This window comes from Mus musculus, chromosome 17, assembly GCF_000001635.26.
Source record: "Mus musculus strain C57BL/6J chromosome 17, GRCm38.p6 C57BL/6J".
Taxonomy (NCBI): Eukaryota; Metazoa; Chordata; class Mammalia; order Rodentia; family Muridae; genus Mus; species Mus musculus.
This window is the reverse complement of record NC_000083.6, coordinates 34,308,756-34,369,703: the sequence shown is the minus strand read 5'-3', so window position 1 is coordinate 34,369,703 and position 60,948 is coordinate 34,308,756. Positions and strand designations below refer to the sequence as shown.

The window sequence follows — 60,948 nt, the reverse complement described above, 5'->3', positions numbered from 1 at the left end:
ACAGATTGTTTGATGAGGTTACTGTAGAAAACCCTGTTTTAGGCATGGAAATATTGTGTACTTTGGGGTACCAGTACATGGCATAGATAGGTGTGAAATATATTATGAGGGATTTAAGCATTAGCATTTTTTTTCTGTCTCCTTTCTGTGGTTCTTACATAAACCAGCTGCAGACATGCTCGGATAGAGACCACATGAGAGATTTTGGTCTAATTCTTTATAAAAATTATTTTTATTTTAGATGTATGGGTGTTTTGCCTACATCTATGTCTGTGTACCACATGTGTGCCTGGTGCCCTCAGAGGCTAGAAAAGGGCATCTGACCCCCTAGAACTGGAGTTATAGATGGTTATGACCTGCCATATGGGTGCTAGGAATGAAACTCAGGTCCTCTGCAAGAACAGCAAGTGCTTTTACCCCCTTAGTTATTTCTACAATTCCCCCACCCCCGGTCTGATTTGTAGTGCAAGTGTCAAGTCTTTTGTAACCATGAATCACAGTTAGTCCTTTCTCTTGAGGACGGAGGAAAGAAACCCTCTCCTCCCACCTGCTTTGTCCCTCTAGTGCTACTGGATTGGGCATTTCTAGAAAAACCCATCCAGGACTCAGATGAGTGACATTTCTCTGCAGGTCTAAGTTCTTCCATCCTCACGGTGGGTCCAGAAGGTGATGAGATAAAGATGCTGTGCACAGGCAAGGGATAGTCCCTAGATTGAGGGATAGCAGAAAGAGACAAAGGGAGAGAAGATGCCATCACTGTGAGAGAGGGATCAAGACTATTATGGGTTGGCTCAGGTCGAGGTGCTCCCAACTGTGCGTGATGGTTGCATCAGGTACGGACAGGGTCCATGAAGAACCTTTGGAGAGCAGCAAGTGAAAGCACTCCTATGTCAGTGCAGCTTATTGAGGGGAAAAGATGGGAGGAGGGATGGGGTGTTCAGGAAATGGGGTGCGTTGGGCTTGCGGGGTGCATTTTCATCTGAGCCTCTCATCAGAAGGAAGTCGCCGCCTGTGGTTTTCGTCATTCTTGTTATTTTCCTGATTGCTGCTGTGTGTTTGTTCTGGAAGGAAAAACAGAAGAAGAGGGGGTTACAGAGTGTCAAGGATGAGGAGAGAGGAAAGGGTCGCAGATAACTGAAGTCAGATGGAGTGGTGTTCATGGGCTTCCGGCTGGGTGTAGGACTGAGATGGAAAACCAGCAAGCCCTGAGGCCCATGACCCCTAGAAAAAAATACACAGTAGGGTGCAGCCTAGAGAAAAGTTACCGGGTGTGAAAAAATGACCACACGATTTTCAGTGAACGTAAGTTGGTGGGTCTAGGTAAGTGTACTGGCTGGTTTTGTGTCAACTTGACACAGCTGGAGCTATCACAGAGAAAGGAGCTTCAGTTGAGGAAGTGCCTCCATGAGATCCAACTGTAAGGCATTTTCTCAATTAGTGATCAAGGGGGAAGGGCCCCTTGTGGGTGGGACCATCTCTGGGCTGGTAGTCTTGGGTTCTGTCAAGCCAGGGGAAGCAAGCCAGTAAAGAACATCCCTCCATGGCCTCTGTATCAGCTCCTGCTTCCTGACCTGTTTGAGTTCCAGTCCTGACTTCCTTGGTGATAAACAGCAGTATGGAATTGTAAGCTGAATAAACCCTTTCCTCCCCAACTTGCTTCTTGGTCATGATGTTTGTGCAGGAATAGAAACCCTGACTAAGACAGTAAGAGAAGAGGCAAGCTACATCTTTGCATAATAAACAATATAAACACTAGACTTTTGGCCTGAAAAGTGCTTTTTAAATTAGGAAATTAGGTTTTACTATTATAGAAACAGTCAAGAAAGAACTTGGGGGGTGGGGTTATCTTTCTGCCCTTGTGGCAGAAAGGGTGTCCCTACCTATGCCATGTCTTGCTGTCTGACAGGCTTGTCTTTCTTTTCAGGGCAAAGGAAAACATTGTATCAGCAAGCCCCTCACCCCCGCCCCCACCCCATCTAACACCACGGTTGGGTTTACTGTCATCAATGCTCTGCCTCAGTCTCCTGTTCATGTTTTGGTGAGAGGGGTCGTTCATCCATGACAGCTACATAAGACACCAGCAGTGGACACAGGATTAGTCACCTGTGTCCACAGCCTTGGGTGATAGGGCATGGCCTAAGGCCTGGGCCATGTAGGAACACAGAATGGCACTTGGGGGCTGAGGGACCAACGAGAGCTTCAGGGGGCAGCTCTGTGGTAACTGGAAGATGTGGCGCCCTGAGTTTCCAAGGAAGCACGTGACTAAGTAATTTGTAGACTGATAGAGAGATGGAACCCCGGAGGTTGGGGACTAGATAGGGTTTAGTTTACGTGACTGAAACATTAGAAGATCAAGAGTGTTCCTGCTTGGCAGTGTGGTGGGATAATGATTGAGAGCATAAGGTCATGGCTGGGTATTGGCAAGGTAGATATAGGAAGCCTGAGGCTGCACAACTCTCCTGTGACTGGAGTCACAGACAATTGTGAGTTGCAATGTGGGTGCTGGGAATCGAACCTGGGTCCTCTGCAAGTGCAACCGGTGCTCTCAACCCCTAAGCCACCTCACCAGCTCCAAGTAGTTAGCACACTTGGGGCAGATTCCACCGTGGCATTTTCTTACACAGTTGTCACCGAACTTTCTCATCATTTGTTATTCTTTCTCCCTGTCCTTCTTTGTCTCCTCTTCCAACTTTTTTTTTTAAATCTATTTACTTTTTATTATTTTATGTGTAGGAATGTTTTGCCTGCATAGATGAATGTCTGTGAACCCTGGTATGTTTTCTGTTTGCTAAGACCATAAGGAAATGTCAACCCCCTGATACTGGAGTTACAGATGGTTGTGAGCCCCCAGCTAAGCGCTAGAAACTGAACCCAGATCCTCCACAAGAGCAGCAAGTACTCAACTCCTGAGCCATCTCCCCAGCCCTCCCCTGACTGCTTTCTGGCTTCTCTGATCCTCCTATGCTGAGGTGTCATGACATCTTGTACTTCCCCACCAGGCTAGACGAGGCTGAGGGAAATGACCAGAGTGATGCAAATCTAGGTCCTCACATTTCAAACACTGAGCAGTCTCTCTAGTCCTCATGTTACTGTCTTTTAACCCCATTGCTGTAAACTCGAAGCTCACTCAGCGCTGAGCTTTGAATACATGAGTAAGCCAGGCCTCATCAGCTGCTGAAGAATGACTTCGGGCCTGTCCGCCCTGTTCACCCACTCACCATTGGTCCGCCGCCACCGTTTCACCTTGATCAGGTCGATAGCCATGGCCAGAGGCAGCACCACAACAGGCAGGGTCATCCATAGCAAAGCTATCTTGGAGTCTGAAATGCAAACCCCAGGAGGTCATGAGATGAGCAAAACATCGAGATGGCTTTTCTCACAGGAGCAGCCTGAGGGCTGGGTCTCTCCAGGAACCCGTTGGCTCAGTCTTCCTGAAAGTCAGGTGCCAAGGGAAGCAGGTAAGCTTATGTCTGCTGGTGCCCCACCCCATTTCCTTCTCTCCTTCCCATTATATCACTCCACCACAGATTACTGGAGTAACTACGGTGGTAAACATAAAGTCTGCCAAACATAACTGCCAGGGCTTTGAGGAAAATTAATTTCTAGTGCAGAATAAAATTTACATCAGAGGGAAAAAGACATGCCAGAATTGTTTTGACAACAAGGGGGAGTTTGTAGATAGAGTAAAATACACACACACACACACACACACACACAGGCAGAGACAGAGACAGAGACAGAGAGACAGAAACAGAGAGACAGAGACAGAGAGAGAAGAAATTCAGAGAAATGTTGTCCTTAGGTTACCTGAAGACAAACTTTGCAAGAGACAAATATTTATTTTTAAAAGATTTATTTTAAAAATACTCCACCATGGAGAAGAAAATAAAATAGGAAGAGGAAAAGAAGAAAAGAGTAAGAAGATAAAGGAGGAGGAAATGGAGGAGGAAGAAGAAGAGGAGGAAGAGGAGAAATGGCAGAAGGAGGAGGAGGAGGGAAGAGGGAGCAGAAGGGACAGCAGCAATAGGTTGAGTGTGGGGTGCACACCTGTAATCCCAGAGCTTGTGACGCAGAGGCAGGAGGATCCGAAGTCCCAGGCTAGCCTGAATACATGAAACCTCTCAAAGAAAAACACAACAAAACAACAACAACAACAACAAAACCAACAAAAACAAAAAAACATAGAGCCCAAGCCATTTGATACTTGGTTCCCAAGCCAGAGGAAGGTATGCAGTCACCAACCTGAGAGAGGGAAACGGGCTGTTTTCTCCTGGCCCAGAGGGAGGCTGATGGAGCAGGTCACATTCACCATGGAGCCGTTTGTGACCAGCAGAAGTGTCTCCACCTGGAACAGCTCCTGGCTCCCTTGCTGAAAGGCCTCGGAAAACGATGGCATTGTCTTTCCATCTCTGTCCCTCCACTGCACATGGGGCCGTGGGAACCACCCATCAGACGTACACCTCAGCTGCATGCCTCCATCTTTCAAGACCTCCCTGGTGATCCGTGGGGTGGAACCCACCGCTGGGGACAGAGACCAAGGAAGCCGATGGAGCCTCCACACATGTGTGTGGTCAGCAACATCCCCCGGGGGTGGGGGTGGGGTGAGGGCAGCTTGGGGAGGACAGAGCTCTGGGCCAATGGCCTCCCACGGGAGCTGGGACTGGCTACAAGATTTCTTGTTTTGTTTTTCTATCTTTGTTGCAGTCTTCTAGGATAGACTACAAGTTAAAAAATACATTTTCAAATCTAACTTTTTTGTAACCTCAATTCCCTTTTCCCTCCTGACCTTGACAACGAAGTAATTTTGATTAAACATGAGACTTGGACGACATGGAAGATGCTGAGTAAGAGAGGCTTCTCAAAATAGAGGAAGAAAGCCCAGATGGTCCTCTAGGCGTGTCATGCTCCTGTCTGTTAATTTAGACTGGGACTTGGTATAAGGGAAATATGAAGGCTACCCAAGACTTAGTCCTATGTCCTTAAAAACATTTGCTGATGTCAGAGAGTTGTTTCTAAGGGTGATTTTTGTCTGCTCCTCTTCAAGCACACCAAGACTGTCAGTCTTTACAGATTCTGTGCATGTGGTAGATCTAGCTGAGTCTTCAAATTACTACAATTCCTGGAAACCAATTATTTCCCAGAATCTTAGCAGCACTGTGAAATAACAAGGTTTGTGTAAAATCATGGGGAATATTCTCAGAATGTCACTTTACGGAGTGCTTGAGAGTCCCACCTTCCTGATTGTTCTGCACTTAAACATTTAAACCACAGGAAAGGCCTGCCTAGTGCTGTCAGTCTGGCCAAGAACTCACAGTGGTGAAGGGAGACCTTACTACTACTATTTTGCTAAATGGACATAGTATCAAATTCTTTTCTCTTTGTACCCATAGATTAGCACAGCTCTCAGACCTCATCAGAGAAGTTTCTCTTGCAGTGGGTAGTGGCTAAGACAGAAACTCACATCTGGTCAAAGTGCAGAGATTGAATGGGGGATTCAGTCACAAATGAGATGTCTATATCATTGTCCCCCCATGGCTAAGTGACCGCCATGGAAGAAGGAAGTGGTACTATTGTAAGAGTCAGAGTTTGGGGGATGGGAACCGTACTGAAAGTGTCTGAATAGGACAGGGCCACTGCACCACAGCAGCTGTGGTTGTCTATGCAAGACCTGCACTAGATCAAGCTGGTCAATGTTCCAGCTTGGAAGGGGCTCTGAGCCCTCTCCTACCTAAGGAGCTATGGACAGTTGATGATTCAGGGGACATGAGAGTCAGTTCTCTTTAAGGATGTGGCTCCTGGCAGGTTGACCTTGCTCCAGTAGATGGCTCTGCACTCACAAGTATGTGGACAGCGGAAATAGGAGTCCATGGGTTATTAATTTTGTAAAAAGAGGATGGGAAGTTGGGTGGTGAATATTATCAAAGCAGATGGTTTGAAATTCTCAGGGAATTAGTAAAGAAGTATTTATTTAAAAACCTCAAATCTGTGTACCCAAGGTTGTGCTCTTGAAGTGTTTATGGTGGTTGCTACACCAAAAGTTCAATATAAACTTGAAAATGAATGAGCACGGAGAATATTTTGGGTGTCAGAGAAATCTCCCAGGAACCAGCGTGCCACAGTGTTAGGAAGCTGGAGAAGCCAAAAGATCCACCTGGTATCCTTACCCATCACCTGCACATCCACACGGGCCTCCTGGTAGACACCATCTTTTCCAAAAAGGCACCGGTACTGCCCTTCATCCGAAGTTCTGGCATTGTGAATTTGCAGGGTCAGTTTTCCCTCGTGGATGGCATCAGTCACCAATGAAGTCCTCCCTTTGTATTCTACCATCTGCTCTCCAGCCACGTGGGTGCCATTTGCATACACGTGGACTGCAGGGTAATAGCGGGATCGGAGCCACCTCACCTCTAAGTTCTGAGCATCCGTTTGAGGTGAGAGGTGACAAGTTAATTCTATGTTCTCTCCGACTTGAACAGGGCTGGGCTGGGAATGTCCGATTACGCTAACGGAAGCTGTTAAATACACCAGACATAGATGAATCAACACAGAGAAAATCACTCTACTAACATGGACATCCTGTGAGGTTTGGAACCCACGAGCATCCCAGGGGAGGTTAGAGGCCCAGGGTCCCTCCTTGGAGGAAGGTGGGGCTTGTAGTCTCTGCATGCAATTTAAAGAAGAGCCTTGCTAGTCTGAAGGAAACATTAATTAAAGGCCAGGCTACACGCCAATAAGGGAATGATTTTACTGCTAAAATTCTCAGAATAAGATAAAGAGGCATCACTTCTAAACGGGCAGACTTTACACAATCGGTTTGTGCTACCCTGTGATCATGGGCTAAACCTGAGTGCCAGGTGGGTGTGTAGCAACAGAAATTGAAAAAGCCTCCCCTGGCCAATCCCCAAAGGAAGTTTTTGAGGATGTGCCTTGGCATTTCCTCCCATTCTCACGAGGATCGTGAGGTGTCCCCGGTGCTCTCAATGCTCTGCCCTCATGCATGGGCGTGCACGCAGGTCCCACTCACCCAGTTCGGTCTGGAGCCTCTCTGGAGAAAAAAAAAAAGAAAAATATCTTAAGGGATTTGGTCTAAAGGAAAGTAAAGAAACTTTCCAGAAATAAAGGTGAGCTTCACATTTTATTCAAGAACTCAATTTATTTAAAAAGTATGAAAAACAGAAAATTAATTCTTCCCATGGACCACCTGGTGACATAGATCTTACTTTTTCTCAACAAAAAGGTCGGTTCTATCACCGTCAATCCATTTTGTTTCTGCTGATATTAAGCACTAGTAAAACATATGTATTATTTTTTATAAATAAGTGCTAAGTATGAAATATAAAGTCATAAACAAGTATTACTTAGTATTCTAAACTGGGGCTGTATGATATTGAATTAACATTAACACAACATTTACTTTTAACTCTTTAATGCATCCTTTGCTTACACCAGCAATACATCCAAACACAGAGTGTCCTAAAATTCTCAGTTCAATTTAAAATGTTTAAAGGCAATTCTCCTCACATAAGCAGCAAAGTCTAGCTGGTTGGTTCATGCCTATAGTAACATAGTAACAACCCATAGGAGGCTCAGCCAGGAGGATTGCAGTGAGTTTGAGACCAGCTTGGAGTATAGACTGAGACGGTCTCAAAAGAAATACAAATGTCTATTTCAGATAGATAAGACAAAGAGATAGACAGATGATAGATAATTGGATGGATACACAGATAATTGGATGAATGGATGGATAGATGACAGATAGGTAGATGATAGATATTTAGAAAGACAGGTGATTGATATATGATGATATATTATAGATAGATGATTGATCAATGGTAGATGATTAGATAGATGATGTTGATTGGTAGATAGATATGTGACAGCTAGATGGTGGATTAGACACATGACGATGGATAGTTAATTGTAACTGTAGTGATGTGTAATTGATAAATGGTTGATAGATGGATAAACAGCAGACAGATGATTGATAGATTAGATATGTAGGAGATAGGTGATAGATACTAGATGGTAAGTGGAGCTTTATCACTGAGCATGAGGACTTTCTGGGCTCTAAGAATCATTAAGTGCAACTCTCCCTCTCTGCTCTAACTTCTAACAACATAGGAAACATACCTGTAACTATTGTATTGTGTGTTTTGATTATTGTTTTTGTTACTACTTATTGACAAGACTATAACTAAGAAGCTGTCAAAGAAACCATCCCATTCTGACTAAGCACATGATTGGCTCCTGGAAGCAACTGGCACACCACAAGAAGACGTCTCAGTTAAAGGACTATTTTTATTATATCTCCAATGTGTTTAACATCTGTGTAGCAAAATTAACACAGTGGAGTAAAATATAAACTTGAAGATTACTGAAATACCATGAATGTTTATAAATTTGAATATATTACATAAATATGATTAAAGAAAAAGAAGAGTTGCTGCTGAGCAGCCCCTGGAACCCCTGAGATCTGTGGTGCCTGAGCCAAAGCACTGACCTGACAGAGCGATGGTGGCCTCCTGGGTCTCTCTGAGGCCATGGCTGTAGATGAAGCAGGAAATGGTCTCTACACTGTCATTCCTGACCATCAGTGTGTCTTCCACATAGAATAGCCCATCTTCACCTGGCACATGATTCTCAGAGAAACTCATCAACTTTTCTCCCCAGATGCCTTCCCAGTGCACCTCAGGCTCAGGGAACCAGCCTCGGGACGTGCATACAAGCTGGACCTCTCCTTCTCCGAGTCCCTCCACATGGATATTTGGGGAAGATCCTAGAGCTGGAGAGAGAGAGAGAGAGAGAGAGAGAGAGAGAGAGAGAGAGAGAGAGAGAGAGAGAGAAAGCGCACATCTTTGAATCCCAGAGTCCACAGATCGAACCGAGACCTGGGGTAGTCCTTCATAGGGAGGAGGTGGGAGCCCACAGCCTGGGAAGCAGACAATGTTACCAGAGTTCCTTCCCAGTCAAATGGAGTTCTGGTTGTTTTATTTGTATCTTTAAACATTAGCATCTTCAGACTCAGTAGATGAAAGGGAGAGGAGGGAAACATGACACAGTTTGCTTTGTGACTCTGGTACTTTGAAGATGTGGTGTGATTTATTCATGAGGTCGTCTGTGCCCTAATTTATTCAGGAGGAATGTCTATGTCCTAATTTAATCATGATGACATCTCTGCCCTCAACTTTGCTTCTCATGTTCTCTGTAGTAGGCTCCTTGTCCGCTGTTTTTGGATGATATCAGAACTCTAGTTTAAATGAGACATTTATTATTAACTCAGACATCACATTTATGGGCTATTTTCATTTCTTCCGTGGTTTGTTAGATTCGTGGGCCGTTGCAATTTTGGTATGCAGTAAAATGGTTGAGAAATTACTGTACCTTTCTTGCAGTGGGGAAATCTATTTTAGACTAATTTGTGTAAACCATAGAGTGCCTTTTTAAAAACATCACAGCTGTTTATATCACTGGCTGAGAAAACAGATGAATAAGCCTTTCACTTGCACCCACAGATAACATTTGACTTAAATTTCAATGTCTCTGAGTGTCATGAATCAGTGTCCAGCTCTACCTGCAGCTTAGCAATACACAGATTCTCACGTCCATTCTTTTGAGCCAATTGAACGTACTAATGGGAACAATTAAAACATCTGTGTGGATGTTTCTCAAAAAGGAACCCCCCCCCTAAAAAATCAAACAAAACCCAACCAACCAACCAAACAAACAAACAAAAAGCCCCCTAAAATCAGAGCTGATATATAACACCCATTGCTCCACTTCTGGAAAAACACCCAAGGGAATTTAAGCTCACATTCATTCATGAAAAAAGAACCCTTCCCAGTGCCCATGTTGTAGGGTCAGCCCCGATATGCATTCACAGATGACTGGATAGCCAAGTGACCATGGTGTGCTAAATTTTATTTTATGTGTGTGGGTGTTTTGCATGTGCATCTGCATCATGTGTGTCTTGTGCCTGTGGAGTCCAAAGATGACATTGAATCCCCTGGAATTGGAGTTACAAATAGTGTGAGCTACTGTGTGGGTGCCGGGAATCAAAACTGGCTCCTCTGGAAGAGTACATGGGGTCTTAATTGCTGAGCCATCTTTCTAGAACCCACTTTATTCACTCAAAAAGAATTAAAAGAAGTTATTCACAGAAAATGGATGGATCTGGAGACCATGGTATTAAGCAGAAGGGGATGATGGGAGGTGACAGGAGAAGGCATGGGTAAATATGGTAAAGGACCATGATAAACTTAACAAAAGCATCACAAGATCCATCACTTTGCACAAGGAATGCATGCTAATGGATTTTTCAAAAGGTGGTGGTAAAAACTGCATTGGCCAGAGTGGCCAGTGTCCCCAGAGAATCATTCCCTGGTGAAGCAACTGGGTTTGCCTGACCTCCCCTCCTGCATGTAGAGTGGTTGTGATAGCGTGCACAAGACCTCAAGCTGACAAATTCTCAGCATAGATGGGGAGATGGGCATGAATCCCATGCCCAGCTGAGAAGATATTGATGACTGATAGATGCCAGGAGCTGGGGATGGGCTGGGAGCAAGGAGTCAATTTTCCTTAAGGTGTGTAGCCCATGGTAGGTTGAGCAAGCTCAGCAGATGGTCACACACTTGAATGTGTGGATGGTACAATTAGCACTGGATAGAAGGAAGAGATGGGGTGGGGTGGGGGAGCCATGATTGTAAGGGTAGAGAAGGGGGTGGAGTTTGGGAGGGGTTGGGGGGAGAGGAAGGATATGATTAAAATACATTGTATGAAATTCTCAAGGACTTAATAAGCCGGGCGTGGTGGCTCACGCCTTTAATCCCAGCACTCGGGAGGCAGAGGCAGGCAGATTTCTGTGTTCAAGGCCAGCCTGGTCTACAAAGTGAGTTCCAGGACATCCAGGGCTATACAGAGAAACCCTGTCTCGAAGAAAAAAGAAAGAGGAGGAGGAGGAGGAGGAGGAGGAGGAGGAGGAGGAGGAGGACTGGGGAGGTGGCTCAGTGGTTAAGAGTACTGTTCGCTCTTCTGGAGGACCTGGGTTTTGTTCCCAGCACCCACGTGATAGTTCACAACTATCTGTAACTCCAGTTCCAGGGGATCTGACCCTCTTCTGGCCTCCATGGACGCTGAGCACATACATGGCGCACAGACACACAGTCAGGCAGAATATCCCCATACACACATAAAAGCAAACAATTCTTATTTTAAAAATGAGTAAGAAAAAAAAAAAAAGAAATGTCCTCCTTCGGTGGTTGAAAAAGGATTTTTCAAGAGGTGATACAGTTCCCAAAGGTAAGTGGATCCATCCCCCCTTGTGCCCCTGTGCCCCTGTGCCCCTGTGCCCCTTGTGCCCCTGTGCCCCTGTTCCTCTGTGCCCCTGGGCCCCTGGGCAGATATTCACCAGCCACTTGGAGTAGCACGCTTGTCTCTCTCCAGTAGTCCCCCTCCTGGAAGCGGCACCAGTACTGGCCATCGTCACTTGGCTGGACCTGGCGAATCTTCAGAGCCACACTGCCCTCTTCAGTGCTGTCCTCCATCCACTCTGCCCGGCCTCCGTACCCCTCCATCGGTAGCCCAGTCACCTCAGCTCCATCCCGGTACATAATCACTGGCATGTCAGGGTCGGAGCGGTACCACCTCACCTCCATGTGTGCCGTGGTCCTCTTGGGGAGGAGCTGACACGTTAGCAGGGCATCTTCCCCGACTTTAGCCAAGATTGGGAGGTTAGGACCGACCACTCTGAAGTCATCTACAAAACAGTGAAAGAGGAAACAGAGAGGCAAGCCAGAGAACCAGGATGCTCGCTTCAAGTAGCCAAGGTGCTGGAACTTGTTAACAGAAAGCAGGAAAGTATTTAATGTCAATGTTTCAGAGAATTAAAACATGGAAGGGTGCACATTTTCTGGTTAAAAATAAATGGTATGTGTTCTAAAATTTAAAATTTTGAGCGTGAATATATGTCACCACTTGGGAGGCAATTCCACAGTTAATGAGCTTTTGGGATCTGGATTTGTTTTTTTCTTTAAAGTGTTTTATTTTTAACTATGCACATTTGTGTGGGTACACACATGTGTGTGCAGACCAGAAAAGGAGATCATGTTCCCTGGAGCTGGCTTACAAGTGGTTGTGAGCCATCGGCAGTAGATGCTGGGAACTGAACTTGGCTCTCTGGAAGAGTTTTCTGTACTCTTAACTGAGCCACCTCTCCAGCCCTGAGTTTTGCAGGCTTAAACCATCCATCTTTAAGATACCAAAAGCAACCACATCTCTGGGGTTCATTCCCAGATAAATTAATATGTGAGTTGATGTTTCCATGGGGACTTTATCTTGATTTTGGAGTCATTTTGAGTTTAGGTAAATAGCGAAGCCACTGGGTCCTTCTACCTTCCTGGGTCACTCATCCCAGGGACGGTGCTGATTGGTTTTTTCCTTTCCTCCCAGAGAAGGCAAGAGTCCAGTAAATAGCAAATGTAGGTTTCACAAAAGTGTCTCATGGTGGGTTAGAGGCAAGGCTTGCCTAGAAAGTTTGAGTCTTCTGATCAAATCTTAAGTCATGTTCTTTGATATCTGAAAAATCAAAGATGTGTTTGACAATTCTGTGTGCTGTGATGTTTGAGAATTTCATGTCGTGGGTACCCATTCTTCTTCTGTAGTCCCGGCCCTGGGGAGGTGGAGGCAGGAAAGATCAGGAGGTCAAGGTCATCTTGGCTACCAGGTGAGTTAGAGGCCAGCCTGGGTAGACCCAAAACCCTGTGTAGGGAGGAGGAGCGAGTGGAAGCTTAGCAGGGAAAAGCACTTGCAATCAAGCCTGAAGACCAGGGTTCAAGTCCCAGGATTTACATGGTGGGGAGAAGAACCAGCTAAGGCAAATTGTCTTCTGACCCTCATATGCAAGCTGCAGGGTGCACCCCCCCCCCATACACTGTCCTACACACACACACACACACACACACTCACACACACACACACACGCAACATTAAAAGCTAATAAAATAAAAGTAGTCATAAGGGTACTCTTAACTCAGATTTAAGATACTGCTCAAAATTCTCTCCGATACTTAGAGATCTTGTGTCTTTGGCTGGTGGGATTTACGTGTGTGGTCTTCCCCGCAGAGTTGAGTATTGTGTGAAAACTGAGCATGCTCCAGCTATGGATTCCAGTTGCGCTTTCCAGGTGACTTCCAGTGCCGCCTAAAGTTGTCACTCGCACCCAAGAGATGAGCAACTAAGTCAAGAAGCTTTCCAAAGCCAGGGGATGGGGAGGTGGGGGAGGGGTGGAAAGGCCAGTGTGAGCCCGCACCCCTTTGTACTGCACTGTCAGGTTGGGTTTGAGACTGTGCATTTTAGAACTGAGGGGCATGACAGCAAGTGGGGATGGGGTGGGTAGGAAGGGACCCTACCTGGGTGCTTTATAGTCAGCAGGACGAAGAGGAAGGAGGCAGCCACGCCAGATAGACTATACCGTGGGCAATCCACCATCCTCCCTGGAGCAAACATAGAAGAAAGTACAGCTGTGATTACCCACCATGCCTTGCAGTTTCTGCATTGGTTTTTGTTTGTTTTGTTTTGTTAACTCGACAGAAGCTAGAGTCATCTGAGAAAAGGGATCCTAACTGAGGAACTGCCTCCATCAGATTGGCCTATGAGCAAATCTGTGGGGGAATTTTTCTTAATTAACGATTGATGGGAAAGGACCCAGCCCACTGCGGGCAGTGCCACCCCTGGGCAGGTGGGCTTGCATGATGTAAAAAAACAAGCTGAGCAAGTCACAGAGGGCAAGCAGTGTTGCTCCATGGTCTCTGCCTCAGTGTCTGCCTCCAGGTTACTGCTTGGGTTCCTGCCTTGATTTCCCTTCATAGTGGTCTGCCAGCTGTAAGATGAAATTAACCCTTTCTTTCCTAGGTTGCTTTTGGTCTTGATATTTATCACAGCAATAGCAAGCAAACTAGGACTTCTGATGGCTATGCTATCTTAATAGACAACTAGCACCAAACCTGTCATCATCAGATCATGGCCTGGCCCCGTTCTTTTCAGTTGTTGATCACAGCTGACTCACTCACTCACATTTGAACTCTCACGATGGAGTTACACTGTACGTTATCCCTTAGGCTCCCCCTCAGGTCTCACTTAGTCCAGTTGGCTTCTAACTTGCAACACAGCCAAGGATGACCTTGAAGTCCTTCCTCTACCTCTCGTGAATCCTGAGATTGAAATTCCATACACCAGGAGGCAGATACTGAAGAGGATGAGGCAAGACAATGTCTGGTTTGAGGCCAACCTGAGCTGAAGGAAGTTTTTTGATTGGAAAGAAAAATCAGTCCTGAGCTAAAGAGACAATGATGTTAAAAAGAGGAAAAACTCAGCTTGTTGTGGTAGCTCACTATAATCTCAGCACCCAGAAGGCTGAGGCAGGAGGATTGCCATTTGTTGGAAGCCGGCATTGGCTATAGAGTGGGAGTCTGTCTCAAAACACTACTCTCTAAAAAATGTGCAGTGGAGATCAACAGGAAGTAAGAGCCATTTCCTGACAGGATGCTGACTCTACCTACTTCCTCATCTTAGTTGACTCCTCCCCACCCCACCCCCACTCCCATGTCCATCCTTCATGAGAGACTCTCCAAGCCACTCACCTGTTGCTCTTTCCTTTAGGGTGAAATGGAGGCTGTTGGTCTCACCCAGTCACAAGTGTGTCCTTCATTCACATAGCAGGTGTCTAAGGACAGGAGAGCATAGTGACTGGTGATGGAGCAGGCAAGGAAAGTGGAAGCGTCACCAGTTTGCGTGAAGGAAGATTTGAATGGTGTCAATCTGTAGGCAGAGTTGAGTCCCCGAGGGTCAGTCTAAAATGAGGCTCCAGTCAGAGCAGCACATTTACCTTCTGCTCAAAAGTGAAACTCAGAAGGAAGGCAGGTGGACTTTGGGCTCTGTTCTGATTCATCTAGCCTTCTAGACACAGTGATAATGTTGACCCTTATCTCTTCAGAACACCAGCACGCAGGCTGGACCCTGCTCCATGCCCTGTCCAGCAGGTAGGTGACCTGACATCTGGCAGTGGCCTAAATCATGGCTACTTTGTCCTGTCCTTCAGCTTGCTGAACTTCTATGATTCCCCATCTAGGGCCAAGCTCTCTCACAACACGGAGTCTGTGGACCCTCAGAGTGCAGAGCATGACTGTCTATCAGATACTCAACCTTCACCCTACTGAGTAGAAAACCAAGTCTAGGAGGGGATGTTCCCTGTCCAAGACCAGAACATCAGGCCAAGGTGCCTGTGTGTTTTTTCTTTGTTCTTTCTCTTTTACTGGAAAACAAAGGCTTCACCCAAGAAATGTAATAAGCTTTCTGATATAGCGTGTGGGTACAATGAGCATGGCTAGTAATGGAGGGCCTTGGACACCCCTGTTATGTGCTCTTCTTTCTTCAGTCCTTCTTGGGGATCCCCTAAATTCTCTTTCACACTATTGAGGGGTCTCCAGATCCACTTTCAAGAGCTGGGAAGAGCAGTTTTAAACTTATTTAGAAGAATGTTTGTTCTTCATTGTAAGAGCGTAACAGCACAGCATGCAAGGCAACAGTGTAACAGCACAGCATGCAAGGCAACAGTGTAACAGCACAGCATGCAAGGCAACAATGTAACAGCACAGCATGCAAGGTAACGGTGTAACAGCACAGCATGCAAGGTAACAGTGTAACAGCACAGCATGCAAGGCAACAGTGTAACAGCACAGCATGCAAGGTAACAGTGTAACAGCACAGCATGCAAGGTAACGGTGTAACAGCACAGCATGCAAGGTAACGGTGTAACAGCACAGCATGCAAGGCAACAGTGTAACAGCACAGCATGCAAGGCAACAGTGTAACAGCACAGCATGCAAGGCAACAATGTAACAGCACAGCATGCAAGGTAACGGTGTAACAGCACAGCATGCAAGGTAACAGTGTAACAGCACAGCATGCAAGGTAACAGTGTAACAGCACAGCATGCAAGGCAACAGTGTAACAGCACAGCATGCAAGGCAACAGTGTAACAGCACAGCATGCAAGGTAACAGTGTAACAGCACAGCATGCAAGGTAACAGTGTAACAGCACAGCATGCAAGGCAACAGTGTAACAGCACAGCATGCAAGGCAACAGTGTAACAGCACAGCATGCAAGGTAACTGTAACAAACAGCAAAGCATGCAAGGTAACAGTGTAACAAACAGCACAGCATGCAAGGTAACAGTGTAACAAACAGCACAGCATGCAAGGTAACAGTGTAACAAACAACACAGCATGCAAGGTAACAGTGTAACAGCATAGCATGCAAGGTAACAGTGTAACAGCACAGCATGCAAGGTAACAGTGTAACAGCACAGCATGCAAGGTGCTTTTCCCTGATTCTTCCCTCTCAGGATTAGGGAATCCTGCTCCATCTAGCTTGAAGCTACTGGTCTTGATGAAGGCAGTGAGTCTAGACAAGGTCCCAAGTGCGGGATGGGAGGACTAGATATTAAGAAGGATACAAGGGCTATTTCTCCCTCAGAATAGAAGGATTGTTCCCTGTCTGTGATGGTTATTTTCTTTTCCTTTTCTTTTCTTTCTTTTCTTTCTTTCTTTCTTTCTTTCTTTCTTTCTTTCTTTTCTTTCTTTTCTTTCTTTCTTTTCTTTCTTTCTTTTCTTTCTTTCTTTCTTTCTTTTTTTTTCTTTTTTTTTTGCTTATTTTATTTTGTTTTTTTTTTGTTGTTTTGTTTTTTGTTTTGTTTGAGACAGGGTTTCACTGTGTATCCCTGGCTGTCATGGAACTCACTCTGTAGACCAGGCTGGTCTTGAACTCAGAGATCCACTTGCTACTGCCTTCTGAGTGCTGGGATTAAAGGTGTGGACCAGCATCTCCGGGCTTTCTAATGGTTAGTTTTAGTTGTCACCTTGACTCAATGTAGAGTCTCCTGAGAAGGGACTCCCTGTAACTATTTTTTTTCAAAGTCTATTTTTAATGATGGTTCTTAAATGCTTTAACCCCTCCCTTCTAGCCTATTACCCACCAGGGGGCAGTGGAAAATAAAGAATATGGGGGAAGTGGACCTGTTTAGAAATGGTTCTTTGGAGCAAATCCCATCTGTGTTGTCAGGCACAGGTTAGCAGTGGCAGCTCGATCCACTTACAAACACTTCTTGGATACACCAGTAGTCAGTTTGGTAGAGTCTGGATAGCAAACATGAATCAGCACCAGTTGCACTGCCTAGCAGAGACAGCGGGCCTCAACTTCAGCACAAGTCAGCAGGAGGGACCCAGAGGGATGCCAGGAAAAGTCCTTGGCTTCATCTCTCTCAGCAAAGTGAAGATGAGAGACCCCAAAAGCATTACGTAGCTAACTCTATAAGCAAGCCAAGCTCTGCCTTTACCACTGTCTGCCAAGTTCTATTTATACCCTCCAAACCACGTTTCTTCCATGGGTCTTGACCTCAGCACGGGCATCTGTCTCAGCTGGCATCACTCTGCCAATCAGTCCAAGTCCGAAGAAGTGACAAGAAACTGCAGCACGTCACCAGAAGTTTTTTGGTGCATTTCTCTCTATGGAGTCCTGACAAATGCAGCTCAACTACGCAATGTAAGGCAGACCAATATGTCATTAGCGAAGACTCCTTCATCACGTATCCTTTCACATGCTTGCTTTAACAGAACATCCTTTCACTTATGTCAATTCAGCGAAATGTTCCTTCACATGTTTGCTCTAGCAAAACACCATCCAACACTTTCCAAATAATCCTTAAGTTTCCACTTCAATTCCCCAGGAAGGATTGCATAGGTGGGGTTGATCTGTGGGGGAATATCTTAGTCAGGTTAGCAGAGGTGGGAACACTACGTTCTGAATTTGAGAGTCCTCATTCATGGGCCATGAGCTGCACAAGAGTGAAAAGGTAGGGTGAGATGAACAGGCACTCACAAGAGCAGAGCAGCCATGACATCACATGAACAGAGAAGTCATGACATCACAGGAGCAGAGCACCTGTGACAGCCCAGGAATTCTTGGCCAATCTGGCTTTCATAGAAAGACCTTTCAGCAGAGATTTACCACTTGAAGTCCCTTAAAGTTAAGGAGAGCTAAAAGTCTAAAGAAATCAGTAGTTGGGGCAGGGAGAGGGGAAGAGGAAGGGAAGAGAAGGGATATAGAGAGGGAGGAGAGAGAGAGAGAGGAAGGGAAAATAGGAAACGGTGGAGAGGAAGCAGCAGTGTGTTGTGCGAGTGTGAGGTCAGTGATACTCGACACTTCCAGATGTTTAAGTTTCAGACTGGGCAGTTCTTAGCCCTGGCCATCAGTCTGTCACCCACAGAACTCTTTGCATGGTCAGTGTAAGTGCTTCTGCTTGGATGGGGATGGGGGGTATCCTGGACTTCAGGAGCCCAGGGTCCACACAGCTCTGAGGGAAGAAGGTGTCCCAGTGGAAGGGCATCCTGAGACAGGAGACCACAGGAACCACACAGCTCTGAGAGGAAGCCTCCTCAGCAGAGGCATTGCAGCTCCCAGGGGAGGGTCTCCCCAGCTGAGCTCAGGAGCTCAGGAGCCTCAGGCCATCAAATTCTCTTCGCTTTTCTCTTCATTGCTTCTTTTCTTCTTGGCTTTTTCCGATGGGAGTCACACCAGGTAAACAATCTCATGAATGAGATTTATTGGAGGATCCAGGGTATGGAGGGCTGAATCCAGGGATGACTGCCCGCTGCTCTGGGAGTGAACTGGTCAGAGAACTGGGCAAAAGGGCAGTGCTTATATAGGGTTTCTGAGGGGGCGGTGCTTTTCAGGACAGAAATCTCCAGAGAGAAGATTGGTGGGATTTCAAGTCCTGAGCTTGGGGGGGGGGGGAGTTTTCACCCCACTCCCTTTCCCCTGCATCAGATTCATGGGTTAAGGTGAAAAATTCTTCCCGGCTGCAGCTGGCGTTTGCTGAGGCGCCATCTTTGTGGGTCTGTTGGGGAGGGTATGGGACTGGAAGGGAGCTGCCACTGTGGACAGATCCTGCGGATCAGCTCCTTCCGTGTTTCACTGAGGCTGTAGGCTGAGGCAGGAAAGGTGCCACCACTGTGGACAGCTCCTGAGGATCAGCCCCTACTGAGGCAGGAAAGGAGATGCACCGCCATGGACAGCTCCCATGAGGGCTGCAGGCTGAGGAGATGTTGTGGAGCCACCAATTTAATAGGAGCCGATGGCTCCTGTGCATCATTTTACCGCCGTGGTCCTAGGCTGGGGCAGGGAAGGAGAGGCCTGCCTGCTGCCACTTTGAGGGTTTTCATGGTGCTCTGCTCGGGGACTACGGTCTGTTCCATCACGGTCCTAAAATCCAAAAAGATTCTGACAAACCAGATCCTCTGAATGTTTAATTTTTCACTTAAAATCTTAATTTACTTTCAAATTGATTTTATGAGAATTTACAAGTCTGAATCACTCACCAGTTATTGTTTTCTGAAAGTGATAAAATTGATTTTGCCGCAGATACAAACAAGGAGCTACATGTGGGGAATCAAGAGGAACACAGGGTTTGTGCCAATTCTTTACACTCTCCAGGATCACAGAGAACTAGACTCCAAACCAATGCTTAATTTCTGTTCCTAAAAACATGAACTCATGCTCAGCTGCTTGTAATTTTCAGACACACCATCCTGTGAGATAAGAGCCTTCAGGAGCTCTGGGCGCTTGACTTGTCCAGTCAGGGTCAGTCAGGCTATTTGTCCTCTTCCACTGATGCTGAAACTTCCAGCCTAAACCAGGAGCTTCAGGTTGAATATTGTCTAACGGGAATCAGTCAATCCCCTCTTTCAAAGCTGATTGCTGCGGCCCTGTGTGAAGAAGATGCTCTCCCAGAGGAAGAAAGCAGGGAGGTGCGACCTTCAACATTTCAGATGTTTAGGTTCATGTCACTCTGGGAATAAGAGGAGCATCCTAGTGTTGAGAAAAAAATAAAAATAAAGCTTACTGGGCACTACTAGTCCCAGCCTTTGTATCCTTGAAACCCACCTATTGGGTCCCACCTATTGGGTCCCTTCCCCTTGTGGCTCCATCTCTGCGAAATGCAACCCAATGGTGAAGTTCCACGAATGACCAGTAGATGGCGGAATTGACAAGACAAGATGCTAGTGTTTCAAGGTGGCACAATTTGGATAAGGTCTGAAGAGCTGCTCTCCAAAGCCTCACTAATATTGCTCAATCCATCATTCAATCAAATTAACTTTTTTTTATATAGCATACTCAATTCAGCGCCTGGGTATGGGGGAAGAAGAAAAAAAAATTAGCTGCTGTCACCAACTATGTCAACTCTCCTAAGGACCCCAGAGGATAGAGCAACAGGGAGAGGCTCTTTGTTAACCTTAAAGCTGCTGTCATGTTTCCTTTCCCGGCTCTATTAAAGCACACCTCAAAAAGTGGTCAACTCTTCTCTCAGAGTTAGCTGAAATGTTACCAGTAGATAGATAACTCAGGTGTGAATATTCCAGCCGTCCAACGGCTTCAGTGGAGGAGTTACTGAATTAACCAAGTAATTCAGTAACGAGGTAGGACGCAAAACCAACCAACAGCTGAAACCAATAGCTTTCCCACACACCATCAACAGATTTCCTAAGGAGGAAATTGTGAAAGGAGCTCAATAGCCACAATTCTCTGCAAACTTAAATACGCACACACACACACACACACACACACACACACACACACACACACACACAAATGTACCGATTAAAAAGAAGAGGAAACCAGGTTTGCTGGTGCCCTGTAATTGTGCCTCAGCCAGATGGAAATCACAAGTTCAAAGTTGACAAGGGCTTCGGAGAAAGTCCTAAGCCAGCCTAGATGAGATCCCTGTCTCAGAATTACACAATTTTACACTGGGCTTATCATTCAATAGTGGGGCATTTCCCTGGTGTGAGATGAGGCCCTAAATTTAATTCCTAATATTCAAATAATTAAATGAAATGAAAAGAAAAAGAAACTGAAGAAGAGACAGAAAGGAAAACACTTTCCACATTCACTGTTTGGAAGAACGAATATTGTCAAAATGTTGTTCTATTATAGGGAATTTAGTGGCTCAGTGTCGTCTCTGTTAGAACAACAATGGCATTCTTCACAGAGCTATAGAAATCAATCCTAAAATTTACACAGAAAAATGAAAGACCTCCACAGTCATGGCAATCTAGAGCAAAAGAACAGATGGGGATATGATACTGAGCAGCTCAGCATTCGGGGGAGAGGGAGAAGGGAAGCTAAAATGGAAGAACTTGGATCAAACAAACGTAAAATGCACTGAAGCCCCAGAACTGATCTGGGTCCAGTGTGGATGCACTCATGGTCACGGAGCTGTGGGAGAATGAAGTCAGATGACCGGTAAAGAATATGGATATAGATGATAGTCATGTTCGTATAATTCAGTAATCTTTAGAATACTCCCATTTGCCTCTGAGGCTCAGTTCTCCCACCCTGAACACACAGTTTTGAGTGTGGATACAAGCTGTGTGGTTTGGGTGGCAGAGAGAAAATGGACCTGTGTCATGTGGTGAGCAAGCTGTCACAGGCTTGAACATTGGCAAGCAGGCATTGGTGACGTCCTCAGCAGATGATGTTCCCTTGTGTCCTGTGGGCTTTGATGAAACTATGACATCAGCGGGACTTCCCAGAGGCCACTGACCACTTTAGATTAAAAGTCGACCCTGACCAGTGCTCTGCCAGCCTTAAGCTATACTTCTTGTAACATATTCAATTCTGTTTTCTGGAGGACCCATGACAGTAGCTCACCACGGTTTAATGTCACCAAGGATACATTATTCAGGTGGCTTCAGAAATCCCCTCAGACACACAGGAAGCTATACTTTGGGAGAACAGGAAACCACGAACAGTGTGCCAGAGACTTCTCCCCATCACAGAGAAGGGGAACTGAAAGTCATTCTCTGAAGTCTAGTTTAATAATTTCATGAGCAGAACCAATCAGCAGACAGGAACTCGGCAGCATCATAAGTTGCTAAGTAGCACTGTGTATTTAGAGGTACCTTAAACTTACCATACACTTGCCAAGAGCATGGCATTAAGAAGCTAGCAAAAGATAGGTGCAAAAATTGTGTTGGCTTGATTTGGCTCTGAAAAAGGAGGCCAGCATGCACCACAGAATTGTTGCATCAGCCTCTTGACCCCGGGATGATCCTGTTAGTGATCTGGGGGTTGATATCAGATGCCTTACTTAGCCCCTGGCATGATCGGACCATCAGCAGTCAGGAGGATGACGGCCCTCTTTGTTGTGTTACTATGTTGAAGATTCACCAAGGCACTAATTCAGCCCCAGGTGGGAAACCTAGCTGCTTGGCGGCTTCTCTTTGGCTTTTAGCCCTTTCTGTCTGTAAGCAAATATTTTTCGGTGTATTATACAGTGTTTCCAGAAACAAGACATGTAAAACCTCCTAATTTTCAGGAACATCTATGGAGAATCTCAAAATACACTTTTGGTTCAAGCCTTTAATCCTTATTAAGACAGGAGGAGAGCTTCCACTGCCCGTTGACCTAGGCTAAGGGTGTGCCCAAGCTATTCTTTAGTAGTGGCCTCCACATCCAAGCCCAGATTCACCTTCAGGTCACAATCTGGCTAGAGATCCTCTCTAGGCCATGACAAATATAGGAGGACCCCATACAGCCCATGGTTTCTAGTGATCGCTACCCATCTTCCAGAGGTGCCCCAACTCTCTCTGGTCTTTGGAGCTTTGGGACTCAGTTTATTTTCCAATGCCATCAGAAAACAATATTTTCCAGTGGCCCTGGAACCTTGGGCTGAACTGACCATGTTGGTGTCTAGCCCACTGCAAAAGGAGATGCATCCAGCAATAAGGAGATCCCTGAATGACATTCTGTTACCAGAATCCGGCATTCTCCATCACCTGCTTGTTCCGTTTCTCTTTAGATAATTCAATGTCCCTTGAAAGCAGTCTTCCCAGCCTTCACACTCAGAGGTACAAATAGTTCAGGGGGAAAAATCTTTCTACTGAAGTAAAATGACTCAGACTTAGTTGAGCAAACAAATAAAGGCACATGCTGCTGAGAGCTGCTGTCTCTCCAGAGGTCAGACATTTGGGGCTATGGGAAAGTAGCTTTCAGTAGGCACCAACCAGTTTCATTCCTGGGTTTTATTTTTTTTTTCTTTCTGGAACATTGGGAAAATTAATAATTGGAAACCTCACACTATTTTGTGGAGATCAAGTGAGCTAATGTATGAGAGGCTCTCAGTGCTGTTCTCGTCTGAGTATCCTGTTCACACCAGTCCTGTTGTATTTAAACATGGACACCATATTTAAGATCACGAGAAAGAAATGACATCATCCCACTCCAAATCTACCCAAGAGGTAGGGCAGGCACACTGATATGAAGTGCACTTAGTTGACTGATTCTTGGGGCAGTTGTAGCTGTGCCAGCCCCTTCCTGTGACACAGCAGATGCTACAAGAACTGTGGTCACCACTACCGAGTTCTAGTTACCAGAGAGCAGAGAGACTTAAGTGGAGGTTGGAATCATCTCCAGAGCAAATATTTTGTGCTGATGTGAGAAAGGGTTCTGCATCCTGAGCATCCCTGTCGACAACCAAGGAAGGAAGACAAACAGAAAGGAAATGAGAAGAGTAGGGAAGCCAGCTCCAGTCACACAAGAGCAAGTCTGGGCTTCTACTGCCCAAGAAGGTCTTAGCGAGGCAGATGCTCTTCCTGTGCAGCAGAGCCAGAGGAAGAAGGAATATAGAAGATACGTTTGTGCATAAAGACAATCATAAAATAAATCCCTTGACTAAACATTAAAATCGGTCACCTTATTCCTAAAGACAACACAGAAGCCCTCATCTCATCGTCCTTGTTGTTGGTTATCCTCCCTGTCAATCATAACAGACCATGTCCCACAAAAGTAGTCCTAGTCGAAGTAGTGGTTAGATAAAGGTCTAGTTTCAAGGTCAACCCAGCTATGCCCCTTCTCAAAGACGTAGTCTTGGGACGAGGATAAGCGATCCAGAGCATTTCAAGGCCTCAGTGTCAATCTCGGGTGCCTTGGGCACCACGTATGTCTCTAAGGGCTACTGGTTAAAGGAATTTGTAACCAGAAATTGTCAGCAGAGTTTGTTAGGTTTGGTGAGGGTACTGCAAGTTCTTGTCTCAAACCTATCCTGATAGAATGGGACTCAGCAGAGGTATGACAGGAAACTCCCTTATTAAGTAGACAGTAGTGATATGCTCAGTTAACAGGGTGAGTGTCACAATTGTAATCAGTTCCCAAGTTCCCAAAGGATCCTTTCAAATAACACTTCTCTACTCGGAGAGTACAGTGCCAGGATAAAAAGAAGCCCCTGTGTGCTGACCCAAGCTATTTAATCCCTGCACAACAGGGAACAAGGGATGCTTTTTTCTGATGCACTGTAGCCAAATTTCGAAAGTCATGAAGTCATTAAATACCCACTCAAATATGTTTTCTGAATCAACCTGCCACTCCAAGGCCAAAGGGACAGTGTAGGAGAGGGAACAGAAAGAACATGTGAGCCAGAGGATGGGGGTAGGGGGACGACGCCATGAGAGATACTGTCTTCCAGACATGACATGACATTGAACACATGACTGAACTTGCAGTGGCTGCAGATATATGCACAAGACCTTCCCAGGCCAGCTAAGCGATGTAGCATGGATGGGGTAGGAGCTCTTGAGAGACTGTTTACAGTTGAAGGCTGCCGATGGAGAGTATGTGTTTCAGGGGGTGGCCACTGGTTGGTGGCTCATGCTGGAGTGCACATATGGACAACAGTTGACTTGGTGCTAATAAAGAAGGCTATGTTGAAGGCTGTGTCTTGCAGTCCCATCCATTCATGTTCTAACACAAACATCTCCCTTCTTTCTCACCTGCCTGCTTTGCTCAGTATGAATGTCCATCACCCAGACCCTGTTTCTTCCCTAACTCCCATTCTATGCTCTTCCATCCCGATTGTCCCAGTCACCGTCCATCCCTGCCCACCCAAATGCCTGTGGGTTCTTCATCATCTTCTTCTTCCATCTCCCTCCCTAATCCCCTTTCCTTTCTTTTCAGAGGAACACACCATCATCCAGGCGGAGTTCTATCTTTTACCAGACAAACGTGGAGAGTTTATGTTTGACTTTGACGGCGATGAGATTTTCCATGTAGACATTGAAAAGTCAGAGACCATCTGGAGACTTGAAGAATTTGCAAAGTTTGCCAGCTTTGAGGCTCAGGGTGCACTGGCTAATATAGCTGTGGACAAAGCTAACCTGGATGTCATGAAAGAGCGTTCCAACAACACTCCAGATGCCAACGGTACCTGCCTCTCCTCCCTATCCCCTCCTCCCAGATGTGGGAACGCAGCTGTAAATAGATACTTTGGCGAATTCTATAAGGGTGTAAGGAGGTCTTGCTTGCCCTTCTAAGACCTAAGTTTGCTCAGCACAGCAAATCTAATTCTCAGGCCACAGGCCCAGGGATTTTAGAAGTTTGTTCCTTTTTTTTTTTTTTTTTTTTTTTTTTGTAGTCTTGGTTTATTCATCAATTAACATTTATGAAAGCACTGACTTGAGTCTATACAGTGGGAGTGAGAAACTGGGATGGGGGCTTGGGTGGAATCGCGTGAGTGGTTGGATACCTCATACCTCAATACTGGCTCCAAAATGTCAGATCTGGGACTAGGGTCACATGACTGACTCCTCAGGGAGCCGTTTCAGAGTCCTAGGTAGCATTGTACCACAAGACAGCATGGGCAGAGCAGAAGCTGAAGGAATGAAAGCTAATTTATGCCATGTCTCCCACAGTGGCCCCAGAGGTGACTGTACTCTCCAGAAGCCCTGTGAACCTGGGAGAGCCCAACATCCTCATCTGTTTCATTGACAAGTTCTCCCCTCCAGTCGTCAATGTCACCTGGCTCCGGAATGGACGGCCTGTCACCGAAGGCGTGTCAGAGACAGTGTTTCTCCCGAGGGACGATCACCTCTTCCGCAAATTCCACTTTCTGACCTTCCTGCCCTCCACAGATGATTTCTATGACTGTGAGGTGGATCACTGGGGTTTGGAGGAGCCTCTGCGGAAGCACTGGGGTAGGGTGCAGTCATGACTTCACTTGCAGGCTCCCAGACTGCTTCAATGCTGTATTCTGGACACGTAGCATTTAACAGTACAGGGATGGGAGCACAGCTCACTGTTAGAGTAATGGCCGTATAGGTGTGGGGCTTCAAGCTCAATTACCAGCATCACAAACTAAGAGTTCACAGTGTTTCGTAACATTGACTACAATATATACACCTTGGTTATCTTGTAAGGCACATTCATTCATTTTTGAAAAACTATTATGCATGTGGGTGTTTTGCCAGTGTGTATGACTATGCACCATGTAAGTGCCTGGTGCCCTCAGAGGTCAGAACAAGGTGTCCTATCCCCTGCACCTGGAGCTGTGTGCAGTTGTCAGCTGCCATATGGATACTGGAAATGAAACCTAGGTTCTCTGCAAGAGCAGTCAGTGTTCTTAACGAATGAGTTGTCCCTCCAGTCCCAGGACACACTCTCTTTCTTATATTGGCTACCCATGTTATTTCCTACAACATCAACTGACATCTCCTCTGCTTTATTTTCCCCAGAGTTTGAAGAGAAAACCCTCCTCCCAGAAACTAAAGAGAATGTCGTGTGTGCTCTTGGGTTGTTTGTGGGTCTGGTGGGCATCGTTGTGGGGATTATCCTCATCATGAAGGGTATTAAAAAACGCAATGTTGTAGAACGCCGACAAGGAGCCCTGTGAGATACCTGGAGGTGCGTTAAATGTGCTCAGAGACTGACAGATGTGTGAATGTCTGAGGGAGGAAAGCACGAGTGTGGTGCCTTTAAGAGAAGGGTAGGGGTAGTGGTGTCTCTTAATTCCTTTTGTTGGAAAAGTTGAGCTTTGAGTTCAGATGCTTTCCAAACCTTCAGGATCTGTGATCTCTTCCTAGGGTGTTCCTGGACCAGTTGTGAGTCTTGGAAATTTTCTTCAGCTCCCAAGACTGTCGACTCACACGAGAACACTGTGTCCTTGTGGCATAGGAAAGTTAGTCTCAAGGCTCAGGCATGCAGAGCTTCTGGGTCTTAAGGCAACAGCCACAGCTCCAGAGTCTGAAGCCTTTGGAGTTAAGCTCTTGGATCTGTGGCATGAACTGGGAATCTCCTGAGTCCATCACTAGTATTGATCCTTTAGTCTGAAAGATGCTTCTAAAGGGATCTGGAAGAGGCAATGCATGTTGATCTTCAGGCAAAATAAGGTTTGGGGCTCATGTTGGGAACTCAAATCAACATTTAAGGACTTTTTCAGAGTCACATGACCAAGAGGGACCAGGCAGGGAGATGAAGGGCTCTCAGTTCTTACTGTGACCTCCTTGATAATTTTGTGTGTCCCACCACAGGCAATGCCTTCAGTTAAAGTTCAGTGAAGAAACTTGCTGTGACAGCGTCTGAGGCTACCCCTTTCAGTTGTTCATCTCAGCGGAGACCTCATCTTCTTCAGTTTCCAGCATTAAGCCTCAAGAATGGCGGCAGGTTCTCTGATCTAATGTCTGGCTGGGGTTCTCCATCTCCCACCTGTATCTATATTCTATCTTCCACCATTTATAATAATTCCTCTGTGACAAATATCACAAAGTTCTTCCTCCGCTGTGGAACTTTCTGAGAATGGAGTCATCTTCTCCAAACTGTGTTCTTTTTTTTTTTTTTTTTTTACAAATAATAAACACCTTGGGTTGTGACGTGGTTTTTGTGCCTGAGCCAGTTCTTGGTGGAGAGGAGGGCCCTGAGGAGTATGTGTACTTCCCCCATGTCTGAATACTGAGTACCCTTTACAAAGTCTGGGATTAATCAGAAACCCAGCCTCACTAGGGTTTTAAGCTTCTGCAGATATTATTGCTTAAAAACATGTCCATCTGGTAAACCACAGAGTGGAGTTGGAGTTGCTGTACAGAAGGCTCTGGATTGATGTGTGTTGGAGTGTGTGTGTCAGGGGGTAGTTGGAGGTGGGATATGAGAGTGAATGTGACCCTCTCCCCCTCCCATTTCCCGTTTTGTGAAATTCTCAAAGAAAGTTGATGAGTTTCTGGCTGCAAAGAAGAAAAACTAGACTCAGTGTGTGTGTGTATATGTGTGTGTGTGTGTGTGTGTGTGTGTGTGTGTGTGTGTGTGTGAAGATGCCATGAATTCTGAAAGTGTGAGCAGGTGGTTGGGGGATCGTGGGAGAAGCTGGGTGGTAGAGGGAATGGTGGAAATGATGTAAATATACAAATTCAGTATACTTACTTATGTATGAACTCTCCAAACAGATTTATTAAAAGGAAAGAATGAGAATTATTATTTGGCTCTTGTAATGGCTTTTATGCTTATCCTTAGCAGAACAAATCTCAAAAGTGAGGGCCTGGCCTTGGGTAACTAATGACAATGACAGAGCAGGGGCGATTGTGGACACTGGTAATGACCACTGGTAACAACATCCTTTGCATTAGGAAATGGCCAGGGGACACTGAGGGCCAGCCTGGGTTCTATGGCAGAGTCTCATGTTTCAGATCCTCTACAGTGGCTGATTGTGAAATTAAGGAAGTGGTTAGCTTGGCTTCAGAAATAGGTCAGTGGAGTCGGGCTGGTGAAGGTCTTCCTCAGTCCCTTCTTCCAGCCCCAGGGGCTCTGCTTCCAGGTTTAGTCCATTTAGCTTCCTTTCTGTCACCATGACAAACACTCTGACAAAAGCAACTGATGGAAGATGGAATTGATTGATTGACAATTCCAGATTCCAGCCACATCTGCTGTAACATCAAGGCAGAAACACAAGGGCACTCCATGCACATTCAGGAGCAAAGAGAATGGATGCTTGGACTATAGACATGCAGAGTCAAGGACAAAGAGAATGGATGCTTGGACTATAGACATGCAGAGTCAAGGACGGAGAGAATGAATGCTTGGAATACACTCACACACAGTCAGGAGCAGAGACAATGGCTGCTGCTGTGTGTGCCCTTAGCTATTGAGAAAGTATTAGAGACTAAATCCAGAGACATCAATCTATGTAGAAAGGCCAGAGTGGTGCAACATTTGAGAATCAGTTAATGCAATTTGTACTAATTGAGAGATGGATATAAAACAATACTTATTCACCCACATAAACTCATAAAAGGGATGGTGGTGGACTTTGCACTGGGTCTTAAAGTTGTGGTTCTTTTTTGTTTCTTTTTGAGAGATCTGGTTTCTCAGGAAATCTGTAGTAAAAAGCAATTTAATTGATCTTGGAAAAGACATCTGCCTTGCTTCTCACATCAGACATGGGGTTAGGATATCCAAAGCTATCCCACATGGTATCTAGAACAATATGCAATGGGGCAATGAAACAAATGGCCAAATAAATACACAAAAAGGATTAGAATGTCTAAGAATACAAAATTGTCATCGCTTCCTCTACATATAATCAGATACATAGGAAGAAAAAAACAGATATTAATACGAAGTTTAATAATGTAGGTTACAAAATCATTCTAAATAAAATTCTGGCAGAAACAAATGAAACCAAAGTCACTACCATGTTACTTTCAACAATAGTATTAAAAAATGTCAACTTTCAACTGCATGCTGCTGCTGAAGAGAATTTTATGTCTGTACATACAAGTACACAATATTTTTCATCAAAAAATATATGTGTGTGCACATTCAGACAGCACTAGCAACATACTAGGAAGATTTTTGTTTAGAAAAGTATAAACTATCATAGCAAAATATAAATGTAGCTAATCACAGGGAAGAGTAGACTTGGCGACAGGAAGATGGAACGTACTCACGATATTCTCTCTAGATCACTCTGTAAATACAAACTGCTTGGAAAACCAGAGTGAACATATTTGTTTGTTTGTTTGTTTGTTTATACTTGCTGGTTTGTATCCATTCCTTATCTCTATTACTGATAAAGGGAATCATTAAGCAGTATTTCAACTCCACATGTAAACCATGAAGTTTTATTAGATAAGGAAATTATTGAATCTAAGGTGAAGCTACCAATTTGGTGTCAGACACATCTAACATCACTCTAAGCTCATCAAATTCCTATCAGAAAATCTAGTTTATGTAAATGCATAATGAATCTTACCATATGCATAACAGAGACTTGAATTTGCCCTAACATAAAATGAATTCTATGTGATTGTGTGTAAATCACCCTGGATCATCAATAACTAGGCTTAAATAGATTTATGACTGATTGCTAGCTGCTTCTTCTCCTCCTCCTCCTCCTCCCCCTCCTCCTCCCCCTCCTCCTCCTCCTTCTCCTTCTCCTTCTTTTCAGACAGGGTTTCTCTGTGTGGCTCTGGCTGTCCTGGAACACACTCAGTAGACCAGGCTAGCCTCAAACTCAGAGATCCACCTCCCTCTGCTTCCCAAGTGCTGGGATTAAAGGCATGCACCACAGCTGACTGGCGACTGCTAGCTTCTTACTTTTGAAACTAATTCTTCAAACATGACTGAGACTGACTCTCAGGATCCTGCTCAGCGCAGGTTCACAGAGGAGCAGACACCCATCATTTGAACCAAGTCACAGGTCCTCTTTAAACTCATCCAAAAAGTTTCTAGCTGTCTTCATGACATCTGTAGTACTTAGCTGCTCTAACAAGCCATGTGCAAGTTTTTAAATGAGAGGCAATGTGGTAGTTTGAAAGAAAATGGTTCCCATAGGATCAGTGGGAGTGGCACTATTAGGAGATATGGCATTCTGGAGCAGGTGTAGTCTTGGAGAAAGTGTGTCACTGAGGGCTGGCTTCCAGGTCTCAGATGCTCAACCCAGGCCCCATGTGGCATTCACTCCCACTGCCTGTCAATCTGGATGTGAAACTTTCAGCTCCTTCACCAGCACCATGAGACACTGATCCTGCTAAAAGAGAAAGTGGGGAATAGCCATGAACTCAATGGTCCAGGAGACAATTTTCTGAACAGAACACCAATAGCTCAGGCTCTAAGATCAACAATTAATAATTGAGACATCATGAGACTGAAAAACTTCTGTAAAGCAAAGAACACCATCAATAAACATTGGCTTACAGAATGGAAAGATTTCTCCAATTCCAAATATGGCAGAGGACTGATTTCCAAAAGAGCCCAAGAAACTACATATCAACAAACCAAATAATACAATAAAAATAGGGTACAGATCTACAATGAAAATTCTCAACAGAGGAACCTAAACTGCATTAGAAGCACTTAAAGAAATGTTTACATTGTGAGCCATCAGGGAAATGCAAGTCAAAATGACTCTGAGATTCCATTTTGTTCCTGTCAGAGCAGCTAAGATCAAACACACAAGTGACAGGTCATGCTGGCAAGGTTGTGGAACAAGAGGAACACTCCTCCATTGTTGGTGGCAGTTCAAACCTATGCAGCCACTATGGAAATCAATTTAGCAGTTTCCCATAAAGTTGGGAATTGATCTACCTCAAGAACCAGCTGTACCACACCTGACATATACCCAAAAGACGATCTGCCATCCCACAAAAAAACAAAAACAACAACAACAAAAAAAAAACTTGCTCAACCATGTTCATAGCAGCTTTATTTGTAACGTACCAATGTTGGAGCAAACCTAGATGTCCCTCAATTGAAGAATGAATATAGAAAATGTGGTATATTTATACTATGGACTATTATATAGCTGTTACAAACAAGGACATCATGAATTTGCAGGCAAATGGATGGAACTAGAAAAAATTATCTCGAGAGAGTCAACACAGACCCAGGAAGACAAACATAGTTTGTGCACACTTATAAGGGGATATTAGTCGTAAAGTATGGGATAACCGTGTTAAAAATCACAGACCCAGATAAGCTAAAAAGAAGGGCTTGGGAGACGGGTGGGATAGGGATGCTTGAATCTCACAGAGAAAAGAAAATAGATTTGACAATGCTGGTGGAGGGACTGTTTGGGGTGAGAATAGGAGGGGTGATGTGGGGGAAGTGGAGAAAGAGAGTAGTAGAGAGAGACAACAGGATTGGGGGTGCATCTCTGGGAGGAGCTAGAATGCTAGGATAGTAGGAAACCCCCCAGAGTCTATGAAAGTGACAATAGCTAAGACTCCTAGCAAAGGAGGATATGAAGTTCGAACCAGGTAGGACTTCCAGTGGAGGGATTAGGACAGCAACCCAGCCACAAAACCCTAAACCCACAATTTGTCCTGCCTACAAGATGTGCAGGCATAAAGATGGAGCAGTAATGGAGGGGAAGGCCAATCAAAGACTGGTCCAACTTGAGACCCAAACCATGAGAGGGAGCCCACTCCTGACAATGTTAAAGATGCTCTGCTCTGCTTGCAAATGGTAGCGTAGCACAACTGTCTTCAGAGAGGCTTCACTCAGTAACTGAGGCAGACAGATGCAGAGACCCACAATCAAACATCACATTGAGCTTGGCAATCCTGTTGTCCAGGGGTGGGAAGGATTGTTGGAGCCAGAGGGTCAAGGACACAAGAAAACCTACAGAAACAACTAACCTGGGCCCACTGGGCTCACAGAGACTGAACTGCCAACCAGAGATCTCCATATGGGATCTCTAAAGTGTGAGCAGGGGCTGACTCTGACTACATTGTCTGACTTTGGATCCCTTTTCAACTGGGCTGCCTCATCTAGCCTCAACAGAAGATGCGCCTTTTCTTACTGCAACTTGATATGCCAAGGCTGGTTGATATCCATGGGAGGCCTGCCTTCTTTTGAGGAGAAGGGGAGAAGGGATGGATGGGGCGATGGAAGGGGGGGACTAGGAAGAAAGAAGGGAGGGGAAGCTGCAATCAGGATGTAAAGTAAATAAATAATTTAATTAATAAAGAAAATTTAAGCCAGCAGGACATGGCATGCTTAAATTCCAGTACTCCAGACACAGAGGAGTACTCCTCCTGGATCTCTGTGAGTCCCAGGCCATCCTGGTTTACAGGCCAGCCAGGACAATGCATATATTTTTTGCACAGAGCATGGTGTTTGCTTTACACAGAGACATAGGCACAGACACACACACATACACACACAAACAGAATTACTGAATTCTGCATATGTATTATTTCATATACTTATAACTAAAGGAAGTTCATGTTTCAATGATGTAATCTTTCCATTCTGTTTTCTGTATGCTGTCCTCAAAATTGCTTAATTGAGGAAAATTGTGATGGGGTATTATGTCACCGGATCAGCTTCAATGCACCAGACAAATGTCAAGAAATACGAAGAAAGAGGGGAGGGCAGGGGAGGGTCTTCTGTCCAGGGGCTGCCAGGAACAGGCACAGGCACAGGATGAGCAGCCATCAGGGAGCACAGAACCAGGAGGAGGCAGGCTCTGGGAGAGCACTGTCAAGGGAGGAGCACAAACCAAGCAGGACATGTTCATGACATGGAGACATGGGGAGAACTCCTTCCTTCCCCTCCCGAAAGCTCAACACTGAGCAGGGAGGAACTTCTCATGCCCCAAGTCAATGCTGCTTCAGAGCACAGGCCTTCAGTAAGTGCAGGGAGCAAGGCTCAGTGCTAACTGCCTAGCCAGACCCTGGCAGTGCCCAGTGGCTCTTTCTTTCCTGTGCATTTCTCAACCCGATCTGTCAGGATGTTTAATAATCTCTTATCTGCAAGTTACTGCAAGTTATGGCTACAGGTTTCCCTCTGGCAGTCATAGACTGTTGCTTAGTGTCTGGGATCATCTGGGGGTTGAGCATCTTCACACAGATTCTGCCAATTCCCTGGTAATTTAACCATACCTAAGCCATGAATAACTCTCCCACATGAAACGCTATGGAGTCTCAGCCACCGCCAGGCTTCTTACCTCTCAGATTCCTTAAATAGAAGAACAGCCCCACTGCGAGGATGAACAGACCTAGCGCCATGCCCATGACTCCGCTCAACAACTTGTTCTGTGCAGATGTGGACCGAGCCCCTAAGGATGGAAGCCAGATATGGGTTTTATCACAAATTCAACACCTGATATCAGAGCACTGGGGTAGTTAGAACTTGCCACTTCTGGAAAGATATTTCAGAGTCACAGCAAAAGTGGAAGACAGTGGCTGCAGCCATGGATGAGAATGTAAACATCTAGAGTTGCTTTATCCATCTCTGCCATCTCTTGTAATGAAACTGGAGAACTTATTCCTGTTAACTGAACAGCTGCAGCTGGTGGCTGGGTAGTGTTGCATACCACAATGTTGTCCAATAGTATGTTATGCATGATAATTGTGTCCATCTCTACATCCAGCAGTGAAGAAGCAGTTCAGACCAAGATGCCAACGGTGGTACCCCTGGGCATTTTCTGAGCCATTGCCTAATGAGGGAGTCAGCCATTACACAGACTCAGAATGGAACTAGACCAAGAGGAACCAAATACATGCTGACCCAAAGCTAGAGTAGCCCTTTGTCCTTATCATGTTACTGCTACTGTCTTGTCCCAAGAGAGACAGTGTCACCTGTCCATTGTCCTGTGGCAGAAGCTACCATGACTCTTGGGTACCCCTGCAGGTCTCCTGTGCATATCAAGCATGTTCAGGGGTGGGAGTCACCTAACTTGCACATGTGAGATGATAAAAACGGGGACAGCTGCCTGGAGTTCCTAAGTAACTTGGTCCAAGGTTATTTGCAGCTCTGCGGTCAATAGTGTTCTGTGGAGAACTTGCATCTTACTTGAGTCTGCTACATCATAAAGAAATGAAATTGGAGAATTTGACCATCGACAGACCTTGGGACGATGGCTGAAAAGCCTATGATGGCAACTCCACTTCGCTCTTAATAGCTGCTGTCCATGAGGAAGTGTGTCTTTCTGGGGCTATGTATAAACCTTATAGGTTCATTTTGTCCCAATCTTGACAAAGAACCCAGCTCATGCCATGTACTGTACTGGGGACATGTGTCTTCATTGACAAACCCTGCAGAAGGCACCCAGTGCCTTCACCCAATCTATCTAGATCTTTACTTTTTCAGTGACTTTCTGTTTGGGAACATTTCCACAAGGCCTCCATCTTAATCAGCAAGTGTACCGGGCATAGATGTTGAACTATGTGAGGAATAAAAGCTAGTAACTTGGAAATTGTATTCATTTTTCTTGTGGAGTCACCCATGTGCTTCCCTGGTAGGCAGGGATTTACAGGGTCAGAGAAAGGGAACAGGCAGAGAAAGTCACTCCTACTACACAGTGGTTGGGCATTTGCAGAGTCAAGGGTTTCCCACTCACTCCACTCCACTGTGACAGGGCTGGTCAGGCTGGGATGCTCCACCTGGCAGGTGTAAACCTCTCCACCCCGAGGAACCATCTCCAGCATCACCAGGGTCTGGTAGGTCCAGTCTCTATTTTGGATCAGTCCAGTGGACACAACTCCAGTCTTCTCCTCCTCGCCATTCCGGAACCATCTGACTTCAATGCTGCCAGGGTAGAAGTCAATCACAGAGCAGACCAGGAGGTTATGGTGTTCCAGAGGCTGTGTCTTTGCAGGGTACACAGTCACCTTGGGCTCAGCTAGAGGAGAAAAGGAGGTGAGAAAGAACCCTGAGGATAAAGCTGTCCTCCCTGTAGGCTGCCTACCTGCCTCCATCCACCCAGGCTGAAGATCTCAGGGATTCTAAACCTGTCCCTCAAGTTAATCCTGACAGCAGGATCTGTTGGGTCTGAAAAAAAAGTATAAGGACTTATTTTATAACATGGAATAGTAATTCTTTATTGAACTGAAATATTTTCAGTTTGAAAATATGCCTGAAAGTAGAGTATGTAGAGATCATGAATACAGAACTTCAAAGCACATATATCAGAGAACAGCTCAGGAATGGTTCTACCCTGGGAAGCAGGAAACAGAAAGAGTTGGTTCTCAGGCGTCCCAATGCAAGAAAAAGTTAAAAAGTCATTACGGTAAGAGCTAGGTGATGGTTCAGTAGATAAAGGTGCTTGCTTCCAAGACTGACGGTCTGAATTCATTTCTCAGGACCATAGGATGGATGGCGAGAATGAGACTGGTAACCTGTCTTATGATCTCCACACACGTGACACAGAACTCTCCTCTCTCTTCTCTGTCTGTCTGTCTGTCTGCTGACTGTCTCTTTTACACACACACACACACACACACACACACACACACACACACACACACACCTCAACCCATCTACTCTCTATCTAATGCTTACCTTTTAAGTTCAACATGAAGATATCCACAAGGTCATAGTTATTTCTGCACCTGTCTACTGAGGCACGATAATTGTCCAGCATGTCCTTCTGGGTGTTCAAGTACTCAACTATGGGCCGCCCCAGCTCAGTCACTGCCAGGAACTTCCCAAAGTCACTGTTAAAGCGGGCAAACTCTTCCTGGTTATAGATGAATCTGGTCACACTCCACACACGCTCCTTCCCATTGAAGTAGTGACACTCAGCCTTCAACTGCTCCAGAAAACGTGCTGTGGATACATGAACCCAATGACAGGATGTCTGTGAGGACAGACAATGCTCCAGAATGGCAGTCAGTGAAAGGAACTGTGACACCTGCAGAGATCTCACCTGCTGCACACTCTAATCACACTAGCCCACACCATGAACCCATCCTCACCACCTGAAGCAGGGGAAACACTTGAGTTTTGTTACCATGGTTTTGATAGAAAATCCTGCCAAAAACAATTTAGGGAAGAATGATTATTTGGATTATAATTTGATAGTATCGACTATCTTGATGCTTTGTGTCTACAGTCAAGAGCAGAGAAAGACAGACAGACAGACAGAGACGGAGACAGACAGAGAGAAACAGAGAGACAGAGAGAGACACACAGAGGGAGAGCAAACACATAGATCCTTATATTTCTCATGTAGCCTCCTCCTCTCATGCTTTTCACGAACTGCTGCCTAAGGAATGGTGCTACCCACAGTGGGCTGAGTCTTCCTACATCAACTAAGAATCAAGATAGTTCCAAACAGACATGCCTACAGGCCAGCCTGAGAGATAATTCATGTTTAGGTCTCTCTTCCCACATGATTTAATTGGAGTCATGTCAAGTGGAGAGTTAAAACTAGCCAGCACAAAGAACATGCAACACAGGGATCCTGCTCCATCAACCACATTGTTTCATCTCATGCCCACAGGTCTTCTTGCTCACCTTAAACAGCATCCATCTTGACTACTATTCTATAAATCACACCTAAGAATGTGCCATGCGTGCCAGGCCATGTTGTTTCAAAGAGAGAAAATTCAATCTCTTCACTCTTGGATCTTAAAATTAGTGGAAGTGAGGCATGAAATTATCAAAGATTTAAAAATTCAAACAGATGTAATTCTATGAAAAGAGAATAACAATGCAGACTTTAGTGACACAACATAGAGGCACTGCTGTGTTGGTTTGAATATGCTTGGCCCAAGGACTGGCACTATTGGAGGTATGGACTTCTTGAAGTAGGCATGTTCTTGTTGGAGTAGGTGTGACCTTAGAGGAAGTGTGCCAGTGTGAGCATGGCCTTTAAGAACCTTGTCCTGTGTGCCTGGAAGCCAGTCTTCTTCTAGCTGCCTTCAAAATGAGAGGTAGAACTCTCAGCTCCTCCAGGGCCATGACTGCATAGACGCTGACATAATGCTTGCCATGATGATAATGGACTGAACTTCGGAACCTGTAAGCCAGCCCCAATTAAATGTTGTCTTTTATGAGTTGTCGTGGTCATGGTGTCTCTTCACAGCAGTACAACCCTAACTAAGACAACTGCTGAGCAGTGGCTCTTCAGATGTGTAAGTTGATGTCAGCTGGAAGAAAGAAGGTGATTAAAGGGAAGAGAAGCAAATGTGGCGATAAGACCATTTGTGAAAAGCTTTAAGACATGATGGATTTCAAGAATACAGAGGGCACTAAGGAGAAAATAAGGGTATGAGGGATTAGGTTGTAGGTGTCATCATGGTGTGATGGTTTGTATATGCTTGGCGCAGGGAGTGGCACTATAAGGAAGTGTGGCCTTGTTGGAGTAAGCGTGTCACTGTGGGTGGGTGTGGGCTTTAAGACCCTTATCCTAGCTGCCTGAGAGTCATGAAGATGTAGAGCTTTCATCTCTGCCTACACCATGTCTGCCTTGATGCTGCCATGTTCCTGCCTTGATGATAATGATTGAATTTCTGAGCCAGTAAGCCAGCCCCAATGAAATGTTGTCCTTTATAAAAGTTGCCTTGGTCATGGTGTCTGTTCACAGCAGTAAAACCCTAACCAAGACACATGGGGATCCCCACCTCTTCAAAGACTTGACTTCCAAAGCAGAAGCAAACTGTAGAAAGTGGAATTCCCCTAGTTATTGTGGAAACAGCATCTAGGGGACCAATGAACTGGTGGGCTGGTAACACTTGGCACAGTGGTAAATGTATCTTGTGACAGGCACAGGTCTTTACACAATCCTATGTGTATTGTTGCTTCTCATCCTCAAAGATCGCTCTGCAGCAGGTACCATCCTCTCACTTGTAACAAATGCACAGTGGAGTCAAATGACTTCTAACATTGCACATCAGGGAAGGTCAAGAAAGAGTTAAGCAGCATGGGTAAATATGGCAGTGATGTTCTGGTGTATACCAATCCCATACCCCTCATGCGAAACTTCCGGGCTAGAAACCATCCAAGATGGCATACCACCAGGCATGATCCTAGTACAGAGAGGATCTGGGAATACAAAGGGGGAACTCTTTAAAGGACAATGACTGAGGGAGAACTCTGAACATCAGCCAATCAATGATGGCTATTCCTGGAAAAACAGAGTTGCCATGGTAATTCTGTAGACATGAAGAGGGGAACAGGGTAAATGACAACCAGTGTGATGGAGTGTCTCTTTAGTTTCAGCTGCTTAGCATACTGAGACAGGAAGATGGCAATTCTTCCCATATATATGTCTTCCCAATATATGTAATGAGTTTGTTGTCAACCTGAACAACTTTGCAGCATACTGTTTCAAAACAGAGAAGAGAAGAGGAGAGGAGAGGGGAGGGGAGGGGAGGGGAGGGGAGGGGAGGGGGGAGGGGAGGGGAGGGGAGGGGAGGGGAGGGGAGGGGAGGGGAGGGGAGGGGAGGGGAGGGGAGGGGAGGGGAGGGGAGAGGAGAGGAGAGGAGAGGAGAGGAGAGGAGAGGAGAGGAGAGGAGAGGAGAAGAGAAGAGAAGAGAAGAGAAGAGAAGAGAAGAGAAGAGAAGAGAAGAGAAGAGAAGAGAAGAGAAGAGAAGAGAAGAGAAGAGAGAAGAGAAAACCTAGGGATGGAGTGATCCAGTACCAGAGAACTTATCAGGCATAATCAAGGCCATGAATTTAATATTTCATATTAGAGAAAAAGAACAACTTGAATCTCAGGTGTGCAAAGCTGTTTCTCACCACTGTAACGAAATATCTCATAAGAAACAACCTAATGGAGCCCTTAGTTTATTTCTTTTTATTATATTTTGACTTCTGACTTGACAGGATAAAGGATACAGTCTGTCATGCAGAGGAAGCCTCAGAGGGAAGAGCTCAAGGTGGCTCTTCACATGGCCTGTGCAGTCAGGATGCAGAGAGATAACAAGAAGTGATCCAGCTATAAAGCTGCAAGGCCCACTCCCAGCGACGTACCTCCTCCCACAATGCTCCACCTCCTAAAGGTTCCATAGCCTTCAAAGACAAGGAGACTGCATGGACTGAGTGAATACAAGTGCTGTGGGAGATATTGCTTTCTCAAACCACTCAACTGTAGGGGTCACTGTAAGGTCAACAGGAAAGGCCCACCACATCCTGTCACAGGCAAACTGCAGCCTTCACAGCAGGAGAGTGAAGGGTCTTGTTCACATGACAGTTTGGGGAGCTTGGTGGCCTAATAATGACTGCTCAGATCTAGAGATGGGATTTGCTTTGGTCCATCCATTACCCAGAACACAGGCTGGTGCCCAGTCACTGATAGGGGACTTTTTTTTTTTTCAGAGGCTGACTGACAGTCAACCCACCATGCCAGCAGAAGGTCTGAGTTACTATGCACCGCACTAATGTATGCAAAGAAGGAAAGGGGTGGGGAGAATGGCAGGCAGGCAGGAAGAAAGGAAAACATAATAAAAATAACCTTGAATACAAATGAATTAAAGTCACCAATCAACTGATATAAACTGGCTGAAAGGATAAAAATAATACTCCACTATATAGTTGTTACAAGAAACTCATCACCTTCATGAACATATATAGAGGCTTGGAAGGAAGGCCGAGGAAGATACATCACAAAATTGGAAACAAAAATAGCGGCAAAATAGCAACATTCATACCAAGTAAAGAAGACCTTGAACTGTAACAAGTGAAAAAGACAAATAAGGTCTTTGAATATTGGTACAATGATAAATTTAACAAAATTATTAATGACTTTAAATGGACATACATGCATGTGCCTGGCTTGGGAACAATGCATCATACAAGTCAAATATTAATAAATCTATATATAGAAAGACTGTAACACCTTAATGAATGGGCAGCCTCTCCCTTATTCTCCTCAATGACCAGATGTACAGAGAGAATCATCAAGTAACTTCTGAGTTCCCACTTTACAGGACAGAGGCAGAAAAGCCACGCCTAATCAGAGAACATCCCATCCAACGCCAGCAGAGCACACAGCTGTCCTAGCAGGATGTGACCATTCCCCAGGACACAGCACATGGTGATCCATGAATTGAGGTTCAAGAGATATTGCATTAAGTTAGCGCATGCATCATCTCAGAGCAGAATGGAGTAAAATTGCAGTTAAAAAGACATTAGGATGGGCTGGAGAGATGGCTCAGAGGTTAGGAGCATTGACTGCTCTTCAAGAGGTACTGAGTTCAATTCCCAGCAACCACTTAGTGGCTCACAGACATCTGTAATGGGATCGATGTGCTCTTCTGGTGTGTCTGAAGACAGCGACAATGTACTCACATACATGGATTAAATGAATAAATCTTTAAAAAAAATAAGCAATTAGGAAAGTGGAAACAATATGGCTGGGATGCATTATAGGACACACCCCTAAATGGCAGCTCTATAATTGAAGAATCTAAGAAGGAAAACAAAGAACTTTCCAGAAACAAGCATGTGTTGGTGTCAGCAAAAGCTGCAAAGACAAGGAAGTTTGGGGAGTTTTTGTTGTTTCTTTAGAGTTGTACACCAGAGTGTGTTTATTGTGCAAGGTGATGGGTTTCATACTGACATTTTCTATCAAGTGTAGCATGAACCTTGGCTGTGTTCACGCCCCATTTTTCTCTCCTGCCTCTTCCTGGTGCTTTTCATTTTCCAGAATGGCCCTTCACCTGCACAGCTGCCTGTGTCCTGAGTCTCTCTTACTCTAGCAACTATGACTGCAGCTAGTTTTGCCCTGTTTCTGAAAGTAGTACCATTTTTGTTTTGCTCATCTTCCCTTTTTATGGGTAAATGAAACTTTTTTAACTTATAAATGCATTAATTGAAAATAACATAATATCAACTAATAAACAATACACCTAAAAGTTATCAAGGAGTTAGAAAAGCAACAATAACCTAGATGTGAAATCTGTGACAATAAATGATACATATCACTTCATGAATTAAAAAGGGAAAGGGAAATACATGGCACAAGTGATTAGTGAAGCAAAGAACTGTATTTGAAGGGATTACAAAAATTGAAAAACCATTAGCTGTGCTAACCAAGAGATAAAAAAAGAAAGCAAAGAAAAATAAAACTAGAGGTTAAAAAAAAGGCATTATCAGTTAAGCATATAATAGTGGGGTGTAAGACACTGCCTTGAGGGAGTCTATGTCAAACAACTGGCAAGCCTGGAAAAGATGGATAAATCCCTGAACAAATGCAGCTCATAGTAACTGAACCACAAAGAAATAGAAAAACAAAATAGACTGATAATAAGGAGAGTTCAGGTCTTGGTGCTGCCCGATTTCGTGAAACATTTGAAGAATTGACTCCAATTGTAGCTACAGAATTCTACAAACTGAAGTGGATAGTGCTTTGTCAACCCTTTCTAGGGAGGCCATTATTCCCTGAAACAAATAGGCAAAAATCCAGTCAAAGATAAACCAGCATCATAGCCTCTATGAACAGACATGTCAAAATTTCCAATAAAATGGTAGCAAATCAAAGGCCCACCAAATCTTCATAGGCCACACCCAAGCATGAGTCATCTTCCAGATGCAAGGACGGTTGGATGTATGTAAGTAAATAAGTATGAAAGCACAGCCTACCACAATGAAGGATTAAAGCAACATTGTCGTTTCAGCTGATGCTAGGAAGGCTTTTGATAAAGTTCATTCTGTTTGTGATAAGCAAGACTCAAAAAAATTAGGTGTAGAAGGAACATACATCAAAATGATGAAGGCAATAAATAAAAATCCACAGTCAGTTTTGGAGTGTGTGGAGCTGAAATCATTTTCTTCCTGCATCAGGTAAGACACAGGCTAGCCGCACTCCCTGCACTTGTTCAATGCATTACTGGGAGCCTTTGCAAGGGTTATTAAACAATAAAAACATCAGTGCAAGTTAACTATTGTTAATATAAATATTGGCAGTGTATGAGTCCAGCAGTTGTATTTCTTTACATTATGGTAATCACCAAAAACTTCACAGAGAAACTAAGACTCATTTACAACTGCACCTCAATAGCTGAGCAGTTAAATGATCTGCCTTCACCTTCTATGCTAATCTGGCCAACATGCCATGTCTCATGCATATTATTATTGATATGGCTCATTTGGCTTCAGGGGTGTTTCCATGGTCTTTCTCCAAATCTCTTCCTCATGGCTCCAAATCCTTCCTCTGATTGGCAGATGTCCCACCCTATTCTCTCTTCTGCCCAGCCATTGCATGATCAGTATTTATTGACAAGGCATAAAAGAAACGATAAGAATTATTTACACAAACATGAGAGAGGAGGTTCTTGGTATGACCATTACATGGCCATGTCTGGATTGAAACAAGATATGAGGGCAAAATATCAGCACTTGAATTAGACAAGGATGACCTTTACACAGTGCATGGAAAGGGCAGAGAGATGTAGTGAGGACCAACAAGCCCACACAGATAATTGAGACGAGAAGGTGAGCAATGGAACCTTCAAAGCTTGGGGAAGTCGCACAACACCAGACACTTTATTTCCTGACTGTCTTCTAACCCCAGGAGACATTAGCAGCCTTCACGCTGTCTGGCCCCAACCCCCAGGCTCTGGGTACTCAGTTTGAACCACATGTAACTGTTGATTCTGACATATTTTCTATATGAAAATAGAACTTCACATCTGAAACCAGGTGGATCCTCTCCTTCACCCTCAGGCAGAAATGCAGTTGATGCTTGAGACACAGTGCACTGTTTCAGAAGAACTGTTAAGTTTCAGGTACCAAGAGTATATTATCTGTATTCCTTGTCTAGGAGGCAGATTCAAATATTAAGTCCCAGGGTCCGCTCTAGGGTGCCATCAACAGCAGAGAGAGAACCCTGACTACTTCCCCTGACAGCATCCCAGCACGGGGATGGAGGTTTCAAAAACTCTGGGATTCAGGGAGACGAGATCAGGCCACAGATCCCAGTAAGGGCACAGCACAGTCTTTAGGACAGGGCCCCCCAACTCCCCTTAATTGCTCATGAAATCTTCAGGGAAATTTTCCAACTTAACATTTCAGACAGGTGCTATACAGGTCCTTATTTAAGTGCCCTGTCGTTTTCATGTAGGAAATGTGATGTCAGTGTTGACCGGACACATGAGGAGGGAAGGAATATGACCCATGTGTCAATTCCATTCATGGGTCTCAAAAGAACATCTAAGACACTTTTATATGGAAATAATATGAGATTCGTATGATTAAGAGAGGTGATCAAAGAAAAACTGAGAAGTTTTTTTAAAACCAATTGTAGACAAAATGAAGCTAGCCCCTTTGTTCCCAACCCCTAGCAACTCAGAACATGAGAGGTGGTGCACTTACGTCGTGGGTCCCTGACTAAAATCACCGGAGGGGTCAGCATCATCAGACTCAGGATCACAGCTGCCACACAGAGGCCTCTGGGGAGCCACAGAGACACCATGCTTGAGGAGAGGAGAGGTTGGTTGCTAGAGAGGCAGGCCAACCTGGCTGACTGGCAAGGGTGAGAGACTCCACCCACTGGTGCTGGGTTGGGCACCTTCAGTGCTGAAGAACCAATCAGCAGCCAAGAGCACCAGCAGCATCAGTTGCTGGTCAGAGGCGCAGAGTGAAGGTCTTTCTGAAATTTCCAGTTTCCTTTGTTAAGCAGACAGACTGCTTCAGCTCAGAGCCTAGAAGCTTTGATCAGTGTGGCTCTGCAGCAGTTGCATGGACGCTGTACTGAGCCACCAACTCTGATTGATGGCAGCCTTGACACCATCAGTCTGCCTCAGGCTAACTGAACCTGTGAGAGTCCAGTCCCAGTTGGGGTTCCTCCTATGACTTCCCCATCTGCTGAGGGAAATCCTCTAACATTTACTTGCCTTCTGCTTTATCCTAAGAAAGGTCATAAGAACTCTTTGCTAATGTGTGCATATAAGGTTAGAACGAAGACAATCACTGAACATAAAGTGTGAATTACAGTATAAAATACAATCATAGTATTTGTGAAATGTGAACCGTGTGCTGCATGATGATTACACATTATGTTAAGTAACGGTGACGACCTAGATCAAGAATGTGCTTTGAGTGACAGTTCAGAATAGGAACTCCAAGATTAATCCACTGTTCTGATGGTCCCTCTTTATCTATCTTGGTAGTTCTTGAAGTAGGATTTGCCACCCTGCAATAAATGTCACTACAATTCATTGAGTGAGTTTTTAGGTGCCCAAATCTGTACTCAGAGCTATTCCTGGTGCTATCTCTTAAAACTTTTGTTAAAAAGAAAACTTCATAGAATACACTTTGATTATGTTTTCCCTCAGTTCCTCCCGCCATTCCTCATCACCCAACTTTATGATATCTCTCTCTCTCTCTCTCTCTCTCTCTCTCTCTCTCTCTCTCTCTCTCTCTCTCTCTCTCTCTCTCTTTCTCTCTCTTTCTCTCTCTCTCTCTCTCTTTCTCTCTCTTTCTCTCTCTCTCTCCCTCTCTCCTCCCATCTCTGTGTACCAAATAAATCAGAACAGAAAACAAGTATTACACATATACAACCCCCTATTAAATGAAAATAAGAATAAAATAAAATAAAAATAAAAATGAATGTTGAACATTTTAAACTGTTTCTCTGATATATTTCACCTTTGAAAACACTCTGCTGAGATCTATTTTGTTTTCTTATTTTCCTGATGTTTTGGCTTTACCTTTTTAGCTCTTCATATATATTAGATACCCTCTATCATACATATAATTTGTAAAAATATTTTCCAATTCTCTAGGCTGCCACTTTCCCCATATGGTAGTGTCCTTTGCAGTATAGAATATTTTCATTTTCTTTTTTTAAAGATCTATTTATTATTATATGTAAGTACACTATAGCTGTCTTTAGACACACCAGAAGAGGGTGTCAGATCTCATTACAGATGGTTGTGATCCATCATGTGATTGCTGGGATTTGAACTCAAGACCTTCGCAAGAGCAGTAAATGAGCATTATCACTTGCCCGAAAAATGTTCATTTTCATGGTCCCATTTACTGATTCTTGGTCTTATTGCTTGGGCTTTCAGTGTCTTGTTCAGAATCTCTTTCCTGTGGCAATGAGTTCAACCCTGTGTTCCACTGTCTCTTCTGTCAGGCTCAGGGTATCTTGTCATGTCCTGAGTTCCTTGATGTGTTTGGAGTTGAGTTTTCTTTCTGCAGGGTGATAAGTATCTACTTGCATTCTTCTGCATGCAGGCATCCAGTTTGACCAGCACCATCTCCTACAGCAGCTGTCGTTTCTCTACTGTGTCTTTTCCACTTCTTTGTCAAATTTTTCTTACATATTTGTCTATAGGTGCAAGGACTTCTCTGGGTCCTCAGTTCAACTCCAATGATGACTGTATCTGTTTCAAGGAACACCATGCTCTTTTTATTACTCTAGCTCTGTAGTACAACTTGAAGGTGATACCCCAGCAGTTCTCTTACTATTCAGGATAGTTTATCTATCCTGGGTATTTTTGTGTTTCCATATGGAGCTGAATGCTCTCCTCTCAATTTCCGTGAAGAATTGTGTTGAAATAATGAAGGGGCTTGCACTGACTCTGAAGATTGCTTTTGCTAGGAAAACTGTCTTTACTATATTAATCACACCGACCAAGAGGCATGGGAAATTATTCCATCTTCTGATATCTTCTTCAGTGTCTTTCTTCAATGTCTGAAAGTTTTTCTTATACAAGCCTTTCACTGGCTTGCTTGCACCATAAGATAATTCTTGAGTCTATTTGAAAGGTGTTGGTCCTCTTTCTCAGATTTCTTTGCTCAGCCTGTCATTTGTATCTAGGTATTGATTTTTCTGTTAAAATTTTTTTTTCGAGACAGGGTTTCTCTGTGTAGCCCTGGCTGTCCTGGAACTCACTCTGTAGACCAGGCTGGCCTCGAACTCAGAAATCCTCCTGCCTCTGCCTCCCAAGTGCTGGGATTAAAGGCGTGCGCCACCATGCCCAGCTTTCTGTTAAATTTTTATCATTCTACTTTACTTAAAATTTTTATCAGTTGTCCTAGTTCCACAGAGGAATTTTTAGAGCCACCAGTGTATAAAATAATTTCATATCTTGACTTCTTTTCTTCCTGTTTGTAATCTTTTCATGTCCTTCAGTTGTCTTACTGCTGTAGCTAAGTACTACATCAAATAGGTATGGAGAGTGTGGACAACCATGTCTCGTTCCTGATTTTAGTGGAAATATGTTGAGTTTCTTTCCATCTAGATCAATGTTGGCTGTTCCTCAGCCTTAAACCCATGTATTCAGCTATCCCACATTCCAGTAACTAAATGGAATGGCCAACCTTGTGGTTGCATACCACAATACCTAGTCACCTGGTAAAATCAAGACTCTTAAAGCTTAATTAACCAATCAGATTCATCTATCACTAGTATCACAATTTACAAGATGTCAATACTTTAATTTCAGAGCCAATTGATAATGATAAAAGCTTTACCCAAATAATCTAACCTTATGATAGCACAACTACTTGTGGCTGTCAACAAACGCCATGCTGGTTCACATCCGCAGCCATCTTCCCTCTCCTACCCTGAGATGCTCCCTGTCTCTGCAACTCTTAGCTCTGGTTCCATTTTCCCTGTCCCATCACAGACCTCCTCTGCACTAATGTAATTGGACAGGGAAAATCCTGGGGAAATTATTTGTGCTAATTCTTCTCTGAAGGTCTTTTAGAATTTCAAGCTGATCCCATCTGGCCCAGGTTTTATTGGTTGGGTGAAATATATTTCTCTAGGTGTTATGTGTCACTTTAACTTGCTTATTTGACCTTGCTTTAACTTTGGTAGGTCATAGATATCAAGAAATCTATCTGTTCCTTTTAGATTTTCCAGTTTGGTGGAGTACAGATTCTTTTAAGCAAGTCCGTATGGGTATCTGGATTTCCCCTGTGTCTGATGTAATTTCTCCTTTTTCATCTCTGATTGTATTAATTTGGAACTTCTCTCTCCCTCTTTTAGTTAACTCTGCTATCTTGTTGATTTCCTTAAAGAACCAACTCTTTGTTTCATTGATTCTTTGAATTGCTTTGTATTGTTTGTTTCTCTTGGCATCTACTGGTTTTGTTATTTTTTCTTGTTGTCCTAGAGCAGTCGTGACCATGATCTCTCTCCTATTGTCTGAACTTACTCCTGCGAACTTGCTTCTTCCACCTGTCTGCTTTGTTTACCATGGGTTGGAGACACTGAATTCATTTCTGTACAATGGTAATAATAATAATAATAATTTTCTGTCTTGTTCCATTTTTCACTCAGTAGTGAATGGTCCAGTCTCCATGAGTTTCCATTCTTCCTGTAATTTTTGATATCCTGGTTTAAACTATGGTAATCAAGTAAGATGTGCAGCATTTGAAGAGGAAACTTTGGTTCCTTGTAAAATCAGCTGTGTTGGATGGTGTTTTGCTGGGGCAATTATGTGAAGGAGCATTTTCCTGAAGCAGACACACGTGAAAGTATGTTTTGCTAAAGCCAACACATAAAAGAATGTTTAGCCAAATCAGACACAGGTAAAAGGATGCATGAAAGGACATGAGATAAAGGATTCTTCACGAAGGGCATGCATGTATTGGTCTACCTCAATTGAGCTCCATTTGTAGAGACTCCATACAGAGAAATGCACCAAAAATCTCCTGGTGGTATGCTTCTTCCACTTCCTCAGACTCAGCATTGAGGACAAGGTAGAAGAAATAGGTACTTCAGTCTACAAAATGTCAGATCTTAAAAAAAAATTAGGCATAAAACATCAAGGAAATGTCAGACATTAGGAACACATCAAATCTATGGATAGTAGGGATAAAGGAAAGAGATGAGAACCAGGTCAAGGTCACAGAAACCATTTTCACCAAAATCATAGAAGAAAATTTCCCAAATTTAAGACCGTTCTTCAGGTTGGGAGTGAGAGAAAGAATGGGCATCAGCCAGGAGGAGAGACTGAGAGGGTCAATGGGAAAGGCTGAGCTGGGTCCCCAGTGATTTTAATGCATTTTCTTAATTTAATGCCATTGTCACAGTAGGTCAAATTCCATCATCGCCCCTTCTGGTGGAAAGATCAAGAGATGCTGACTAACCTCACAGAAGAACACAAAGCAGGAAACAATATAGTCTGGATTCAAGAGTTTCTTGGCTCCAGATCTCACCAGTCAGATACAACTAGGCAAGGGAAGTATCTAAAGATAGATGACACATCAAGAGAAGAAGTCCCAAGATGAAGAGCAAGCTGATAACTTGGGGAGACATCAAAACTTGAACCTATCAACCCAAAACTTTTGGAGAACAAAGAGGGTACAATACTACTGTCCCCAAATGATGCTGTTATATTTAATGACATGTTGGTTCTCAGTTGTCAATGCAGGATTCAAATGCCATTGTCGGAGTAGATAAATGGCTCACTGTGTTGTGTAGTTTTTGCTACCCTACTGTGAGCTCCAGGTAGACCATGCTACCAGACCTCCCTAGGTTCCCTCAGATTTGTGGATCAGAGACAGACACACACACACACACATCACCTTATTTTTGATATGCATCATCTCAGTGACCAGGCCCTCTAAGTCTTTCCCAATATTGCATTTTTCTTTTCACTCCAAGCTTAGCCCCTTAAATATTCCCTCAGCTTAATTATATTTCTAATATCTGACCTGATGCCCCAGACCCAGTTAGGGAAGCGGCCAAGGGCCACTCCAGCCTAGATCTCACAGGGTTGATGGTTCTTTCTTCCTCTGAAACATGGCAAATACTCTCTCTCTCCTCCTTTCTATCTACAGGCCTGCCTGTGGAAAACCTGAAAGTCCTGCCTTTTCCATCCAGCTCATTGGTCACTAGCATCTTTATTGATCAATCAAGAACCAAGTGAGGAACAGGACCTTCAGTGTTCACATGCAGATTCCCAATCAAAACATCAGAGCCACCCCTTACATCTCACCTTTTCTGACCAATTAAAACAAAAAACCTCTCAGGCCGGGCGTGGTGGAGCACGCCTTTAATCCCAGCACTCGGGAGGCAGAGGCAGGCGGATTTCTGAGTTCGAGGCCAGCCTGGTCTACAGAATGAGTTCCAGGACAGCCAGGGCTACACAGAGAAACCCTGTCTCGAAAAACCAAAAAAAAAAAAAAAAAAACCTTCTCTCAGACACATAAATTGAACAAAACTATACAATCATGGAAATTACAACATATGATATACAGTTAACATCCAGTCCATCATATTTGTCAATTAGATAAAGTATTCTACTATCATTCCTATCTTGAAGAGTTACAATTCTATCCCTGAATTTTGTTTAGATTTTAACCTGTAACAGAATCTGACAACCATGTGTCTACAATATAGCCTCTCTGTCAATGCTAAACAACATGCGTTTGATTATGAGGGTATAACTAGTCTTCAACCAAATCAGAAATCCAAGAACAACTTAAACATTTCCTTAATATATAGAAAACACCAAACATAGCTTTCAAAACTTAAACAATTATAGAGACAGCTGACTACCTGGAGAGCCCCTAATTTCCCATAACATTGGAGCAACTGTCTTCACCCTTCTGTCACAGAACCATCTGGCAGGTCTTTGGTGATGGGGGCAATATGAAGGACAAGCTTACCCTGTCCTGGCAGAGCTTCGTAGTCAACTATCCCACCTCTGTTTGTCCTTTTGGACAGTATATTCTCTGTTGATGATATAACTTATCTGATGATGATAAGTTTTGTTCCATGGCTACCTTGCCACAATAAGCAACCTTTCATGGAGGCAAAAATGTTCAACTCTTTTTTTAAAGGGGAATGGGGAAGCTGTCAGGAGTACACAGATCTCATGGTCAAAAGATCCTTAATAATGAAATAACATTAAATGTCACAGTCTGTGGGTGTTTGGTGCTTTTGAAAACTATTTAAGTAAAGTATCTCTCAACTGTTAAACCTTAGCTGCTCCTAGCCACTCCTATTTGAGTAAACTGAAAACAGTTTATTATAATTAAATCAGAGTCTAACAAACCATGAGTTTGCTCTTTGGCCATTAACTTGTGTTACTTAATCACCTTTAACTGTTTGTAAAGCAGCTGTCAGAAGGATTGGATCTAAGCCTCATATACTTTAGTGAGTTGTATAGACACAATGCCTATCTAAGTGTAACAATAGTAATTTCAAATTTTGTATCAATATACAGATTTATATCAATGAAAACCTTAATCCTATATCAATACATAATTTCTGTACCAATGATACAGAATATATTTTGATACAGATTTTAGGTTTTCATTGGTGGGAATTTCTTATATTGATACAAAATTTGAGAATAATAGTGTTACTCTTAGATAGGCAAAGTGCCTATACAACTCATCTAACAATACAAGGGTTAGACCCATTTCTTCTAATAGCTGCTATTACAAACTAAGACGAGTAAGCAACAGAAGTTAAGGGCCAGATAGCAAACTTGTGGTTATGTTAGATTCTGATTTAATTATAATAAAGTACCTTCAATTTACTCAAATAGAACTGGTTAAGAGTAGCTAAGGTTTAACAGTTCAAGATATTTCACTTAGTCTTCAAAAACATCAAAAATCCATAGAACGTGGCATTTAATGTTATTTCATTATTAAGAATCATTTCACAGTGAGATGTGTCTGCTCTGGACACTTTTCCCATTCTCCTTTTTTAAAAATTGAATATCTTTACCTCCAGGTGAGGTTGCTTATCATGACAAGGTAGCCACAGGACCCAAATTGCCTATTTCATCTACAGACAAAATACTGTCCAGAAAAGGATACACTATGCAAAGTAGTTGACTGATTGCTCTGCCAATACGGGGTAAACAATCCTTCATAATCCTGCTTTACAAAGGTCTGTCAGATGATTGATCCTGGACCAGAAAGCCAATGACAGATGCTCCAAAGTTATAAGAAATCAGTGGGCTGTCCAGGTAGTCAGCTGTTTCTATAATTTTTTTAAGTTTGAGAAGTTGTGTTTGGCTGGGCAGTGGTGGTGAATGCCTGTAATCCCAGCACTTGAGAGGCAGAGGCAGGCAGATTTCTGAGTTGGAGGACTGCACAGAGAAACCCTGACTTGAAAAACCAAAAACCAAAAGGCAAAAAAAAAAAAAAAAGTTGTGTTTAGTGCTTCCTGCATACCCAGGTAATGTATACGTTTTTCTTGGACTGCTAACAGGATTGAAGATTAGTTATACTCTCATAATCACTCAAGTTTTTTAACACTGAGAGAGAGGTTATAGAGTGGAAGATATGGTTTTCAGATGGCTTTACAGACTAAAATCTAAACAATCCAGGGATAGAACCATAATTCTTTAAGTTACAAATGATAGTAGAGTACTTTTTTCTAATTGACAAATATTATGGACTGGAAATTAAAATTATATATCATATATTGTAATTTACATAATTGTTATAGTTTTGTTCAATTTATGTCTGGGAGAGAGATTATTATTACTATTATTATTATTAGACAGGAAAGGTGAGATATAGAAGGTGGGGCTGATGCTAAGGTCCTGTTCCCCAATTGGTTCTTGATCAATCAATAAAGATACCAGTGACCAATGTTTGAGTGAGGGGCAGGACACTTAGAGTTGTGTGGGAGGATTCAGGGAGAATGGGGAGAACTGGGGAAAAAGAGGAAGCAGTAGTAACAGGAGATAAAGCCAATGACCCACGTGAGGTTTTGGTTGGACTGGCAACTGGCCTGGAGTGGCAGGGGAGGTTTAGGAATGCCCAGTCAGTGAGTTAGCAAAGACATTTTAAGATAAAGTCGTGTGTGTGTGTGTGTGTGTGTGTGTGTGTGTGTGTGTGTGTGTGTTGATTTTTATCCATGGACCCAAGGTAATCTGGGTGAGGACTAGTAGTGTGTTCCACCCTTAAAGAGCTTAAAGTGGAGTAGGAAAACTACCTGCATCAGCTTCCATGGCCTGAGCCATCTCCCTGCTACTCAAGGGTTACGTCCCATATAATTTCTATAGGACATGTATTCCCCTCAGGAAATTGCCTACTAGCATATCCACCTTTGACTCATCATTTTGCTTAGCTAGTTTGTTTCATTGTTCCTGAATTGTTACAGTTCATGCCTTTTTTTTTCTTTTGTTTTTCTTTGTTTAATGTATGTCCTTGTGTGTGCAGGCCAGAGCAAAGCCTCAGGTGTCTGCAGACTGGCTCATCACGTGGAACTCCATGGCAGAATTGTCCAGATTCTTGAGCAGGTACCTTTCTCTTCCCATCCTGCTGCTCCACAGAGCAAAGGACAGAGCCTGTGGGATTTGGAGCATGGCCCTGACTGTGTTCTCATATAGATATCGACAAGGCCCACAGCAACATCTTTCTCATCTAACAGATTCTCACAGATGGTGTAAGTGAAGGGAGAAGGGATTCTTGTGTGCTTCAATGACTCTGTCTGTAATGATTATAGGTGGTATTCTCAAATTTAATCCAACTTGTAAAAATACTCTAATTGACAATTAATGAATTAAAACTGAATTTATTTCTTATACAATAACTCCCATGCTTATTATGTGTGCCTTCTCCCAGCCTTGAGCAGGCTGATTTAGACCTTGTTCATGCCACAGCCTGCTAGCCCACATAGGGTGGAGTCTTCTGACGTAGGGAACATCTATTGTCCTGCCACATCTGCTGAGAGGCTGAGTTTGTTTTCCTGAGGAGATTCTGACAAGCCAGGAGAACCTGGCATAGTAGGGGATGGGTCCCCCGCCGCTTTAGGTTCAGATTCAAAATGTAAACATTGGACCTTCATCAGAAACTTTGTCTTGGTCTCATTCTTCTCTCGCCACCCCCCCCCCACCCATACAGCCCCAGCTTTCCTTTCAGGAGCCCAGTTCATGTAGCTGCTGGCATCTACAATTATGCATGAACAGTGTCTTATAGTGGGTCCTGTCTTTCTTTTTACTGTTTCTTCTGCTTGAAACTCTATGAAGCAGATGACTTTCATTATTTGTTTATTTGAGAAAAATGTAAAAAAGCATATGACAGCAGACTGGCTCAGAAGTGCCAGACAAAAGGCAAGGGACAAAAGGGGACAGGAGATGTGAAGAGTGGGGCCTCTGTCCTGGGAGCTGCAAGGCCTGGGTCAGGGATAAACAGCCATCAGGAGCACAGATCTCCAGGGTGGAGAATCAGGAGGAGCCAGGTCCTGGAAGAGCAGTGTCTCTGGAGGGATGTGGGCCAAGCAGGACATGTTTTCATGGCATGGAGACACGGGGGGAATTCCTTCCTTCAGCCTTGTTACTTCATCTCAGCTCAGGAGTCCTGTAGAGCACAGGGGACAGGGCTGTTTCCAGACCTCACTCTGCAGTGGCTTCTCTGACTGCTTCAGGCCTCTCCTTACAGCATGGCAGTGAGCAGAGAGGAACTTCTCATGCCCCGAATCATTGCTGCTTCAGAGCACAGGCTTCAGTAAGTGCAGGGAGCAAGGCTCAGTGCTAACTGCCTGGCCAACCCTGGGATCTCAGTCTTCCCCATTTTGTGCCCTGAGTCCATCACCCCAGCCCCCATACTGTAGGGAAAGCAGATCTGTCTCTGAGAGAAGACAATGGGTGTTACCTGTTGGCTGAAGTCCAGACTGTCCTAGAAAAGAGAGAATAAAATAGATGCTTACATGCATGAAGGCAGATCTGTCCCCAGACACATGTCCCCAGACTCTGAGCTGCCACCTGAGATTCCTCTGGTAATACTGCCCAGAGCACACAGAACCAAGAGGAGCATGGACAGAGGGAGGGGCTTAGGGAGCTTCAGTCACCGGCAGTGACCATGGCTCCCCCCAGTCTTCCTCTGTCCTCAGGTCTCAAGCCAGAATCAACTTAACTCTCCCATGTGTTATCCCTTCTCAGGGTCAAATCAAGTAAACACAGACTATTGCATTCAGAATCCAATGAAACCTGAGGTCACAGGGCCAATGGCATCCTGAGAACAAAGCCATGGCTTTTCCCTGAAATGCTATGGAGTTGGGGCTCCCACCAGGCTCCTTACCTTTCTGGTTCCTGAAGTAGATGAACAGCCCCGCTCCCAGGAAGAGCAGGCCCAGCACGAAGCCCCCAACTCCACTCAACATCTTGTTCTGTGCAGATGTGGATTGTGCTTCTGAGAAAGGAAGCCAAAGGTTTGGAGGGTTTTAGCCCAAATCCCATTTCCACTCCGGACCCCCTGAGACTTGGAGCTTTGAGCCCAAGGAAGAAGCGTGTTCTAGAAGATCTGGCAGTCAACATTCCTGGTCATGTTGAGAAACCAACAAAACAGGAAAAGGCTCACACCATGAAGAGCCTTAAACATGACCACCCTGAGCCGAGCTGACAGGAAGCTGCTGAGCTCTGAGGGGTAGCAAAGGCAGAGCTATGACTATATGTCCCTGAGGTCAGCCATGACCCTGCACTGCTCCTTGTCCATCAGCAGCAGCAGCAGGAGGAACACAACCCAGCTAGCGGCAGAGGCTGCAAGAAGATTCCAGGACCTGTTATGTCACTGGCAGGCTCAGATGAGTCTATGGGGGCATAACTGCTTCCCAGGGGGCAACTGTGCTTGTAGAAGCTTCACGCACCTACCCTGTAAGCCATGGTGAAAGGCAGGACAGCACAAAGCCAGTGGAAAGAGTGTGTGGGTGGAGAAAGCTGACAGGCAGGGATAAACCACACCCACCCGGGCGGGCATTCACAGAGTCTGGAAGTTACCACTCACTCCACTCGACCGTGACAGGGTCGGTCAGGCTGGGATGCTCCACCTGGCAGGTGTAAACCTCTCCACTCTGAGGAACCGTCTCCAGCATCACCAGTGTCTGGAAGGTCCAGTCTCCATTTCGGACCAGGCCCGTGGACACAATTCCTGTTTTCTCCTCCTTGCCATTCCGGAACCATCTGACTTCAATGTTGCCAGGGTAGAAGTCACTCACAGAGCAGACCAGGAGGTTGTGGTGTTCCAGGGGCTGTGTCTTTGTGGGGTACACAGTCACCGTAGGCTCAACTAGAGAAAGATAGGTGAGAAGGAGCCATGAGGGTGGAGCTGTCCTCCTTGTAGGCTGCCTGCATGCCTGCCTGCCTGCCTGCCTGCCTACCTCCATCTATCCATCCAGACTGGATCCAGGCAGGCTAAGGTTCTACAGTCGCCCAGGACTCAGGTTCTGTTTTCACAATTTACTGTCAGCTCCACTCTCAGGAGGAATCACCAGCTGGAGGTGAAGCTCCAGGCGGAGAGAAACAGGCTCTCCTCTCAGCTGTGATACTTTAACCAACAGCTAAGCGACACCCACATACCCTGTGTGTATAGCACATGGGTTCTGTTTCTTCTTGTCTGTAGATGGTGAAAGTTCTTTGGGTGAGGCAGGAAGACTTACTGAGTGTTACTCCTTTCTCATCTGTTTTGGCAAAACTCTAAATCAACTTTGCCATATCTGACATCATTACTTCTTCATGTCGGCTAAACAGGGATTCACAGTCACATCAGCAGGGGCCAGACTGTGAGCTGCAGGGATTGTGGGCTGAGCTGCAGTCTGCACCCTGACCATGCAGAGCAGTGGACAAACAGCAGATGGCAGTGCTGAGCGAGGATCCTCTCCCAGCTGAAGAAGCCAGGCCATTTTCATTTTGTGTGTGCTTTTTTTCTAGGCAACAAGTCATAACAGCCATTCACATGACCCATTATTGTAAATAAGGGATGGGGAATCCCATTAAAATTAGTTTATAGAAGCCTTCATTTTCTTTGGTTATTTCCGGTTGATCTCTTTACAATCTTCTGAAGCTGAGTGAAGAAGCTGTCGTACCATCTTGAGCTGTGCAGATGGGGTTGTGGTCCCACACCTTGAGTCATGCAATCAGGGTTGGGGGTTTCAACATCACAAACTGTCCTGGGTAGTTTTATGTTGATCTGACACAGCTAAAGTCACTTGAGAGGAGGGAACCTCAATTTAGAAAATGCCCCACAAGATTGGGCTGTAGGTAAGCCTTTAGGGCATATTCTTAATTAGTGATTGATGGGGGGGGGAGGGACTCACCCACTGTGGGAGGTGCTGTCCCTTGATGGTTGTCCTGGGCTCTATAAGAGAGCAGGCTGAGCAGGCTCTGAGGAGCAACCCACTCTCCATGGCCTCTGCATCAGCTCCTGTTTCCAAGTTCCTGCCCTGCTGGAGTTTCTGTCCTGACTTCCTTTACTTATGAGAAGCATAAAGAAGTGTAAGCTAAGCAAGCCCAAGATTAACTGCAATTCGGCTGTGGACCTACAACATCTCAACCCTGACTTTCAGACTTAGGAAATCCACTTCGGTCCCAGCCTCTACCTCCTCCAGGGCCCGACACACTTCTCAGGCACTCTGCCAAGAGCCTTGGCCACTCAAGGACCCAAACAAAGGCCTGGTCTTTTCTTCTCATCAGGAAAGAGTTCAAACACCGTTGACTTGAGCCTACCCCACCATGAACCACAGTACTACCCAGGCTAGCAGGCAGAAGGCAGCCCACCCCCGGGTCCCAGAAAGGCTCAAATAATACATACAATGTCTAAATCCTCAATAGCCAGACACCCAAAGGATGTGGCAGCAACATTTATCTAAATTAGGTTGGTCTTGGACATTGCCTCCATTCAAAATGCCAGATTTTTTAAAAACTGCAGACATACAGGCTTCAGTCTGAACTTCCCTAAATCCAGGTTTTGGGGAACTGAGCTCTGGCTTCATCTACAGCAACACCTCTGTCCCAGCTTCAGTGACTGCACACATGTGGATCTAGGCACCACCCAGCCCCTGACACCCTCATGAGACCTCCCTGTCCTTATGCAGTGTTGGCAGCACTGAGTGGCAGGCACAGTGTGGAAACTGCCATTGGCTTCAGTGTGCCTGTCCTAGCCCCTGTGTGGCAGCATGTCTACATCCCGGGAGGACAGCTGCAGAGCACTACAGTGTAAAAGAATAAATTGCTGGGCATATCCACTTCCCCTGCCCATAGCTATCTGCCAACAACAGCACCATATACCGGAGCAAACCTAGACACAGTAGAGACAGGATGTGACCTTGAGGTGCAAGCCAAACATGACTATGCCACCTGCTACCAAGCCTTTTATGTCCTAGGAGGACAGTAAAAAAAACACAAGGAAAGCACAAAGACAAGAGTGCTCGCCATCATTGTTGTGGGGGAAAAATCAAGGCTTTGTAGCCATCTTGGTAAAGGGCAGTCACATGACTGACTGTGTCATCTGTGTTAAGGGAAAGTCATGGCTTCATTGCCATCTGCAGAGAAAGACCTAAGATGCTGTGGCTAAAGAAAATCAGATGGCAGATCTAACCGCCAAACAGTCAGCCCAAGGAGCAATGATCCTGGCAGTCAAGAAGCCTAAAGATTATTATGACATCAGGGAGACCAGCTTTAGATACACCCCTGAGCACTATCAAGTTATGGACATTATTTGACCCACCTGGGGGCCAAGAAATTAAAAGGTGTGGTTAGGTCCTCCTACTACTATGTTATAGGACTCTCTGACTTGGCAGAAAAAATAGTCAAAAGCTGCAAGGCCTGTGCTATGACGAGGTAAAATTTCTAAAAGAAATCTTCCCAAGGTAATTGGGTCCAATAACGGACCTGTCTTTGTTGCCCAGGTAAATCAGGGACTGGCCAAGATATTGGGGATTGATTAGAAGTTACATTGTGCATGCAGGCCCCAAAGCTCAGGACAGGTAGAGAAAATGAATAGAACCATTAAGAGACCCTTACCAAATTGACAGTGGAGACTGGCGCTAATAATTAGATAGCTCACCTACCCTTTGTGCTCTTCAGGGTTAGAAACACCCCTGGACAGTTTAGACTAACCCCCCTATAAATTACTCTACAGGGGGCCCCCTCCACTGGTTAAAAATAGCCTCTGCACATAGTGCTGACATGCTGCTTTCCCAGCCTTTGTTCTCTAGGCTCAAGGCGCTTGAGTGGGTGAGACAGCAAGCAAAGAAGCAGCTCCAGAAGGCCTGCTCCAGAAGACCTAGAAGCACCACATCTCTTCCAAGTTAGAGATTCGTTCTACATTAGACGTCTCCACGCAGAAAACCTTGAGACTTGGGTAGAAAGACCCTTATCTTGTACTCTTGACCACCCTACTTTCTACCTTTATAAGACCCCTTTTGATTTTACTTCTGCTTTTAATTATAGGTCCATGTATATTAAATAGACAACTCACCTTTATTAAAACAAAAATTAGTGCAGTGCGGCTTTTAGCTTTAAGACAACAGTACCATGCCCTAAAGGATCAAGTATGTCAGGAAAAAGATAGTGTCTAGTTCTAAGATTAGAACTACTAACAAGTAGAAGTGGGGAATGAAAAAGTAAAACGCAAAAACAAAATTCTGGGCCTTTAGGCCCAGGCTTGAGAATGTGACCTCTGTGACTTAATGCTCCAAGGAATGCTAATCATAAAACAGATAGCGACATTTCTCCACCCACCCACTTCCTGAGTTCAAAGAGTGTTCATTCAAAGAAAGTCACCCTGACCATTGCCAGAACCCGCTATGCAAATGTGCTATTGTTAGGGGCTCTTAGAAACTGTCTTGAGAGATAACCTGAACAATTACCAGGTATTCCTTGTGACTCTTGTGACTTTGCACTTCCTTGGGACTCTTAACTGGTATCTTTTGTATTTTCCAACAAAGCCCTCCCCACTTCCTTGAGTTGTGGTTTCTTCCTTTAAATACCCCCTTACCCAGCTACTCGGGGTGCCACAGTCCTCTACCCCTGCGTGGTGTATGACCATGGGCCCAAGAGCGCTCTTAAATAAAAGTCCTCTTGCACTTTGCAGCAAGACCGTTTCTTGTGTGATTTGGGGTGTCGCCTCTCCTGAGTCAGAACGTGGGGGAGTCCTCACGTTGTGGGTCGTTCACAACCTGAGATTCAAAACTGTACTTGGCTGAGGCCTTCCGCACACCGTGTAGGTAGGTCTCCATCAGTGCTACTCTCCCTTTGGGGACGACCCCACTCCGGGGTCCAGCTTTACTTTCCTCTGCCCACCCCTCTCCTAGCCCTCCTGCTTAAGGTGAAAGTATGTTTAATGCAGTTTTCACTCATGGGTCGCTGTCCTGGGCAGTCCTGACTTTTTGCTCGGGCCAGTGAGGAGATCAGCAGTTAATGGTACCAAGGATGAATTCCGTTCCCCTGCCAAGAGGCTGCTTAAAAGCGCCTGTGGCTCCAGCTGCAGGGAACCCAGCATTCCCTGCGGCTCCTGCGCACATGCGCACCGCCTTCTGCTGCTCCCCACAGCCCCACCCTCACCGTGGTTCCGCCCCAGCCACCCTGTCCTGTCTCACCTCTCCGCCGCACAAGGAATTTATCCGAGATCTCATAGTTGTGTCTGCACACCGTGTCCACCTCGGCCCGCTTTTGCTCCAGGAACTCCGGCTGGCTGTTCCAGTTCTCGGCGTCTGGCCGCCCCAGCTCGGTCACCGCGCGGAACTCGCCCACGTCGCTGTCGAAGCGCAGGTTCTCCTCCAGGTTGTAGAAGTATCTTTCCAGAAGCCGCACGCGCTGCGTCCCGTTGTAGAAATGACACTCAGATTTACAGTATTCCAAAAACCATGCTGTGGAGACAAGAATTATCTTCTTCTCTGCCGACAAGATGCCCGAGTCCCTCTCAGCTGCCCGAATGACCGACCAGACCCAAGTTCTACCCTGCTCACTTCTGAGGTCTCCACAACTAACAGGGCAGAAGGACGCACGCCCCAGCTCCACCCCAGGCTGGACAGTTACAGCTGTGCTACCCAGTGAAGTGATGGAGGAACTCGGGGAACCCGCCCCCTATTCCCAGTGGGACTGGACAGTCCTCCTCCCTCAGTCCTCTCCCCCTCATTTCTTTAACCTTCATCATGACCTCAAGGTCCCAAGCGACAGAGAGGTCGAGTGGCCATTTTATCTCCCAGTGGATTCTTCTGCTTTGGTTTTTAAATAAAAATTTCTCATACAATAGATTCTCTTCATAGCCTCCTCTCCAACCACCTAAAGCCACACTTGGTTCTCTTACACATTAGAAAATACTCAATTAGGACCACCTCAAATCAAACAAACAAACAGGACGAAATAAACAAAAAGTGATTTAAAAAACTATAAGAAACACAGACACACACATACAAACAAAAAGGAATAATAAAACAGACAAAATCTGAAACCCTAATATATAAGCAAAAACTCTGTAAGGCAAATAAATAAATAATTTTTTTTAAATTCTGCAAGAAAACCACTGGATTTTCTTTCTATTGGAACATCTACTGCTGGGCTAGGGGCCTGCCTATAAGTGTGGTTCAAACCCAGTAAGACTCTTATTTTTGAGATTGTCATATAATTCAACCATTTCCCCTGTTCCTTTTCCTCCCCCTGAACCTTCCTATGTACAACTCCATGTTCTCTTTCAAATTCATG

The 60,948-nt window shown here is 44.7% G+C and overlaps 3 protein-coding genes and 1 pseudogene across 10 annotated transcripts in view; 1 reads left to right on the top strand and 3 right to left on the bottom strand.

Annotated features, from left to right (window-relative positions):
• Positions 1-211: 211 nt before the first annotated feature.
• Btnl2 (butyrophilin-like 2) lies at positions 212-14,915 on the bottom strand. Of its 5 annotated transcripts, none has more exons than NM_079835.2 (9): positions 14,634-14,882; positions 13,404-13,487; positions 11,405-11,752; positions 8,501-8,782; positions 7,025-7,045; positions 6,165-6,512; positions 4,243-4,521; positions 3,219-3,320; positions 212-1,061 (listed from the first exon to the last, which is right to left on the bottom strand). In NM_079835.2, exons 2-9 carry the CDS (start codon positions 13,480-13,482, stop codon positions 976-978), a joined length of 1,545 nt encoding a protein of 514 aa, NP_524574.1. In that variant the 5' UTR covers positions 13,483-13,487; positions 14,634-14,882; the 3' UTR covers positions 212-975. The 5 variants fall into 5 exon arrangements, with proteins under 5 accessions (NP_524574.1, XP_030105773.1, XP_017173068.1 ...); XM_030249913.1 differs by lacking the exon at positions 14,634-14,882 and adding an exon at positions 12,388-13,206 and having other exon boundaries at positions 280-1,061; XM_017317579.2 differs by lacking the exon at positions 14,634-14,882 and adding an exon at positions 12,388-13,194 and having other exon boundaries at positions 280-1,061.
• Positions 14,916-25,058: 10,143 nt separating this feature from the next.
• Positions 25,059-27,752, top strand: H2-Ea (histocompatibility 2, class II antigen E alpha; annotated as a pseudogene). The gene is made up of 4 exons (NR_164196.1): positions 25,059-25,306; positions 25,795-26,076; positions 26,614-26,782; positions 27,409-27,752. The product of NR_164196.1 is annotated as a histocompatibility 2, class II antigen E alpha (transcript).
• A 541-nt stretch (positions 27,753-28,293) lies between these two features.
• On the bottom strand, positions 28,294-44,201 carry H2-Eb2 (histocompatibility 2, class II antigen E beta2). Of its 3 annotated transcripts, none has more exons than NM_001033978.3 (5): positions 43,913-44,029; positions 36,155-36,421; positions 35,214-35,495; positions 33,819-33,929; positions 28,294-30,896 (listed from the first exon to the last, which is right to left on the bottom strand). In NM_001033978.3, exons 1-5 carry the CDS (start codon positions 44,010-44,012, stop codon positions 30,793-30,795), a joined length of 864 nt encoding a protein of 287 aa, NP_001029150.1. In that variant the 5' UTR covers positions 44,013-44,029; the 3' UTR covers positions 28,294-30,792. The 3 variants fall into 3 exon arrangements, with proteins under 3 accessions (NP_001029150.1, XP_006524553.1, XP_006524552.1); XM_006524490.4 differs by having other exon boundaries at positions 30,793-30,893; positions 43,913-44,200; XM_006524489.4 differs by lacking the exon at positions 28,294-30,896 and adding an exon at positions 31,611-33,349 and having other exon boundaries at positions 43,913-44,201.
• Positions 44,202-53,029: 8,828 nt separating this feature from the next.
• H2-Eb1 (histocompatibility 2, class II antigen E beta) overlaps positions 53,030-60,948 on the bottom strand; it is a 10,808-nt gene continuing 2,889 nt past the window's right edge. Inside the window, exons 2-6 of the mRNA NM_010382.2 lie at positions 59,844-60,113; positions 55,253-55,534; positions 54,551-54,661; positions 54,125-54,148; positions 53,030-53,830 (exon numbers count right to left, since the gene is read on the bottom strand). Of these exons, the coding sequence (NP_034512.2) occupies positions 53,817-53,830; positions 54,125-54,148; positions 54,551-54,661; positions 55,253-55,534; positions 59,844-60,113 (701 nt within the window). The 3' untranslated portion in view covers positions 53,030-53,816. The remainder of the gene's footprint in view (positions 53,831-54,124; positions 54,149-54,550; positions 54,662-55,252; positions 55,535-59,843; positions 60,114-60,948) is intronic.

Excerpts from the sequence above, each read along its gene's own strand:
- Btnl2 (NM_079835.2), bottom strand. The coding sequence starts at position 13,482 with ATGGTGGATTGCCCACGGTATAGTCTATCTGGCGTGGCTGCCTCCTTC. Across the intron at positions 6,513-7,024 it reads GAGGCTCCAGACCGAACTGG|CTTCCGTTAGCGTAATCGGA; the intron begins GTGAGTGGGACC and ends TGTATTTAACAG. Across the intron at positions 4,522-6,164 it reads TGTGGATGTGCAGGTGATGG|CGGTGGGTTCCACCCCACGG; the intron begins GTAAGGATACCA and ends CTCTGTCCCCAG.
- H2-Eb2 (XM_006524489.4), bottom strand. The coding sequence starts at position 44,012 with ATGGTGTCTCTGTGGCTCCCCAGAGGCCTCTGTGTGGCAGCTGTGATC. Across the intron at positions 35,496-36,154 it reads CTTCATGTTGAACTTAAAAG|CTGAGCCCAAGGTGACTGTG; the intron begins GTAAGCATTAGA and ends TTTCTCCTCTAG. Across the intron at positions 33,350-33,818 it reads CTATTTAAGGAATCTGAGAG|TGCTCTCCCAGAGCCTGCCT; the intron begins GTAAGAAGCCTG and ends CTCCCTTGACAG.